Source organism: Balearica regulorum, chromosome 2 (genome assembly GCF_011004875.1).
Source record: "Balearica regulorum gibbericeps isolate bBalReg1 chromosome 2, bBalReg1.pri, whole genome shotgun sequence".
Lineage (NCBI taxonomy): Eukaryota > Metazoa > Chordata > Aves > Gruiformes > Gruidae > Balearica > Balearica regulorum.
In genome coordinates, this window is record NC_046185.1 from 87,518,314 (window position 1) to 87,590,402 (window position 72,089).

Sequence of the window (72,089 nt, forward strand, 5' to 3'; positions counted from 1 at the left end):
AATCTTATTGACATAGAAATGCAAGTCTAAGATGAAAATGTACATAATATAGACAGGCTATAGAATGCTAATCTAAAACATGCTGGTAGATTTCCCTATATACATTTTCTTCCCAAAAAATCCCATTATTTACTCTCACTATCTTACATGAATTTAAATTTAAATTTAAATTATTTTTTTTCCAAAGCTATATGTTACCTTGTGGTTTTACATTTTTCCAGTCTTTCTACTCATTTAATTTCCATACATAGGTTAAAGGGTTTTACAAAGCTAGTGGAACTTACACTGAAATGCATAAGAAAGTTGTAATTAATCATATTTTTACAACAGAATGTTTGTGCAAAGACAAAGCTTATGTTTATAATTATTTATGCTCATAAATTCATAAAGCATCACCATAGCTGTGATAGGTTTAATCTAACAAAAGACGTGTAAAATCAAGAGAAGCTGAGATTTTTTTTTTTTCAGCAAAAAGCTGAAGCAGGAATAGGAAAATGCCATCTCTTTCCCAAAGAACACACAGTTTGAAGGAAATATAATTTCTGTCTGAAATCAGGTTACAACAGCTGCTACACTGGGAAGACCATTTTTACTAATACAGATTAATATGTCCAATCTGAAAATACTAAAGAAAAGCGTTGAAACAACTTCCCCTATGATATACCTTTTCAACTTTCTCATTGAATCAAGTTCAAACGTTGAATATACCAGAAGCAGCTGGAAAAAACAGAAAGGAAAAAAACCAAAACCAACAAACCACAATGAAACAAACAAAGGGAATTAATAAGAGAGCATTAAAGTCAGTAAATAACCCAGAAGAACAAGAGTCTGGAAACTTTCACAGGCAGTTCAGAGGCACAATCAAAATTCAAATGAGCCAGTAATGTTTACAAGCAAAAACACTGAGCTATCTCCAATGCTGGAGAACTTATAGTTCAAATTGCACCATTTCTAAAGCTCTCACCAAGGTTTAAAATATTGCTAAGGTAATTTACCTCCCAATATGGCATTAAATTTAGCAGTTCTTAATGATCACATATAATCCATTTAATTCTGGTGAACTGCAGCAGTGTAAGTGAAAATTGATGGAAGACTGATATAATTATACCCTACCAATAACCAGATTATTTTAAGAGGCTGTCAAAAAGATTTAAAATGTAAAGATTTTCTAAAGCCATCCTGGAATAGTATTTAATAGGGATCTTTCTTTGTTGATTTTTTGTCTTTTCTTAGCTCAGAGGTAAAATAAAATAACCATAAAGAGAACTAAATTTTATTAAAAACCAAAATATTATCTATCAAAATAACATATATCACAGAATCACAGAATCATAGAATCATAGATTAATAGAATATTTTGGGTCAGAAGGGACCTTTAAAGATTACCTAGTCCAACCCCCCCTGCAATGAACAGGGACATCTCCAGCTAGATCAGGTTGCTCAGTCCAACCTGAGCCCTGTCCAGCCTGACCTTGAATGTTTCCAGGGATGGGGCATCTCCACCTTCTGGACAACCTATTCCAATGTCTCACCACCCTCATTGTAAAGAATTTCTTCCTTATATTTAGTCTAAATCTACCCTCTTTTAGTTTAAAACCATTACCCCTTGTCCTATCACAACAGGCCCTGTTTAAAGTCTGGCCCCATCTTTCCCATAAACCCCCTTTAGAGTGCTGAAAGGCCACCATAAGGTCTCCCCAGACCCTTCTCTTCTCCAGGCTCAACAACCTCATCTTTCTCAGCCTGTCCTCACAGGAGAGGTGTTCCAGCCCTTTGATCATTTTTGTGGCCCTCCTCTGGACTCACTCCAACAGGTCCATGTCTTTCTTGTGCTGGGGACTCCAGAGCTGGATGCAGTACGTGGGATCTCACCAGAGTGGAGAAGAGAGGCAGAATCACTTCCCTTGACCTGCTGGCCACACTTCTTGTTATGCAACCCAGGATACTTTCTGGGCTGCAAGCACACATTGTCAGCTCATGTCCAGCTTTTCATCCACCAATATCCCCCAAGTCCTTCTCCACAGAGCTTCATTCCCCAGCATGTATTGATACAGGGTTTGCCCCGACCTAGGTGCAGGACTTTCCACTTGGTCTTGTTGAACCTCATAAGGTTCACACGGGTCCACTTCTCGAGCCTGTCCAGGCCCCTCTGAATGGCATCCTGTCCCTCAGTCATGTCAACTGCACCACTCAGCTTGGTGTTGTCAGCAAACTTGTTGAGGGTGCACTTGATCCCACTATGTCATTGAAGAAGATATTAAACAGTGCTGGTCTCATTATGGACCACTGAGGGACACCACTCCTCACTGATCTCCATCTGAGCATGGAGCTGTTGACCACTACCTTCTGGATGCAACCATCCAGCCAATTTCTTATCCACCAAACAGTCCATCTATCAAATCCATATCTCTCCAATTGAGAGAGAAGGATGTTGTGGGTGACCATGTCAAAGGCCTTACAGAAATCCAGATAGACGACATCTGTAGCTCTTCCCTTCTCCACTGATGTAGTCACTCCATCACAGAAGGACACTAGGTTGGTCAAGCAAGACTTGCCTTTGGTGAAGCCGTGCTGCCTTTGTTGAATCACCTCCCTGTCCTCCATGATCCTTATCATAGCTTCTAGGAGGATCTGTTCCATGATCTTCCCAGGTGAGGCTGACAGGTTAGTACTTCCCAGGGTCCTTCTTTCTACCCTTTTTAAAAGTGGGTGCAATGTTTCCCTTTTTTCAGTCACCAGGGACTTCACCTGACTGCCATAACTTTTCAAATATCATGGAGAGTGGCTTGGCAACTGCATCAGCCAATTCCCTCAGGACTCTGGGATGCATCTCATCAGATACTAGAGACTTATGTATGCTCAGGTTCCTCAGGTGGTCTTGAACCTGATCTTCTCTTACAGTAGGAGGGACTTTGCTCCCCCAGTCCCTGTCTTGCAGTCCATGCACCCGAGAGTTGTGGGAAGAGAGGTTACCAGTGAAGACTGAGGCAAAAAGTTGTTGAGTACCTCATCTTCTCTTTGTCCATCGTTAACAGTTTGCCAGTCGTGTTCCTTGGGGGTACACTTTCTTTGACCTTCCTTTTCTGGCTGACATATCTATAGAAGCCCTTCTTATTATTCTTTGCATCTCTTGCCAAGCTCAGCTCCAGCTGTGCCTTGGCCTTCCTGACCCCATCCCTACACAACAGGGTAGCCTCCCTATAGTCTCCCCAGGATACCTGTCCCTGTTTCCAGTCTCAATGAATATGTTTTAATTCTATTTTGAACAATGTCATAAATGAGGAAAGAAGGAAAAACAAGAAAAGAAAAAGGAGAGGAATATGGAAAGAGGAAAAGAAAGAGGGGAGAAGGGAGAATTGAGTCCAGAGGCTTTCAGGATCTATACTCTTTAGCTATTCTATAGGACTATATTTTCCTTTGAAATTTGAAACTGCAGCTTGACATTCTTATAGTACAATTCTAAACTTACACATTGGTATATATTGATCTTTTTTGTAATGTCCCCACCGCAGGGCACAGCTGAGCCCCTCAGCCACGGGCGGGTGCCTCGGGGAAAGCCTGGGTAAGAAAGGGCAAAGCGCTGCCCGGCAGCCAGGGCTGAGGGAAACGGGGTGAGAAAGAGCCCTGCGAGCCCTGAGAGGAGAGCGGGAGGAGGGCAGGAGGGGCTCCAGGCGCCCCCGCTGAGGTGCCCCTGCAGCCCCGGGAGAGACCCTGGTGGGGAGGGTGTTTCCCTGCAGCCCGTGGGAAGGCCCCAGGCTGGAGCAGGGAGAAGTGTGAGGAGGAAGGAGCGTCAGAGAGGTGCTGTCATGGGCTGACCACAGCCCCCCATGCCCCATCACCCTGGGCCACTTAGGGGTGGGGGAGAGGAGGTAGAGAAGTCCGGAATGAAGGGGTGAAGGTGGCCTCGGAAAAAGGAGGAGGGTAGAAGGTGTTTCGGGTTTTTTTTGTGTTTGGTTCTTACTTTCCTAGTCTATTTTTAATTGATAATATGTTGTTACTTTTCCCTAAGTTGAGCCTGTTGTGCCCGGAATGGTAACTGGTAAGTGATTTCCCCGTCTTTATATTCATGCATGAGATTTTGTCTTCTCCCTCTGTCCTAGTTGGAAACAGGGAGTGAGAGCTGAGCTGTTGGGTGGGCATCTGGCAGCCAGCCAAGGCACCACACTTTTTAAAAATAATAGTCGATTTAATGTATTGTAAGTATATTCACTTCCCTGTTGGAGGGAAAAGATTGAATGGCCCAAAACTGCCTTTGTTTTTCATGGTATTTTGGATGGATGTAAGGGAGTTAGAAAAGACAATGCCTGTACATTTTTTCTTGCAAAAACTGATGAAATAGATAGAAAAATGCTTGGGATTTATTATTACAGATAATAAATGCTCATGAGATAGAAGACATAGTGGTTTTATAAACAGCATAGTGATCCATCGAGCTTGAGTTGACTCAGATGTCAAGGAGTATTATGTTCAAACAGGGATCTTATGTACCTAGGGTAGGAATTGTCATGGATTCCAATATATTGCAATAGATAATACTTATTTAAAATGTTGTAACAATTACAGCACAGTGCTAATTATATACACTTGAAATTAAACTTTTTAAGATGTCAGTGTGTACTTCAGCTGTATCAGTTATTGGTCATTCATTTCCTAAAATTAAATTCAGACTCATTCTCTTCAATGAAAGTACCTTGATTTTCAGTTATCATGCTTACTAACAAAATCCATTTCAGTTGCATTTTAGCAAACTTCTGGGAAAAAAATTGTAACTGTTACTGTAGCTTCTGAATTTTCAAGGGAAAGACATTCCCTCATTGTATTAATGACATAACAGTAGACTAAAACACTAGGCAATACTGAAAAAAAAATCAAAACCAGCCAAAGACAATCATATCCAAGCTCGTAGAAAAAAAAGTAATTTTTATTTAGGAACTATAACTTCAGATTTAAAGTGGGCAAGCATCCCTTATGCTCAGCCTGATCTTTATGCTTAAAGGCATCTTCTGGCACTGACAACACAAAACCCAATACAAACGCAGAAACAACAGGAGCTCTGATTCTGTTATCTGTGTTTCCAAAAGTAACTTCCTCATTCTACTCTCTAATTCCAGCCCGTTGCTATACTGCATACAGAGAAAAGGTAACTACTCTTGGAGAAAAAGAGAATGTGTGAAGTATATGAAGATTTAACCATCCTTGGTGTCCAGTAGATTCACGAGTTGGATTTCACATCAAATCTCTGCTCAAGGAAAATGTCAGCTTGTTTGACTTACTGTAGCTGACAGAGATGAATGTGTAAGTAAATATAGAAATTACTAGAACCTTGAATTTTATTCAAGATATACTCACTTGCTTAAAGAACTAAGAAATAAGAATTAATAGATAATAGTAATCTAAAATGCATGTTTCTTTTATAAAATCATAAACTAAATATTCGAATTCCTTAGTACCACATGGATGCTAACTGAATGGGTTATCAGAACATTTTTGAAACAACCATTTCACCATAAGTAGAAATATCTGTATAGGTTCATAATTAAGACACAGTTCCAAGAAATAAAACTGGACAAAGGAACTAAAAGTGAAAGAAATTTATTAATACATTAGAAATGTGCCTTATCCTTCGGTTACACAGGTATATTGACTTACAGCATTTAAATGAAATATCATAGAACACAATTACTTAGGTCAAAGATACCAATTACTCGAGAGCAAATATAACTGATGAGAAATAATGAAAGATCTAATTCTGTATATCTTTCTTTATAATTGCATTTTAAGTTACTGTGATATAACTTTAGCTCCTCAGATGACAGGGAAGGAGAGGAGCAAGCAAAGATAGTGGTGGTCTTTAAGGATTCAGATCCCATCATGGCTTAGACCCACATTACTCTCATAGCTAAAGACTGCCTCTTTACGGCAAAGTGGTTATAATAATGAGTAGTGTGTAAAAATTACATGTTCTGTTTTTTTACCACACATTATTTCAGGCGTTCTGCATTATGAAGTGTAGACTATTTCAAATTGTAAACATATATGAAGAGTTACAGTAAGCTGTATTCTGATTCATATAAGAATGGGTCACATTTCACCTATAACAAAAAAGGGAATGTGACATTTTCTTAAACTGCATGTAGGAAAACCTTTGTGGAGATGACAACTAGAGAATGCATTGATCATCACTAAATTAATTAACAGGCAGGTAATTGTCAAATCTCTACATCTGTCAGCTGAAGAAAACAAACATCAAATGACATCATTATTTCAAACAGGTTCTGCACAGCATGAACTAGTGCTATTTAGTATTTTTAATCGGTGATCAGGAAGTAAATATGAAAGTCATCACTGGGAAAATTTATATATGCCATAAAAGTTAGTAGAATGAAACGTAATGACAAGAACACAGTCAAACAATACTGTCTGGATTACTTGATAAGTGATGCACTTAAATAGCATTTATTCTGTACAGCCATATGTAGAATTATAAATCTAGAGATGAGGAATGCAAGCCATACCTACTCAATGAATGACTGTTTCTTATGCAGAGTATTTGTTTTCTTAGAAGGTTTTGGAAAACTGGTTGATGCAGTTTAGTGAGTTTATTGCCCTGTAGCCTATCTGCAGAGTAAAATGTTACATTAATATAATACTAAATCATGATCTATTAGAGGCTGGAATAGCAGGATTGACTAAAAAAAGCTCAGTGCATGCTAGAACATGTAAATCACATTTATATGATACTTCTTTATTATATTTGGAATCATCTTGGTGGGCATGCATTTCTTTCCTTACCTTACCTCATGTGACATTTGTCAGTTGTGACAAGGAGGCTTACATCTAATTTACACACTTCTACCCTGTAGAGAGTTTTAGTGTCTATGCAAATAGCCTGTTTCTAGGTTTTTTTCATTATTTTTTTTATGAGCTGCTTTAGAAACAAGACTTTGGCTATTAGCAAATTTCTGTAAGAAATCTTAGTATAAAGTATCCTAGGAATAAAAATACCGAGTAATATAACAATGCTTGGATGTGCAGTGACAGCGACTCTGAAAAGAATGTAGAGGTCATAATAGACAAACCTGAATATGACATAGTAAAGACTTTGTGTGATACTGTGATATAAAAAATAATGTAAAAGTTAGCTTTATGAATAGGGGAGTACTGACCTACCAATGACCCACACACATACATTGTTGGAATGGATTTTGGAACATTATACTTTTCTGATGTCCTTATTTTAAGATAGTGTTGAAAAAAGGAGATGCATAAAAGAGCCGTGAAAATGAGTGTCTAGGTGAAGAAACTTTTCCTTGAAGGATGGACAGAAAGCAGTCTATTTAGCTTTTAAAGAACAACTTAGTTGCAGTGTACAAACATTTATATGCAGAAAGTGTATTAGAGAGTACTGGGACTTTTCATTTATCAGAAAAAAAAGTATAACAGGAACCAGTGGCTTCAACCAGATACCAGGTAAACTGGTAATATCATATATCCTTTTAACCAAGAGGGTGATAAACCCTGGACAAAGGAAACCGTGAAGGGAAATGCACTCTCTGACTATTAAAATTTTAATTAAAATTGTATGCCTTTTTTGGATAATAAGCTTAGCTAAACAAAAGTTACTAGTCTCCATCAAAGGATTCCTGGGGAACTCCGAATGTCCACAGAAATGAAAATGCATAGGGACGTTTCTGTATTAGGAAGATGAAAGCAACATTACCTTTTCCAGAATGTATATAAACATATATATATATCAACACAAGTGTACATGCGTTGTAGGAATACATGTCTTTATCAACTTTTATTAATTTACAGTACTGATTTTCTCGAGCCAAATGAAAGCCATTGAAAATTATTTTGCTACTGCCTTGTATCATCAATGTTCAGAAATCGTGCTCACTTCAGGATTTTTCAGAAATCCTGGTACTTACACTTGTCTCCTCCTCTGAGAAGAAGAGAGGCCATACAATAGTGGGACTCTGTTTATCTCTGACTAGATCACCTGGTCTGTGCTCTACCTTTCTCATTAATCTCAGGGAAACACAAGAACTCATTCTTTATTTCCTGAGTGCATACAGGATCTCAAGGTTTAGGGTTGTGCAGTCTTTGGGCATCAACTCAGTGTTCACTGGTTTTAATCACCATTATAAATATTTTATCTATCACAATACTAATTGTATTACCTTCCTCTCTGTGGTAGTGCCTCTTCAGTTTCTGATAGAATTCCCTAGTGACAGATAAGAGGGCAGCAACTACTCCTTTGCTTTAAAGAAAGGCTGATAGGCTTTCCTAAAAAAATAAAAATATGAAGTTATTATTTTATTCTGTATATGGCATATATATGCCACATATATGTAGTGCAAAGTTAGTAATAATATTAGGAATAAATAGAACTATATTTTATCCAGAAAAGTGGATATTACACAACAGAAAGAGAAAAGCAAGTATGATAAACCCATTATATATTGCAAATATTTGCAACTACCATTTTTATGTTTGTTTGTGATCTCTGTAATTAGTCATTTTTTTTTTCATTTTTTGGAATGACTACCTCTCAGATTACAGAAATGTTATGGCCATTAATAAGATACTTTCATTATACATTTATATCTATTAGTGTGCATTAGTGAATGGAGTGAATGTCATTTCCCTATTACCCTAACATGAGCAGGTGTGTAAAAAGTCTCGTGATTTAAAACCAACATTTCAAAAGCTTGTTTTCAAAACTGTATATTTGCACTAGTACATTATTTTGCCCAAATAATAAATCTTGTTTCAAAGTCATGTCTTTCTATCCCCTCCTGTGTAGACATGACCTCAGAACTTTGTTTTAAAATGCTGTAGAATTTAAATGGTGCAAATGCTGTAAATGCTGTAAATTGCCTTTTTGAAATGCTCCCCACCCATGCTGTTTAAGGAAGGTATATTGTTTAGGGAAAGAATCGTGTTATGCATGCACTTTGATTTATTCTGAATCTGGGCTGTACTTCACAACAGGAACCTTGTAGTCACTTAATCAGCCTTTAAAAGCACTGCCTCTTCACCAAAACAAATGTACTATTTCTGGACATATTGTGCATACAAAAAAATTATCTGTCAAGTAGGCATTACTCCCAGTAATATCAAAGTGTTAGCACATCGCCACTTATTGTAGCAGTGGTATCTACAAGTCATTGGTCATTCATTTGGGGTGAATTCACATGGGCAAGCTTTTTTTTTTTTTAGCATCCATCTGTTCACATGGATTCCACAGATTGTGCTTGTGGTTCTGGCTGTCAGAGAACAAGAAGGCTTAGCAAATATATCTAATATACTTTAAAAGTAGTTTGGAAACGATTTAAGAACATGGAGAAATGTGTAGGCTCTAGGCAATCTAGTACCTTAGAGAATGTACCCATCCCAGAGCTGTAAACTCCAATAAATCATATTGTGAACATACTGTAAACATTTTCATTGTTCCAGCTGGCAAAATGTTTTTTCATGCACGCAACATAGGCCCTGTTTCCAAAACATTTTTTGTTCTTGATCCAAAGGACGGAGTTACTTTATTTAAACAATGTTTAGGTTTTGTGTTGCATTTTTTGCATTCACTTAAAATACAATGCTCGCTTTTTGACAGCGTCACATAGAAGCTGAAGAACAAAGAATGAGTAACCAGAATCAAAATATATAAATGAGCAGCTAAAATAACGTACACAACAAAAATAAAAACCTGTCTCACATAAAGTTAATCATATCTAGCTAGTAGTCATGTGAACATAAATAAAAAAAAAAAAAAACCCCACCAAAAACCCAAAAAAGATCTCTTTCCTCCAATGTTGCATTGAGTCTTGCCCATGGAAAAGATCCTAAGAGTACTCTCATTATAGACTATGCTACAGAGATTCATTCTTCATTAGTAACAGATAAGCAACATGGAACTGCATAACTACTGTTATTCCTTGGACTAAAATTTAACTGGTCAGTGATTTTTTATTTTGATTCATTTTTTGCAGATGCTGACACATATACAGTTTTATAAGCTTAGTCATGTATGTCAGAAACAAGACAAAAGATGAAGTGAATGATAGTGAAATCAAAGAGAAAATAAAGCGAAGATACAGAATAGTATTTCTTCTTGGTGCATACAGAAAGAAGATGTCAGGGTACTGAGGGCACTGTTAGCTCCTTCTGTCCCTGCCTGGCGAAGGACCACATTTCAGAACCCCTAGGGCCATCGGTCCCTGATATCATCACAGAAGGCAATCACATTGGTCAGTCACGGTAAAACCATGTTAGCTGTTCCCACTTATGTCATTGTCCTCCTTGTGCCCAGAAATGTGTTCCCAGAGGACTCATTCCATGATTTTCCCAGGGGCCAAAGTGAGGTTAAGCAGCATGTAGTTTCCTGGATTTTTGAAGATGTTACAACATTTGCCTTTCTTCAAACATTAGGGGCACTGCCCACATCTCCATGACCTTTCAAAGATGACAGAAAGCAGACTTGCTAAGACATCTGCCTGCTCTCTCGGTACCCTTGGATGTAGCCCATCTTCGCCCATGAACTTGTATAGAGTTCTTGCAAATAATCTCTCCCTTGATCCTAATCTTCCACTGGAAGTTCTCTTCTTTGAACCCTGTGTCTATCTAGAGAGGTCTATAATGGTGATACATAAGCTAAGTCTCCAATTCAGATTCCATAACACTCCCACACCATCAGTCCTCAATCACTCTGCTGCAGAGCTTCTCCCAGTCCAGTTCATTGTGGGTACTACTTCCCTTACTCCAGAGAATCATGCCCTCGCATCAGAACTCCCATCTTCCTACTTTTCCATTCCTGAGCTCCCTGTTTATGCTCTGGCTCCTCTGTGGAAGCCAGTTCTGTAAAAACTTCCTGATAATCCACTTTCATTACCTCCATCTTTCATGGCATCTCACCTTTTTCCTCCAGGGAAAATGTTTTAATCAACAGCAGAGCAGAGGCTATGCTAGGCAGGTGTGACTCCTGACAAATGCTGGGTAGGGCTGACATCTAGGAACCACCTAACTAAATTCATTCCCATGGATTTTGAGCTTCCAGATGTGGCTTATGGTCTGAAGGACATTGTGATGGAAGACACAGTCTAAGGAGATAAGAGGAGCCCAGCAGATAACTGCCTGGTATTCAGAAACCTTACTTGCTTTCTGTGTCACAGGGCACCAACCTGCTCAGGAGATTACAGTAGTTTGTCTTGGATTACTGGAAGCAAACATCAGCAAGGTGGGATGCAAATGACAGTGTGAGAAACAACATAAATTACTTCCCTCAGCCTCTGTCTTGTCACAAATAGTGCAACCCTAGGCAGAACTTCCTCTCCAGCTTAATTGCGCAGCCCCCAAGAACTGCTGTGGCTTCCCCCTGTCACTCTCACTTCTGCCTTGCTCTTCACGCCGTGCCCTTAGCCCCTGAGTCAGTTGTCAGCATCCTGTGCCACCTTCTCATGAGCTGTCATATCCAACTGAGCTCTTGTCCTCAGATGAACTTTACCTCTTAATTAGCCAACCCTGCAAAAGAGTGCTACCTTGTACATCTGACCAGATCTCACAAAGCTGGATACAGCTGGTTTTTGTGAAAAAAACTAACCCTGATGAAAATAGGCATAAAAGAATACATACCTGGGAAAAATTATGTGCATGAGTATCTGTAGAGGAGGTATAAACAGAATACTCTGGAGTTAGTGTATTGGTATTTATGCAACATTTTGCAGAAATGACTTGTGGTCCTCAGTAAGTATAATTTAATTAAGCAACATCAACCCTTGATCCAAATAGCGTGTGTCACCATCTTCACTCAGGGATTCAGTACTAAATCAGAGGAATAGTTTTCACAAATTAAATATATAACCCCCATCTTTCTGTGATTTTCTTGTCCTTTCTCTTCAGTGAATCATATCAGTTCCATCCTATGATATCCATAAGAATCTAAACACAAAAAGATTTGCTTCCCTGTGCACCTATTGCAAGACATGAGTTTGTCAATGTTTGTACTAAGTTTTAAAATATAACAGCCAACTAATATAAGGTATGAGGCCATTAGAAATAATCATATTTGAGAACCAGTTTAACATAAATGTTATCTCCTCATTTTCACTTTAATCTGAAGAATGTTAAATATGCAAATCATATATTTTTTTTGGAAAATGTCAGCCAAACATTTTGAAGCATGTGCATAAAGTGAGGCTCATACATATTTAATTGTACTGCACTATATGTTGTTCCTACTTACTGAAAAAGGTATTTTAAGTCTGCTTTTTCAAAGTGCTCAGCACTTATAACTCATTTCTCTTCAAATTCCACATGCTCAGCAGTTTGGTACATGAGGATGTATTTAGTGGTTTGTAGATGTAAATATCAATACAGAACCCTACTTTAGGCAGTCAGGTTTCAAACTTTCTTGGTATGGGGTATTAAATTTATTTAGAAATATTCATTGGCCATCTGTGAACCCACAAGTGTACCATGTCTCATATGGTAAGAAAATCTGTAGCTTTTTTTCCATGTAGCTAAGAATCATTACTTACACGTCACTTTAAATTTAAACATGGATTGCAGAGAAAGTATTTTGAAACTCTGTGATAACCTGCTGCCAAAATACTGTTTACACTGACAATTTAATAGAGTGGAAAAATGCTTGTTTTCTATTTAGTAAAAATTTAGGACCTGATCTAGATGCGAATTGCTTCCACGGTAGATCTCACAAAAACTGTCAGGCAATGGGTTATGTAGCACTGCCAGTGAAATGAAATTTTGAAAGGTAATACACCTTTGCCAACAGATAATTGGACACTGCATAGGTTACATCTCAAGGAGGAAGTTTTCATCCTATATAGCAAAAAACTACTGAACCTTGCTGATTTCATTAGTACACTGGACATTCTTAGTGTTTATCGAGCACAGGCACTTATATTATCTAAGCATCATTATGTCTGAGGATTGAGTTATTCTTTAAGTGTTTGAAAAGCAGAAGAGGTAAAATAAGCTTAAATGGAACAGAGTTAAAAACAGCCAATCTCTTTTTCTGGTGTGACACAGAGAAGCATATAATATGCATCGTGCCTTGTCCAAAAGCCCATCTTTTCAGTACTGATGAAAAGCCAGCCATGAAGGTGTGAGTCTCCCATTTTAAACTTATAAATGGAACTATCAGCCAATCATAACAGGGTATGTAAGTAATTTTTTTTAATTTTTTTTTTTTTTTTGTTTAAATAGTTTCCAGGTAATCAGCAGCAGCCCAAATTATTCAAAATGAAAAAACAAGCTAATTAGAGAGAAGGAACTTAGCCTTTGTCGTCCCCAGCACCAAAGCACCAATGGTCACATGAAGATTGTGCTCTGTCCTGCCTCTTGGCATATGGTTTGATGAGATTTTCCCACATCACACAAGGGGCTTTAATTTTTAAATAAAAAATTCCTGGTTCTTTACTCATGATGTCACAGAAGTGAATATTTTTAAACTTTGCCTCTCAATTTGTGTATGAATTGTTTGTGTTCAAATCACACAAGGGGCTGTCCTGAACAGCTCACTTCTCAAACAGTAGCAGAATATGAGGCATGGCAATATACAGGAGAATATTCTGAAGAGAATATTCTGAATCGCTAACTGAATTCTAGTTATCGATACTCATCTATTAAAAAAATTGAGTACAGAAGGACTGCTGCTAGTATCACCTGTACTGGGGCTGAGGTTGATGTAACAAACTGGCTAGGAACTAGATGATGTACCACGGCCATGGCAGTTTCCAAAACCAAGGTCTTGTGTGTGCAAAGCTACTTTTAACATGTTTGGAGCTTTTCTTCCATATCTCAATAATTTAATGTATACTTTAAATTAATAGTTCATATGTATCTATAAATGAAATTGTAGAATATAATTATAGAATCTATAGAATGTATAGTATATATACTGAATACAATATAAAATGTAATGGAAATTATTAACAATTTGCATGTGACAATTAATTAAGGAGAAAGGAAATAAATTCTAATACACAAAAACAGTATACTGCATTGTAATAAAGCCAGATTCACTCCTGCAATACTATTGAAGTCAGTAGCTTACAGTTACAATAATACATCTACACACAGGGGTATTATAGCACATAGAAAATACTTAATATTAAAGAGTGTTGAGCAGTCAAGCATATTATCAAGGATTCTGATGATACACTGATTTTCTCTGGAAATTTGGAAATCCAGATTGGAAATTTTTCTGCTGCATCTGAAATTATTTCAGAGGATTTATATTACTTGTGTTACATTGTAAATCAGTCCAGATATGACAATTTTATATGGTGTTCTAAAGAAATCTCTTCCAGGCTTTTCCAATGTTTATTAAATTATCAAATTAAAACCACAAAATGTTGTGGTAATCTTGATATTTCTTCAAATATTTAGTATTCTCAGACATTTTTGTTGTGTAATAGTTACAGAAAAGTATTACTTCATTTTTCCACAGGTAATTCGAATTCTTGATAAGGTGGTTAATCTTTCGCCACACATTATTTTCTTTTAGTTTCTGTACTTTAATCCTACTATTGTCTTGAATTTAAACTCTGTGTGTATTGCTGACTTTATTAGAGTAAGACCCACTCCTTGAAAACAAAAGATTTAATATGTTTTCTCACCTCTGGCATTTGAAAGTATGTCTTACAAATATTAGATTTTAATAGAACTATAATTTTAGAACTTTCCAAGTATAGCGCTCTTTTTTTTTTTTTTTTTAAATATTCTCATGAAGTCCAGTAATGCAGTTAAACATATGTCAGTAAGTAGGCAAACCCTTGCTACCTGCATGATTTGTAATCTAAAAAATAATATTCAATCAGATGAGTAAGACAGTGTCAGGACAGTGTAAATTTGATACAACTCCGTATAAGTCAGTGAGCTGCTTCAGATTTTCAGTGCCTCAAAGGAGATCACAGTATCATAGGATGTAATCTAGCATACATTTAAATCAGTGCAATTACATTTTGAAGAATAAAATTATGCAGATTTTTTACAAATTTTACACCTTGGAAGCTATCTGATCATCGTGAGCTGATAGCCAGAGACAGGTTCAACACTTTACTAGTCAATTAATTTTGGTCTTATTTTTGTACCTAATGGGGATGCTAACTTCTTTTGTCATTTTGTCATAAACTTGGATCTCTCAGCTGACAGCCACAAGAGAGACTACAAGCTGGCTAACTGCTGAAAATGCTTGAACAATACATTTAAAAAATTTTCAAGAAACAGCCACTATCTTCAGGGCATCATTTAATTATTTCCCATTAGTTGATAAAGGAGATGGCTCAACTGCATACAAGACATGATTACTTGGTGAAAAAAAAATCAGCTTTTCAGTAACTTTCAGATTGTATTTGTTTTGTTGATTCTTCATAAGTAGCTTAGCATAGTAATATTGCGAATTTTAATTGCACATGCAAAGTTGATGGAGATACATCTGAAGCCTACACAGTGCCTTAGTAGTTGACACTAAACATAAACTGATGACATTTGATATGTTTATTTCATTGTCATATATTTGGTACATAGTAAGTGATAAGAAAAAGATTAAAAATAAAGAAATTATCATTTTAAGGTCTTTTTTAGAAGTTTGTATGCCATTTTCAGGTACTGACTCAAATCATGTGGAAAGTTCACCTTTGTTTCTTATGTTATGATCAAATATATAAATGCCAGAAGAAGTAAGGGTATTTGGATTTGAACACAAACAATTCATCCACAAATTGAGAGGCAAAGTTTAAAAATATTCAGTCTTTGAATACCTTGTAGAGATGACAATGTGGGTTATTTATTTTTATTTTATCATAATGTGGATGTACATAATGTGACAACTTTCAGATATCTTTATCTTTTGGGGCTACAGTAGTGAATAAAAATATTTATATTTTCCTTCTGACAAACAGTACTATTTACTGGTACCTCACATTGATTTTCTGCTTAGGGAAAACAGCATCAATTGAAATCCTGATTTTTTTTAATTATAACTTACAAATTCCTGCAGTCGTAGAACAGAGTTGATCACACTGATATTCAGACAAGCTTGCCCAGCTTTAGGGAGCAGCTGGCCCTCATTTCACCCTGACACAAATTATACTATTCTTCTGCTGAATGAATTGAAATGCTTCTATTTTGTTGTGAATTTTACTCTAAATATTTTTTCTATAAATAGGAATATATATATTTTAGTTTCAGTCTCTGCTCATTTCATAGTAGGATTTCCTGAATAATCATGACAATGATATCTGCCTGGTAGTTAATGCTGATTTCAGCCAGCACTTCATAGAGCATAAGTAAAATCTGGCAAACCGTCACAGGCATTTAGGAAGCCCTCAACGCCGGGAGTCTGACACTTGTCTTGACTCCTATTTTAAAGTGAACCTGGAGTTGACTGCTGAGTTTCAGACTGGTAAGGAACTTGTCCTGTCTTATTTAGGCCTTCTATATGGATTTTGTGCCTCCAGTGGCAGTAAGAGTAGATTTTACTGTAATTCTCAATGCAAATAACAATGGAATTCCAAGTTACTTCAGCAGTTCTGTTCACTTTTTCATGAATCGTCTACAGCCTCACAACTTCAGATATTAGTTGCATTATGCGCATTCTTACAGATAATAAGTAGATCATGAAGAATATGAACTCAGGAATTCTCTTTAAGCAACAAAAAAACCCCAAAATAAAAGCCTGCACTGAGAAGAAGAAATTCCTGGGGTGTTGATTTTAAGCAGAATGAATAATGATATGTTAATAGGCAAGTTAAGTATGTTCTCCCCTGTATATCTTTGGCTAGTGCGTGCCAGCTGGTGTACAGAGCGCAGATTAGACTTGATGAACAACACTGTTCAGAAAGATTCCAGTCTCTTGTGTTTCTAGTATATGTAGAATTCACTGGGGAATCACTTAAAGAATAATTAAAATTTTAGAAAGAAAAAAAAAATGTTACAAGTTTATGCTTTTCTAAGTAGTCATGACAGTAGATTTAGTAAAAGAAGCATGCTGGTGCATTGACAACTGGGGAGAAAAGTAGCTTCAGTGTAGAAAGGGACTTGCAAATTCACAAAATTATGCAGATGGTAGAAGAAAAGACTTTATCATCAGAATCCATAGCTTTCATCAGGCAGTTGTGCAAGGAGTGTAAGACATGCTATAACACTGACCTTGGAGACGTAAATCCGTATATTTACTATGTTGTTGAACATCATTTGCCTGTCCATAGAGTTTGTTTCTTGCCAAAACAACTCCTCCACTCTTTGTTGCCAGAAGCAAACTACATCTGGCTCTGGATGTCAGTTCACTCCTTGAGAGTCATATACCAATGAGGAAAAAAACCAACCCTTGCAATATTCAGAAGCAGACTCTGTTCATTCAACTAAGAAACCTTAGAGACATAATTACAAAGCAAGTGATCGACTACTAGGCATGCTGATCTTTAATCAACACATACTCAAAGCTAGAAACCCATAGTACAAGAAAATGATTAGTTAATTTAATAGCTAAAAGAAAGTCAAATGGGAATATGTTAAGAGCAGTCTGACAGTACTGCTATGCTAGCATTTTGTGTCAGTAAAACACCCCTTTATTTGGAACCTATATGATAATTTTACCAAAACCAAAACAAATTTTTAAAAAGATCAAAATGTAAATCCCCAACTAGAAACATTTTAAATAAATTGCAGTCTAAATTTTCCCTTTATATTTATTAGCTATTTTTTCCTATCTTTTTGTGAAGATTAGTTTAGAAATATGAAATAATGACATTTTAGCCTTAAAGAGCCATGGGATTAGGTGACGTTATGTTAATGCACTCCATTAAATAGAATTTTCTCTAATGTACACCAGCTTGAAAAAGGATGAAGTCAGGTCTGTTTTGGATGAAAATAAACAATGAGAAGTCATAGAAAAATGCGTCAGTGTTCAACATTTCCTTGACTTTTTTTCCTTGTCCCAGTCAACCTGGTAAAACACCCAGGTCTGCTTTGATCACATAGTAACCATATGAACTGGGTTCCACATTAATCCATACGAACTATGGTTATGCAACTAAATACTTTCACTTCCCAGGCAAAGGTGGATTTCCCCTTTGTAAACATAGCTGGCTCCATGAGTAGTAATACTTGTTCCAATATGCAGGAATGAATGTTGAATGCCATTTGTTGTGTGTGAAATCTAACTTTTATGTAGATTCTTTTCAATGCCATTGATCATTGTTGAAACAAGATACAACAAAAGCAGTAAAGTTTTAACTGAACAATAGAAGTCAGCAAAGGAAATAATCAAACATATAAAATGAAGGTTAAAAGGAATTTCTGCTTTTAATCAGCTGCAGAATTTCACATATTTACATTACAGCTTCAGAAGTAAATTACATTTGTTTATCCCATTTGTTGTCTGTTCGGATGACTTTAGCTTTTCATTTCACGTTACCAGGTGACTGACTCAAAAGAAATAACAGCACTTCTAAGAGTACTCTACCTTTATGTGCTTGGAAATATTATAAATACTTTCTTTTTTTTAATAAAAGAACAACACCTGGGAAACAATATATTACATATATATGGTTCTATATGAAAAAGTTTGAGTATTATCAGAAGACCAGTTGAAATGCTTAATGCAACATTTTTTCTTAAAGGTATAACTTTTGGTTATACATGGTTATAATAGTTTCTATTGGCTTTAAGATAGTGCTGTGGTAACATTTCTAAAGAAACAGTAGGAAATTATAAGAGTGTAGTATGTTTACACTTACTAACATCTTTCACTTTAGTCAGCACTTAAGGTAGTGAGTGTTTTGTTACTGTTCTGGAAAGCCTTTTTTTCCCCTTTTCCCCTCAAGTCCCAAGAAGAACATGTCCAGGCCATGATTTAGGTGGTTACGCCTATGACTGTAGCCTGGTAACTCCTGATTTCCCGATTTCCTCTTGTCTTGCGTGGAAGGTCAATCACTCCGGGGAGCATTAAAACCTGCCTGGTGAGATTCTGATTTGATACTTGCTGGATCCTGCCCCAAGTGGGCAAAGAGCTCATGTAATAACCTTCCACTGGTACAAAACATTGCTCTAAACATCACACATGCTTCTTTTTATTTTATTTCTTCTGTCACCTCTGTCTTCCTCCATCCCACCCCACCCCCTCATCCCCATATACTTGTCTACGGATTTTTGAAGAGCAAAAGCAGAACCTCTCAGCAGATCTTTATGAAAAAGAGTCTACTGAGTTTTAAACACTGAGTTTATTGGAAAGAGAAGCAGTTAGAGGGGTGGAGGTGGCTGGTACAAGAAATGTAATAGAAAGTCTACATGAAACAAGACAGGAGAAAATTATATAGAGAAAAAGCAATATATTTCAATAACAGGGCTCTGTGCAGTACAAGCAGCTAAATGATAGATTACTGTGAGTAAATGTAAATATACACATTTCTGCATTCAGTTATTGAACTGGCTTCAGTAAATAGATACCTCTTGTAACCTCCACGCAGAATAAGCAGAAATTGGATTCTGCATGAGCAGTGAAACCACATTAGTGGGCAATACTTTAAACGTTAGTCTCAATAAAAAATATACCCATTTTACTCAAGGCATACATGTCTGATGGGGCAGCTTCCCAGAATTAATTCAACTGTATATAATTTTTTGCTATTTAACACAATCTTCTTTCAGTCCACCCCTTCTGAAGGCCAAGTTAACTTACAGAAATATTTTACTCTGTAATGTGATATTAAGGAACAATCTGATCTTCTATCATTTATGATGCATTTAATACTAGCTTTCACTGCTAACTGGGTTTATGAGTTCCTTAAGTGCACTTTTAAGGTCCCGATTCAACAAGGTACTTAAAACCAAGCCTACATTTGAGCATGAGTGCTAAAATCAATGGGATGAATTAGGCACTTCGACTCTCAGTTCAAGCACGTTCCTGACTTGGAACGTGCAAGAGAATTAGAAGCAGACGGCAGCACATCTCTCATTTGGTGGTTAGCAGGGAGGGAAGCATGTAAGCTGCATACCAGGTTTAAGATTTTGGAGAACCCGAATAGTGTGGACAGGCCAGAAAATGGGTTGTCTTGCAATTTTTGCTTCTGATTTAAGTCAAAGTATACCCCCTTACAGAATTTGTAGGTGGGCTGCTGCATTACAGACTTCCATCTATCTGAATCTGTCTGGTGTATGTTCTCACACAACTTAAAACTTCACTTTTGGAGGAGAATCATAAAGTAGCTTTTCTGCTCCTTCTCCCATATCTGGTGTTTCATGCTACATTTGCCTGGAGAGATGTGAATTCATATAAGGGATCCTTATGTTTCTTATCGGATATAGATTATATGTTTATATTTAAGAACAAAAAAATGACAAATTCCAGTATCTCAATAAATGCAGGGACTTCTAATTAAAGGCAAGATTAAAAATAATTGAAAAGTTACTTAAGCATGCATTAGGAGAAAGGGTGGCAGTGGTTTGTTGTTTTTTCTCCCCCTTTCCTTCTTTGGAGTGCTGCAAGATTAATACTCTCGATTTTGCTTTTCCTTGTATTAGAACACTGCTTCTTTTGACATAGTTAATATTGCTCTTTTCTATTTTTCCTCAATCTTCTCTGTGATGCTTTTCTTTCTCATCACTTATCTCAACATGCAGTAAAACTGAGAAAGCTTTATCTGAATGTGTTTATAAACGCTGCTTCCCTTCAAGTATTAATATGTTTTGTATACATTTTCAAAGTGGAAAAAAAAATATCTTTCACTGAAGTGGTTATAAATAAAGGAGCTTATAACCAGCAGGAAAAGGCAGTGGACTCTTTCATTCACAAGCCCCTTTTGCTGTTTTGCCTTATTTCTAGTCACCATACAATTCAGCCAGGAGAAGTTGGGTGAAATGTAAACAAAATATTATTTTGCATCACAGGATCAGATTTTACAACTAACTTTAGTTCTTTCCTTTCTTGACATGCCGTGCTCTTCACCACACAATTTTAGCAGAGCCATCCCTGCTTCTCAGAAAGAACAATTACTGGACAACTACTGCCAGAGTACTGTGGACGTAATTTTTTTTTTTTTTCCTTTGTTTGGATTTTTTGAGCTAGATTGAAAGGAGAAGGAGAGAGTACCTTAATATCAAAGAGTATTTTGTCTTTTTTGGTTTTAAATTATATAGAAGATATGAATATATATTCAGGTTTTGTTTCTGGAGTGCCTTTAAAAAAAACCAAACAAACAACAAAACAAACAATCAACATCATCATCATCATCAACAGCAGCAACAAAAGGCAGCCCCTAACAGAAAAGAAGAATCACAACAGGAAGAAACAGAGAATGTCTCACATACTTGTGGAGATGTATTTTAGGTTTGTTTTTATAGCTAAGCTTCTGAGGCTCAAATCAATTTTACATATGTTATACTGATTTAGTCTTCAATAAACATTAATATTGTCTGCAAGATGATTTACAGCTCAAAGGATCTGTGACTTATCAAGGGGGAAAATATAAAAGGCTATACCACATTTCAATTTATTTCCCTTTTTAAAAATTTAATTTCTTTAACAGACAAACTTTATTACAAGTCCAACCAGCAGTGTTTACATTTGAAACCCAAGTCTATTTACAGAAGGAAAAAAACTTATTCATTTAGTATCTCACAAACTTGAAAAGTGTTGAGCAAAGAGCATAGTACAGAGACCTGCCTGTGCTTATTTCAAGATTTAGTCAAAATGTACCTTTCCTTTCAGGGAGAAAATGTAAGCAATGGTTGCAAAATGTCTGCTTTATTCAGGTGATTCCACAGGTTGGGAGGGGAAAAAGGAAACAGGAAGAGGCTCACAAAATTTCCATAGAAATAAAGCATATGCTTTCTCTTTAAACAGACTGTAGCCCACAAAAGACCACAGGGAAAGAGGTTTTTTAGGAAATACTATGCTTTTCCTACCTAAGCCTGGAAGAAACTGTAGGCAAGTGAAAGAACTAGAATAAAGATGCTTTTCAACGGGGTAGTCCCAGATACCAGAGGCGGATATAGTCTACAATGTGTAAGAAAGAGGGTTGACTCTGCCTTTGGGGAAGGTTGTCCTAAAGAAGTGAGATCATATATGAGAAGTTTTGTCATATATACAGAGCCGTAAGGTACAGACAGATTTCTGGAGACAGCAGGAGTCTTTTGCAATGACATGAACTTTCTACCCTGGTGTTGAAGCCAAAAAGCGGGTCTGCTAGGGGACAGATGGCCAGCATCAACGGCTGAAGAAAAAACAGTCTGGGGGATGTGATTTGCCTTAGGGTTTCCAGGTCATATTCCCATTATTTGGGGTAGGACCTGAGTGCCGCCTTCATTTCTCTTAACTAGAAGCCTGGGAATGCATGTTGGTTAACCATCTATCAGACCACAGATAAGCGCGAGAGATAACGCAAACCTGTGGCTGCATCGCGTATCTGCTTATATGATAGAACACCTCCAGAGGGTGATACTTGGAGACTTCACCAACACGCAGACATGCACACACTCTCATGCATGCATGTCAGGGGATTGACAGAGGAGACAATTAACTATGTGTGATGAATAAATGTATAGTAAAAGACAATTTATATTATTTCTATATTCAATCCTCTTCAACCTGCTGGGAGAAGAGGTCTTCGGATTTGTATTTTGCAGTGGTATGTTAACAGGTAAAAGCATATGACTATGTTGCTGTATATTAAACTGTAGTGTGACCTTTCTGTGCATTAGCTTCTTCACAAATCCTGCATGTATCCATGTATGCATGCTTACATCCCACAGCATCTCAGAATGAATATGATCTGGCTCACCTCTTTGAGCTTTCTGTGATGGATAGGCTGCTTCTGTTTACTCTGGTACTTTGAGCCAGAGGTTGCAATATATTTCTATGATTAACAGAGAACATCTGATGCACTGTAAATTCAGTTTTGCTGAGATACCTTTGTCGTGTAATGCAGGAATTTGCAGGAATTGGATGAGAACCGATATTTTAAATATTAAGACCACTAAGGGATGGCAAAAGGAGCATGGTCTGCGAAGCAGATGAAGATATTAACATTTGCCTGATCAAGCCAGTACCAATTGGCTTAGTGGTATGTTGAGGCTGCAGGTACTGCTAGTTCACTCTTTTAAATAGGGAAGGGAAATAAAATTAAAACTGAAAGTGAAATCAAAGAAGACCACGTACTGTTGGAGGTGTCTTGGTGAAGTGGGATCTTATTTGTTCAGGTTCAGTTTAATTACAACCACAATATCCCCTAAAATAGAATTCTAAACAGCAATATCTATTGACATTAGCATCCAAATCCATAAAGAGTAGGGAAATCTCTACTCATATTTATAGATAGATAGATAGATAGATAGATAGATAGATAGATAGATAGATATTAAAATTCTCATTTGTCTTTTCCTTGGGGATCATAAACATGAATAGGACTGTAGGAATGGGTGAACAAATGTGCAGGCACTACATTATGCATTTTACCCATACTTTTATGGTGACACACTTCTGACTAAGCACAGTTGAAGGAATCTGTTACAATGACAGATGAAGACCTGAAGAGAATTTTACTATAAATAATATTTTAACCTGTAGGTAATGGATCCCCAGGAAGGTAGACGAAGCTTTAATGGGTTTATGTTTGGTTCTCATTGGTCAGGAAAATCTCTGTGTGACAAAAAGGATGTTGAATGGTTATAAACTGTCTGGGAATAATGTGAAAATTGTCTCAGGGACAGTGTGGGACTCTGTCTGTGAAGAGCAATATAGCATTTCTATCCCTATTGCAATTAAATAGAAAAATGACACAGATCTGCTTCTTGAGCTGCTTGCAAATCACTCTGCTAAAAAGGCCTGCGTCTCTCAGTTCCTCTCCAACATAACTACACTGCACAGTGGTGTTTGACCACTGTTGAAACTCAATTTATAGATCTGCATGTCTGTTAGGAAATTAGATATCACTGCAATGGGAGTGTTTAAAAACTAACAAATCAGGCCAGTCGGTTGGTCTCTTTGCAGTTATGACTCAGCTGTGTTACAAAATGCTATTGTTGGTATTAAAATGTTGTAAAATACTTGCACACTGTCACCAATTATTCAATTTTGTGCATTTCTGTCTGGGTTCAAGATAGCAGATATTAATTGTATCTTTCTTACTAGGTATCCATTTTGTGCATGCAACAGGCCTGCTTTGGTCACATCACATAACATGCCTGTAATCATTATAGGACAGAGGGACTGAAGGGAGCTATAAATAATTCTCCGAGACTAAGGTGCTCTGAAATGCTGCAGTAAAATGTAAGATGGGGAGCAAATAAGGTTTTTGGGGGGTTGACAACCCAAAAGGTGCATGAATTGGAGGGTAGAGGCAAAATCGGTTTGTGTTGAAATAACACAACTGTTATCTGAATTTTCCAAGGACTAATGGGTGTGATTTTTTCTTAGGAAGTGAATATATTTTTTGCCCAGGTTATTAGGAAAACTGCTAACAACAAAATTCATTAGACTGTTAGGTAAAAGACTAACAATGTGGAAGTGCCTTGTGATGACAGGCCTTGATATGAAAAGGTTACTTGACTGGTGGGCAGGTGGGTAAAGGTAACTCATGACAATCTCTTGGCCAGATAGAAACAAAAATGAACCATGACTTGCACTGTATGAGTTATTGCCAGATAGCTCACAGATGAATTAATACACTGAAGCCTAATTAAACCACAATCCTTTTATCTTGTCTTTCTCTCTGCATGTCTAAGACAAGTAGAAGTCTTCATAAATTTGAAATATTATAGATCAATTAATATGCACACAAACTGCATATTCTGTAATGCGAATAGAGTTAATCTAACATCAATTCTCTTTTGAATACTCAGAGTAACATTAAAATATTTGGCCCAACTCTGGTCCTACTTGTCCTGATTTCTCAGCAATGTAATATAGATTTCAGTAGTGTAAATTGAGCAAAGGTTTTTCTTGTTGTCCCAAACATTTAAAGTATATGCCTTCATTGCTCTTCTCCATTAGTTAATGGAAATTTAATGTGCAAAGCTGGGGCAAGTAGCATGAGTGATTCATTTTACACAGAATTCTTCTATAAAGCTTATTATAGACCACATAGGTTAAGATTGTATTGCTCCCAATTGTTTTGCCTCATTAGTTACTTGACCACTGTATTAGCCTGGACACTCAGTTTGGGAAAAAATATTTTACTTTTACATAATTCTGTAAATCCATACATGCAAAGCCAAAGACTATGAAAAATGCCTATAAGAACTGTATTTTGAATGCCTTTCCAAGTAATTCCATTATGCTTATTATGATACTGGCAGTTTTATTATAGAACATGTTAAAATCTTATCCCTCCAAATTGTAAGAATGAAGAAAGAGTGGTATAGGTCAGATCCACATTCTGCTAAACCAACTACCTGGTCTCTGACAGATGCTGTCTGCATCAGATGCTTAGTTAAGAGTAAGAAAACAGCAGCACAGAGTACAAATACACAGACGTTGCCCCCACTTCCATTAATTTACAGCTCATTGAATTTCTGATTTCCAAATGGTGTCTTTTATTTCTAGGCTAAGCAGTTTGCTTTTATTCTCATGAATTCGAATCATGGGACTAATCACTTTTAGAATCCTTACTAATTTTAAGTACCCACAATGTCCCCCAGAAATTGTGTACTGTGAAGAACAACCTACTTTTTGTTTATTTTGAAACTTCGACCAATTTCATCTGACGTTCCCTCTTTCGTGTACTAGATGTGTATCCCAGTAAATGTGATTTTTTCCCACCACTAACAGAAGCCCCCCAGCCCCACGGTGCCCTGGGGGAGCAGGGTCTGGGCTGTGGGGCTGCCCTTGTCCTGGTGCAGGTGGCACTGGCTGCCCTGGCTGCCTGGGGGTGAGTGGCTCCCACCTCCTCTGGGTCAACCGGGGCTGTGAGATACCGGTGGCGGTACGGGCCGTGCTGAGGAAAGGTATAAAAATAAACTTAAATGGGCCCAAAATTGAGGAGGAAAGGACCCCCTCCATGAGTATCAGAGTCCTCTAATTGAACCGTCCTCTTCTCCTGAGGGAGAGTGAAACTCTCTACCTGAACACCAGAGGGATGCCCAAGGGGTGAGCACTAACACAAGGAAGAGGGGCAACAGTAGGTAGGTCAGCAAGGACTTTTTTGCAATCACAATTTTAACTGTTTTATTAGCAAGGCTTGTCTGTATTAATTAACTGGTTTGGTCTATTAGACTTAAAATTTTATTTGGATTAACAAATAGGTGCAACTCTGTGTTCTGCTCCCTTTTGCCTGTAGCAAGATATAAGATATTGCACATGATTTGATCATGACTCTGACTTTGTACAAGTCACTTAGGACCAGTTTTCTGTTCTGTAAGTTTGGAAAACTTTAATAGCATGTTTCATAAGGAGCAGAGACTTGTGTAGAGTTTTAAAAATACATTAAGGAAAGTTCGTGTTTCTAATTCACTTGCAATATTGAAAATCCCATCTCTAAATCAAGGGACTTTTCAAGCACTTCAAAATCTTCATCTGACATTCAGTACTGTTTAATGGATTTTAATGGATTTTAAAATTTCTCCTGTTAAATGAACTCTGAAATAGTTTTTACGAATATGCAGAATAATGTCAAAGACCCAAGTGAGAATTTCCTGTGAAATCATTAAAAAAATAAAATAAAAAAACAAACACTCAAACAAAAAAAACCCCACCAACCCAACAACAAAACAAACCAAACCACCCAGGTTTATTATTTATGAAAATAAATGTTCTTCTGAAATATAATGCCATATTTTTTTTTTGTTTGCTAAGTAGTTCAGAACAAATACAGAAATAAGCTATATCCTGTTCCTACTACCTTAGATTATACACTTGTGAATTGTGTTGAATATATTTTATTTTTATCTAATGGGATTGTTGAAAATCTTTGTACCTTCAGATTAAGATTCTGAAAGAGTTACATTATTCATTTCACACTGCAAAAGAGAAATTATTTCCTTGACTTTCACTTTTGCCTTAGTTTTCTAAGTATAATTATTTTCTTAAGACTTTTGTGTATTTACATATGTGATTTCTACAGAGGACCACCACTACATGCAGTGATACCACCAATCCAGATGAGGACAGTATCCTGCATGGTAAAGGTCTGAATAATATTAAATATTCCTGCACTGTTTTTCAAAAATATAATGGAAAAGATGAGTAGGAGCAACTAGGTGGAGGTCATTTCATGTCATCATATCAGGAACTAAGACTGTGCTGTGTACATTTTGGGAGCTCTAGTAAGTCATTTGTCTGTCATTGTCTGTCTTTTCCTCTCATATCAACATATGAATAAAATTTTTAGTCTGCGAATGCACTTTCCCCTATCAGTCACTAAAGCAGTAAAATGGAGACATCACAGGAATGGCAAAACTGTATGTGTCCAGGAGTCTTTTTGTTTTCTGTTGTTGCAGACTTACTATTGGGCATGTTACTGAAATACATTGAAATACAATTACTTAAAGCAGTCTCTCCAAATTGCATAATAGACTGCTGTTTGTTTGTTTGTTTGTTTGTTTTTAATGTTCAGATTTGCTTCAGCTTTCAGTGGAGAAAATGTGTCCTATTTTATTATGAATAAAGTATGGAATAATTTTTTATCAATTTTACATTGAAATGGAAAAGGAATGACCAGAATAATGATCTGTATAAATCAAAGAACCATACCAACATATTTTTAGCTCTGTTACAGATCAAGTTGATTTGGTTCAGCCAGCTCCAGTTTAACAAATTTCAAAAAGACCCCATTTTATAATGGGAAGGGTCATCTGACAGTACGGGGCAGCTGGTGAAAGGATTTAATCTCTCATTTTTGTGTCCATCTAAGATCTTACACATCATCTGCATTTCTAGCGTGTCATTTCAATTGCTGTCTAAATACCCTAGCACTGTCATATACAGATAAGAAGATGGAAAGAGGCTGCGGTGCTGTGCTTCTCTGGCAATAAGAATGTCCTCGGTGCAGCTGAAGTTATGGGACTAACGAGAAGTATTGTGCGTTCCCCTTCTACTAATTCTGCACATAAGAGAGAGAGGTATAGCAGCACCTATACATATACGCAGGTATTTATACCCACGGTGTAACCGTAGGATAGGGGCTGTGAAACAGAAACTATAGAATCAGGTTGAGATAATTAGTTTGTAACCAAGGTAATAGGTAATGAAGCTAACTGACCGTGGCAAGGTACAATGCTGCTATGTTCCATGTACAGTCCCTACCAAACTGAACAATAGGTTTGGAGATATTAATCTTATGAAGTCGTTATGGACAGGTCAATCCACAGCAAGGATACCGCGCATGCCTGCATGAAGGGGGTCATCAAGCGGACACGGGTGCAAGACCACTGATGACCACCAGAGACCCTTGAGGACCACCGAGTCAAATCACTGAGCATGCGTGACGGGGAGGAGAATATGGAAATGGATTCTAAGAAATTATTATCCTAGGACTGCCTTTTCTGAGAAAGATGATGAATATGTATGTTTTGATCCTACATAACCTGTGTGTTGGCGATCACCTGGCATGCACGTTAGGTGGAGCTATCCCCCGTGCATCCAGTGCTGCAATAAAGAATGCCTGCCTTTTAACACTACATTGGTGTTACGAGGTTTATTCCCGGATTTCGGTGACAACGGGAAGAAGATCACCACTGCAGCAACAGATAGTTTACTGTGGAGATAAAAACCTGAAATATATGGGCAGCCGCCTCCTTTTTGGATCTGCTGAGCAGTGTGGCTGTTTAGCTGGTGCTGGTATCAGACAGGTACAGAATTTGTCATTCCAAACAGGTCCATGCTCCAATCAGCAGAGCGGTGTGCAACAGTCATGATGCTAAAGCATGAGCGTGCACTGTATGTACCAATTCATGTTGCAAAGTAAAGATAGCTGGAGAAGACGGGGAAGGGTCTGCTATTTGTTGCTGTCCTGAAGTCCTTAGCAGCTGCAAATGATCCATGTGCTGAACAGATCCCTAATAAAACAAATAACATTTTAGTTAAACCTGTATTCTGAATGAGTAATGAGAAAATAATCTAATCTTTTGCTTGCTGCCAAGTTTCAATATATACTTCAAAATGATTGTTCCAGTTAAGTTCCAATTTGAGGAAAAATTGTTTTGGTTCAGTTTAGAAGCAATAATTGTTCCCATTTTTTGTTTAGTAAAATCTTTTATTGCAATGAAATTTAAAGAGAAGGATTCAGAAATTTGAATTTCTATTTTAAATAAATTGTATTGTAATTCAATCACTGCAACTCAGAGATTCTACTGACCTATTTTCTCTATGTGAATTACTTTAATCTGAATTTGTTGTCAAGCTTAGTCTTTATTCCACCTTCAAAGAAGCATTATCAAGACAGATAAAAGGACTATTCCAAGCCAGAGGGCATTTCACCCTTTCTTGCCGCTCGGTTTTATACTGGCTTTTTGCTTAATAACTTCCTTTTGGAATTTAACTTTACTTCTGCTGGGATTTCCTTTATTTGAAAAATTACTGTGACAAGTTTACAGGGTACAGACCATTCACAAGCAATATTGGGATCGTGGTGGCTAAACTAGCTTTCCATGACAGAAAAAGCAGTTGAATCTAATTTTGTTTTGAAGAAATTCAGATTCCGTCCACTGTTGTAGGAGCAGCTTTGCCATCCCTAACAAAAAGTATCCTGGGGTGTAAAGTAGATTTTAGCTGCCCATCATCCCTAGCTCCCATTCCCAGACAGCGATACTGGGAAAGCTGCTTTTCCCTGGGTTTGGCTGGGGCTAAGCAATCCTGAGTGGCACAGCCTCGTAGCTCCTGCTTATCTCAGAGTTCAGAGGGAGCTCAGGTGGGTAACGCAGCCGTTCACAGAGACAAGCGCGGCTGGGAAGAAAAAGAAGACTGCATAGTTAAGGTAGTTCATTACTGCTCCAAAGATCTGGAGTTCTGTCTACACCACTGTCAAAGAGTCTGTGTGACATTCAATAAGTCATTTAACACAAAGGCAATTATTAGTTGTGTATTTCTCATTTGCTGGCTGCTCAGTTTGGAGGAATTGATAACTGTGACAGAAATTAATGCATTTTAAATACATGAAGCTACAAAATGCAAAGCATCTGGAAAGTTAGATTCTGCATCTCTTATATTGGCTACGTGAATATAGCAAATTCTTTGATATTATAGTCTCTGTCCCTTGTCTGTATAATGATTCTGATATGCCACTCACAATTAACAATGGTGTTACAAATTTAAATTTATTAAATGCACTTCTATTGCATTGATGATCCTTGCAGAAAAGTTCATAAAAAAGCTAATAATTCTGTGTTCAGAGACAGGGTTGAATACTGCGCAGTAACTGCTCCTGCACATAAAAATGGAGCTGAATATGACTAGCTGTTCATTAACCAAGCACAGCCCTTCCTCTGCAGAAATGATGTCTGATGATCTGGAATAAAAAGTACTGTGTAATTATATATCTAAAGAATTATCATAATGATACACACAGTGGGATTAAATTATTGCTTTGCAGACAATCTGTATTCTAGCATTCCCTAACTTGTAAATGTTTTTGACTTCATGATGACTTGATATTGTGTAATAAAATCTTGGTGGGAGGGAGGACTAGATAATATGGTAAACCACTTATATTAAACTACCTCCTTTATATATTTATTTCTTCTGTAGAAAGGTCAGTGTATATTTACATTATCAAGACTTTATCAGAAGTTCCCAATTGGCAGCATGACATTTTTTCTTCAGAGAGAAGGAGGAGAGGAGGGAAAGTCATGAAAATTAAAGTTAGGGAAACAAGCACAAGGTTAAAGTAGCCATTTTACCTGCTGCTGATCTCACTGTTCTCCTTTTTAGTCTGTCAGTGTTAAGCTTCTTTAGAGTTTTTTTAGTCTTAAACTAATACTGTTTTTCAAAAAGTAAAGTTTTATTGGAAGATATTTTAGGAAAAATAGTTTAACTTGAAAATACAGGAGAAATGTTTTGCATGCCACATCTTTCAAACAGTATGTATTCTGAAAGAAGATAACCTTGGTAGTTCTTTCAGTTACTTAGATGTACTTTATTTCTGAAAGCAATATTGCCTTGTGTTTAATAGGAGAATGAGGAGAAAGTTGAAGTTAAAAGCTGAAGAGAAAAGTCCCCTTTGGCATGGCAACCTTTCCCCCTGCAAGTCTGTGGTGCAGCATGTGGTCACTGGACAATAAAGGTAATACCTGTGTTCTTCTGGATGCTGATGTTTTAGAATCATAGAATCATAGAATCACAGAATGGTTTGGGTTGGAAGGGACCTCAAAGATCATCTAGTTCCAACCCCCCTGCCATGGGCAGGAACACCCTCCACTAGACCACATTGCCCAAAGCCTCATCCAGCCTGGTCTTAAACACTTCCAGGGATGGGGCATCCACAACCTCTCTGGGCAACCTGTTCCACTGCCTCACCACTCTCACAGGAAAGAATTTCTTTCTAACATCTAATCTAAATCGACCTTCCTTCAGCTTAAACCCATTACCCCTTGTCCTGTCACTACACTCCCTCATAAACAGTCCCTCTCCAGCTTTCCTGTAGGCCCCTTCAGGTACTGGTAAGCCGCAATTAGATCTCCCTGGAGCTGCCTTTTCTCCAGGCTGAACAACCCCAACTCTCTCAGCCTGTCCTCATAGGAGAGGTGCTCCATCCCTCTGATCATCTCTGTGGCCCTCCTCTGGACTCGCTCCAACAGCTCCGTGTCTCTCCTGTACTGGGGCCCCCAGAGCTGGACGCAGTACTCCAGGTGGGGTCTCACAAGAGCAGAGTAGAGGGGCAGGATCACCTCCCTCGACCTGCTGGTCACACCTCTTTTGATGCAGCCCAGGACACAGTTGGGTTTCTGGGCTGCAAGCGCACACTGCTGGCTCATGTTGAGCTTCTCATCAATCAATACCCCCAAGTCCTTCTCCTCGGGGCTGCTGTCAATCCATTCCTCGCCCAGCCTCTAGTTGTGCTTGGGATTGTGCCGACCCACGTACAGGACCTTGCACTTGGCCGTGTTGAACTTCATGCGGTTTGCACGGGCCCACCTCTCCAGCCTGTCAAGCTCCCTCTGGACGGCATCCCTTCCCTCCAGCGTGTCGACCACACCACACAGCTTGGTGTCACTGGCAAACTTGCTGAGGGTGCACTCAATCCCACTGTCCATGTCGCCAACAAAGATGTTGAACAGTGCCAGTCCCAGTACCGACCCCTGAGGAACGCCACTCATCACTGGTCTCCACTTGGACATTGAGCCGTTGATCACAACTCTTTGAGTGCGACCATCCAGCCAATTCCTTATCCACTGGGTGGTCCATCCATCAAATCCATGTCCCTCCATTAATAATTTAAAATGCATTTGAATGATCCTGCTGCTATGGTAAGAAAGTAAATCTGTCTGGCAGGGGAAGTATGAGAGCTATCTTTCCTCAGGCTATTTGGAGGGATAAATGTTTTCTAATTCTGCCAGGGCTACTTCTGGATTCATCTGAGGAAGAAGGGTTGTGTCTGTGCTTTGGTTTCAGGAGAGGAGGGGTCCTGGTGCCTTGTGCGGCACTTTGAGGTCAGATGCTTACACAATTGTGACAGGACCACACCTATGCCATGGTTACAAGCGTGTAGTAATACTCTTGCTCCACAGCAGGCATCTATTTCTCTCACTAACCTTTCTGCAGAAATCTAAAGCTGATCTTTGCTCTGCTGCTGAGAGCTGCTCCTTCCCTCTTTTTTTCTGAACAGCAAAGAAAGGTGAGAGGCTTAATTATTAATCTTATTTCTGCATAAAGTGGAAAGTATATGTAGGGGACAACCAAAATAACAAGTAGATTTGCACACATTTTCGGAGAGGCAGGGAAACAACTTCTGTAGTTTGGAAACAGCCCGGTAGCTGTGGGTCGGATTGTCTTGTTTGTTCTCCTTTTCTCATGGCAAAGGTGAGATGATGGGGAAAAGAGCAATATGTTCAGCCTGTTCCTCCATGCACATTGTTCTTGTAAACCAATCAACCAAACCAAAAATCCCCCAGCTCTATCCTCAAGGACTCGCTTCAACAGAAAAAGGTGGCAGTGGCAAAACTGGTAAATAAAGTTCTCTAATTCCTTCTCTGTTGCCTAAAAGAATTTGCCTGAAAGTGCACACAACAGAAGGAGGAGGGAATTGACGTTCACAGAAAAATTAGCTACTGAGACACTTACAAGGTTTGACAGTAAGAAAGCTTTGTTCTGGAGAAACAAACAGAACCAGTCAGGATGGATATGAGCTTCGCTGGAGGGATGAACCATGTGTAAATCTGGCTAGCACTCTGGGTCATCCCAGCTGTGCAAGCTGAGGAACAAGTTAGTAGCGGTTCCTGCCACTGGGCTGTTTCAGATCTTGATTTGGTAAGCCGCCTCTTAGCATGAGGGAGAAATGTTTCATTTTAGTTGCATTTTATGAGTCTTTTAACATCCTGGTTAGATTCATCATATAGGAAAATATAGTCTTATAAAACTGTAGAGTGAGCAACAGTAGTTGTCTCTTCATCGTATTCCCCAAGTTTTCCTCCATGTAGTTGTGTTTCTCATTTGGGTATTTTATCAAAATCGAGATTGGAAGGAAAGACATGTCAGGAGAGATGAGAATATAAGAAGCCACAACCCAAAAGAAAGTAAATGATGTAGGAATGGAGGGAAAAGGCATCAGATATTTTCATTTGAGAGAAAAAAAGAGCAAAGAAGTTTATACTCTATGACCCAGTGGGAATCGAGAAAAGGTGATAAAAAGACTGTTTTGATTTCATCCAAAGTTCTCTTTATATTATTTTTTATTTAAGTGACAGGTCTTTGTATTATTTGGGGGAAATTTTGGTCTTCATAGCAATATGGCCATCTCTGTTTGCCTCACTGTTTATTTTAATCTGATTTGTACAAAGCAAAATGTATGAATCATTGATGATTTTTTTTTTTTCTATTTCTACAGTGACATTGTGTCACTTCAAAAGTATTACTCAAAGGTTCCTATTTATCTCCTCTGACTTTGGAATAAAATCTTCGCTCTAAATCACACATTTTATGTGGGAGGTATATTAGTTGCACATTGAAAAATATATTTCTACTGGCTACACTGGTGAGGAATTACAGACTTGATCACTAAATAGGTGAGGGGATGGACCTGATTCCCTTCATGTGTTTGAGCCTTATTGTTCCTAGACTATGAGACACAACAACCCATGATTCTCTAATATGCTTGGGGGAAGAAAAAATAAGAAAATCAGTCTTTCTGCTCTGTAGTAAATACTATCTGGAACTAAAAATAAACCATGAACACCTTTAACACTATGAGTGTTCTGAAAATGCTTGCTTATTTTTCATAAGCATACAACTCAAATCACCCTCAGCTCTAAAACCTATTGAAAGAGTGGATCTATCCTACAGAGAAAATGGACAGATGCGTGAAGAAACAGAAGTGGGGTGATAATGTCTAAGAAGTGGAGAGTGGAAAAATTATTTTCCCTATACTGTCAAAGAATTAAGACTGATCCTGTCTATATGTAGGTGCATGTGTGCATTTGTATAGAGAGTTTTTATGTAAAATTATGAAATGTCAATCCATGAAAATTTCTCACAAATACTTCTTAAGTCAGTCTGGAATGCAGTATTTCTTCTCTTGATATACAACAGTGATTTTACAATAGAAGTAAAAAATGGTAAACAATCAGGCAAGTCTTATTCCTTTCTTTCATGCATCTCTTGATTTAGCACCGTATAATACAGTCATACATTCCTAGTTGAAGTCTTTTGGTAAGTGTAACAGCCACGCAATTGGTGTCCACCAGAAAAACTACACCCAAGAACAGACACTGAACAAAAAATTGGTTGTCCTTACTTTGGTTTCTCAGGGGACCTAGGTGATAATCTACCAGCACAGACTGAAGATGGCCATTTTCGGATGGAGCCTAGGAATTACAAGGGAGTGGCCGGCTTTTATTCATGCTGATATATCAGCTTTTGATTCGTAACTACCCACACCAGCTCATAAAGATTGAAAGGAATGAATTAACAGAAGAAAGAAAGGGAGCTTTGAACACTCACATGCTATTTTTGCCTGCTTTGGAGACAGTCTTATGCAAGTTTAGAGTTGATTCTATTTTCAATGTCTTTTAAAAGTGCTTTGATTCCAACTGAGCATTTTTCATAATGTCATTCTAAACAAAGTTAGTATTCAGATGACTGTCTCATGCACGAACAAAGTAGTTGAAGTGGCTTGTAAATATATTAGCAGGGCAAATATGTATTAACTTGCTGCCTTAGGTTATAAGCCTTCTTTTAAAGGAAGATAATATTTGTGTAGAGTGAATAGCTTTATTGAATTATAACTTATAATGCAGCACTACAGGATGTCAATAAATGACATCATGTTTCTGTAACAATTGTATTTGAGGAGAGTCACAGAAAAGCAGCTACTTAGTGTAGAAGATCTGGAAACTTTATCAATTCCCCCCCCCCCCCCCCCCCCCCCCCCCCCCCCCCCCCCCCCCCCAGAGTAAAGACTGGAAACAGAAGTCTTTTTTACAAATACCATTTTGTTCTAGTAACTTGACTTACTGTAAAGCTAGATGCAAAATCTCGGAAATATATTACACTTTCAGATACTAATCACTTATCACTTTCTATTCTTTTGTGCACTAAAAAGATGAACACAAACAAAGGCTCTTTGTTCATCATTTGTCACCAAAGAACAAGGAGAAGTTAGCATTTCCTTTTTGTCTAGACTTTTCAGACTAACAATCTTAATTGCTAGTTTACAACATTAACTTCATAAATTTCAGCTTTTGCACCCAGTTGCTTACAAGATAGAAATAAAAAGACTGAAAGTTGCCCAAATTATTTCAGCCAAACCTTATGACGCTTTAAAGGTATAAACTTACAGTTATTTTTCTTAAGAGAGTTCAGAAAACGCAGGTCTACAGTGGTGAGACAGAATGAACTAGTCTTCCTGTGATACAGTAATAAAGTTGATGAGCTCATTCTAACTATGCCATATCACCTACACTATTTAAAAGGCAAAAAGAAAAACAAACATTCCCAATGTATTTTGAGATTGGCTGAGAGATGTTACCATTTGATTTCACAGGTTCTACAGAATATAGAAGATAAACAGGCCAACAATCTGACTTTTCCACATATGGCACTTTTGACAGTACTGCAATGCTGTAGGGTTGGCAGATGGAGCAATTATATATTTTCTAGCTAGGAAGTAACCTTTAAAGTAAGACTCTAATGTAACATAGAATATGCTACGAATTTAAGAAATTTCTACTTGAGTTCTCACTAGGTAATAACTTTCAGTATTATATCTGTTGGACTATTGAGATTAGTTTCCTCTAATTAATACATCTATACAGCAGTCCTCTGACATTCAACTCCTACATATGGGAATATATCTGGCTTGAGTTGTTTGATGAACAACAAATTAAGTTGTTAAATTTTTTTAATTAGTACATTATATGGCTTCATTTTGCTGTTGAAGAATCAGAAAAAATATTAAAGAAATGTCAGCAAAACCATTTTAGAAAAGCCAATTTTTTAAAGATATTTCATAAAAATTAACCTAAAAGTGTTTTTGTGTTCTTTTTGTATCATTTTTGGTTTTTTAAGTACATTCTCATGAACAGTAAAAACATACATAATTTAAACAACATATTCAGAACATATTCAAGCTATGTTGAAATAGCCACTCTGTAGATGGACCTAGTTTTTCATATTCTAGCCTGTGACTTCCAGATTTCTTTCATCAAGGGTTTTGTTTATTGAGATGATGTTCACAATACACTGGAGCTTTGCCCTTCATTGAATGTACCTCAGCCTTCAACTTAATAGCTTGTGCTTCTCTCTTTAATGACAAAGAACAAAGTCCAACCTGAAAAAAACAAAGGAAAGAATGCTACTGTGAATATATTAATGTAAATTGATTTTTATGTAGTATTTTACATTTTCATTTAAATTGGAGTTAACAAGAGATTACAAATAAAGTATTCAGCAAATTTACACTCAAGATATGCCTCATGGCTTATTCAATCATGACATACAGGTATCTGTAGCTAACCTTGAATATTTTCAAAATTTACTTTGTGGATAAATAAAGTGTCCTTGGACAACACACTTGACTCAAAAAATATGAAGATAGAAGTTATTTACTGACTAAGGCATTAATATTATTTTCCTTACCATGTGTAAGGTAGAGCTTTGGTAGCACGAGACCATGAAACTCATGGTTAGCTTAACATACGTATTGACAGTCAGCACGGCTATTCGTCTGCATGAAAACAGATTAAGTTTTTAATAAGATCTTAGTATTATATACCATACATAATAAATCTTTTTAATTTCAAATTTAGTGATAAAATCACTGATAAAATAAGGAGGGACAAAGGGAAAAAGTAAGGGATAAAGGATTATCTTCATGTCTCATTAATCAAACGAGCTTCACGATCTACAAAAGCTCTGTCCTACCATTTAAGTAGAATTTAGAAATTATAGAATCATAGAATCATAGAATCATAGAATGGTTTGGGTTGGAAGGGACCTCAAAGATCATCTAGTTCCAACCCCCCTGCCATGGGCAGGAACACCCTCCACTAGACCACATTGCCCAAAGCCCCATCCAACCTGGCCTTGAACAGATGTTCAATTGCCCCACATCTGTGGGCATCCACAACCTCTCTGGGCAACCTGTTCCACTGCCTCACCACTCTCACAGGAAAGAATTTCTTTCTAACATCTAATCTAAATCGACCTTCCTTCAGCTTAAACCCATTACCCCTTGTCCTGTCACTACACTCCCTCATAAACAGTCCCTCTCCAGCTTTCCTGTAGGCCCCTTCAGGTACTGGTAAGCCGCAATTAGATCTCCCTGGAGCTGCCTTTTCTCCAGGCTGAACAACCCCAACTTTCTCAGCCTGTCCTCATAGGAGAGGTGCTCCATCCCTCTGATCATCTCTGTGGCCCTCCTCTGGACTCGCTCCAACAGCTCCGTGTCTCTCCTGTACTGGGGCCCCCAGAGCTGGACGCAGTACTCCAGGTGGGGTCTCACAAGAGCAGAGTAGAGGGGCAGGATCACCTCCCTCGACCTGCTGGTCACACCTCTTTTGATGCAGCCCAGGACACAGTTGGGTTTCTGGGCTGCAAGCGCACACTGCTGGCTCATGTTGAGCTTCTCATCAATCAATACCCCCAAGTCCTTCTCCTCGGGGCTGCTGTCAATCCATTCCTCGCCCAGCCTCTAGTTGTGCTTGGGATTGTGCCGACCCACGTACAGGACCTTGCACTTGGCCGTGTTGAACTTCATGCGGTTTGCACGGGCCCACCTCTCCAGCCTGTCAAGCTCCCTCTGGACGGCATCCCTTCCCTCCAGCGTGTCGACCACACCACACAGCTTGGTGTCACTGGCAAACTTGCTGAGGGTGCACTCAATCCCACTGTCCATGTCGCCAACAAAGATGTTGAACAGTGCCAGTCCCAGTACCGACCCCTGAGGAACGCCACTCATCACTGGTCTCCACTTGGACATTGAGCCGTTGATCACAACTCTTTGAGTGCGACCATCCAGCCAATTCCTTATCCACTGGGTGGTCCATCCATCAAATCCATGTCCCTCCATTAATAATTTAAAATGCATTTGAATGATCCTGCTGCTATGGTAAGAAAGTAAATCTGTCTGGCAGGGGAAGTATGAGAGCTATCTTTCCTCAGGCTATTTGGAGGGATAAATGTTTTCTAATTCTGCCAGGGCTACTTCTGGATTCATCTGAGGAAGAAGGGTTGTGTCTGTGCTTTGGTTTCAGGAGAGGAGGGGTCCTGGTGCCTTGTGCGGCACTTTGAGGTCAGATGCTTACACAATTGTGACAGGACCACACCTATGCCATGGTTACAAGCGTGTAGTAATACTCTTGCTCCACAGCAGGCATCCCCCCCAGTCCTTCTCCTCACGGCTGCAATGTGCTGGTAAAAATTCCTTCCACAGCGTATGAGGAAGAAACCAGTCAGACTCTCACCTTTAATGATGACCCATAGCTTCTGATCACCTTTATCCCATGTTGGTAGTTGTATATTTTCACTCTCAGATCTAGTCTGAAGATAGTCAGTGATACATCACAGAAATTATTATTCTTTAATATGCTTTTTAAATTCTTACTCTTAAACTATGTGAATTAGAGGTGCTGACAAATGCTGAAAGAGAATGCAGATAACGTCAGTGATGATATCTGCTTCCACTATCCCTCTTATTCTTTCTCCCTATGTGTTTTTCTTGGCTACAGGAATTGGCATAGAGAGGGAAGGTGGCGTTTTCTTCCCTGAGGGTGGCTGTCAGCTTTATATCCTGCCCTTAGTTTTGAAGACGGGGTGGTGCCATCTGGGTTTCTTCATGCAGAGAACAAGTCACCGTTAGAAATAAGAATTAGGTTTATCTCTCTGCAGGGGCTAGAAGCATAAGGGTCACTAATAGTCTATTCTGGGACCTGAGGAGTAAGTGTTGAAAAGTTTGTTGTCTGTTTTCAAAACACTCTGTTCCTACTCTGCTTTTTCTTATTGCTCTCACATCTCTTGTTTAAGCATCAGACAGCAGAATTCAATGCCTCTTTGCTAGGACTTTCTTCATGGTTTCGTCTTGTCTCCTTCTCTCCTCTCCTATATTTTTTCTAGTTCCCCCCCAATTTATTTTTTCCCCTCCTTTTTTATCTTTTCTCTCTCCATTTCCTCCTTTTCCTCCTTTTCTACCACAATATGACTAGAATATCAGAGACTAGGAAATTCCTGCTATGGGATGTATAAACATAGTAGTCATGATTATTTTTATTATTGACTTTGCCTAAACTATTTCATAGAATCACAGAATTGTTTAGGTTGACAAGGACCTCTTGAGATCATATAGTCCAACATTTTCCTACTCGAGCAGGGCCAACTGCAGCAGGTTGTCAAGGACTGTGTTCAGCTGGGTTTTGGATATCTTCAAGGATGGAGAGGAGTTACAGGATGGGCAACCTGTGCCAGTGTTTGACCACATTCACAGTAAAAAAGTGGGTTTTAGTGTTCAGATGGAATTTCATGTTCTTTAATTCATGCCCGTTGCCTCTTGTCATGTCACTGGGTACTACTGAAAAAAGTCTGGCTCTCTTGTCTTCATCCCTTCCCATCAAGTATTTATTGACATCATTAGGATCCTCATAAGCCCTTTCTTTTCCAGCCTGAACAGTCCCAGGTGTCTGTGTCCCTTACTGTGCAAAGATACGAGAAGATGCAAAAGCTGGACTCCTCTAAACTGGATACATTCAAATGGAGTTTAAGCACAGACTTATAACAGTGACAATAATTAACTAATTGGAACAATTTACAGTGTTGAATAGTGTGTTTAAAATCAATTAATATTGTTCCGGAAAAAAACTTGGGTACTCATAAGATACATGGGACAATGAATATCTTAATTTTAGCATGTTCAACTTTTAATGCCTTGCTGGAGTCAAATTTTCTATAGCTGCTGAAACCTGGCCTTCCAAAAATTGGCCATTTGCACTTTCCAAGTGTGAGTATGAAAAAATACATAGCAGAAATTATAGCAAAAAAATTGAAATCTGAGCCCAAGCAACATTTGTTTCACACTCATTTAATTTGTCCTCTTCCAATTCTCTGCTGCACTCTCCTTTCCTTCTTCTCCCATGTGTTCTTCTTATACTACTTTACCCACGCCTCAGAGATTCATTTTATTTGATATTTATAAGACTCTCATGAGAAATCTATTTCTTGATGCTTAAAAAAATATATTTAATAAGACATTTAACAGTAATGAACTTTGACATCACCTTGATGTCACTATGACATCAGAGGCTGCACATCCACTTCCACATTGTGTGTCCAGAAATGTGTCTGGCCAGTACATCACGAAGTCTTCTTTGCCTAACGGAACTGTACTTGAAGAAGATCCCATAGACTGCAAGGTGCTGCAAGGATGGCCAGGGAGTGGGAAAGAACACTCCCTGTCCAGCCACGGCAGATACTATGAATACTTGGTAAATTAAGTAGTAAAATGATCCTATGGAGCAGGCATACCAACAGATGCTTTCCTGCTCTTTTCAGAATAACTGATTAGTAAAGTGAAAACTAAATAATTTTTTTAGGAAGATTGGTTGATGGCGTGTTAAGTACTTTACAGCTGGAAACTGTACACATTTGTTAGGGTCTGCAGTTCCCCATAAGCACTACAACTGGTTCCTCATGATTTTTTTACTTTTATATTACATTCCTCATTGTCAAGAAATATACTTTTTTGGATTACTGTTTATTTCAAAGAGAGATGGAAGAAAGTATACATATTTAAATCCAGAACCTTTGCTTTTCTTTGAGTCATTGCTCACTGAATATATGTTCTCTGCAATGCTTTAATAACTTTTTAGTTATTCTACTATATATTTCCATGGGAATGACAGAATTGCTTCAGATTAGCGCACACGGCTCCTGTGTTATGAGAAGTTTCTGCAAGATACTTAACTTTTTAACTGCATCACTTCAGAAAATGGCAGAGGATCATATAAACAGCATCTCTCAGGAAAACATAATTACAGAGTTGTTGGATTAAATTCAGCCATGTTAAGTATCACATACATTTTCTTATGCTCACAGACTTTTTAAAAAATAAAGAATGGAGGAAGAACGCAACAGTAAGAGCGAGCTTATTTTCCACTCTCAGTTTTTTTGTTGGTTCCCTATTACAAGCAAGCTTAAAGAAGCAGAAAATGTTCTTTTAAAGGTATCATATAAATAGAGAGCTCATCTGTTAAGTCAGAAAAACCCTTATTGATGTGGCAGCTCCATAGCCTGAGTCCATACATATGTCATATCATATGACAGGGCATTGTTTGCTGTACAGCCTTCTGGGTCCAGACATATGTCATTTCATATAACCAAACACACAGGGCTAGTTCAAACAATGCCTTCTGACAATAGGTATGTATTCAGGGAGACAGCTATTAACATAGTCCACAAATATTGTTATATTTGTGTCTGCTGTCTACAAGGAGAGAACTTTTTGCCTGTAATATTTGCATAGCTCTTTTGAAATATGTCAGATTTTTACCTCTGGTTGTTGAGATGTGTTGTTAGGACGTGTTGGGATATGTTATGCCTTTAGAGAAGTAGTAACTTCCCACTTGGAGCACTGGGTGGTGGGGAGTGGGTGGTAGAGCAGAAGAGGTACTAGAAATGATTTTATTATTTCCCATTTTAATTCAATGAGAACAAAAACCCAAACATTTTTCCCTTGACCCTCAGGCAGTACTGAGGTTTAATTCTTGCTTAGTCTCTATTGGCTACATGTATCCATCATATTCTTGTCTTCAATTATGTTGATATTACAGCCAGGATAAGGTATTTCAATGTTTTTTGGTTTTAACTTTGTTTTTTTCCTGAAGCTTCACGGTCACACAGGGTGGCACATTGTTAACTTTGTTAATGACTGTTCTTTACTGTCTGTTTTTTTTTTGTTTTGTTTTGTTTTGCACATGCTACTACTGTTTTATGAAATGGAGAAAGGGAATTTTTGGTTTTCTCTCATTGTGTTGAACAAGAAAAGATCTATTATTTGGTTTGGGGCTCTTTTGCATAAGATATCTGTGAATCTTGTGCAGCTGTTTGTTTCTTATTTCACCCACAGAGATCCTCCTTACTTTCTGTCTTTTTGTAGGGATTTTGTTTCTTATCTATTTCAAATTTTTGGAGCGCAAACTTTGGCTCCTTATTTCTTTACCTGGAGAGCAAACAAACAAACATGTTTATTTTCCTGGTTTTACGGAAAGCCATTGTGAACTGCCATACAGGTATTTGTAAATTATTTCTTCTGCCCAAAAACTTTGGTAGAGTACAGTTACAATAAATAACACATATTTAAAGGGATACTTAGACTGAAGAGATAACATATGCTTTAATATAATTTCTATTCTTTCAAGCAGTATTTAAGATTACTATTAGTAAAAGGGATCTAAGTATATATTTAATTGCTCTTACTTTATTCCCCTTTTGCAGTCAGTATGATTTTATCTACAGACACAGGCACCATTTTCTTTAGGAACTTATTTAATCAGTTTCTCTTATTTTTTTGAAACAGTGACAGAAAAGAAACATTCTAAACATCATCAGAATATGAAAAAAGGGGAGGAATCTGTGGTACATAGATATTGTGACTCCTAACCTGAGAGAGTGACAGTGCTATTTGAGCTAGTGTACCTAAAACTGAAACTAAGAAGCAACATAAACAGTTTGGTGAATAAGACAGTAATATACGGGAAACTACATTACAAGTCTGTAGGAAATAAAAAAATAAAATTTAAATAAATACTATTCTATATTCCAACCTAAGTTAGACATGGAACATTAATTTCTGTGTCATTAGCCTAGAAATGTCAAACTCAAATTCACTTTTTTTTTTTTTTTAATACTAATGTTCATTTGCTGTTTATGAACCTTTACTGGTATTTAAACAACTAACAAGAAAGTTGCTGTACAGGAAGACAAAGGGTTAAATGTGTTCTCACTTGAATTTATTTATACAGGCAAAGAACGTTAAAAATAAAGGATTTTTTTGAGTCCAAATGGGTTTCAATTTTTTTACTTGACTTGTATCCTAATGAAGCAACTATTCAGGTGTACAGATATTGATATTTAAATAATAAAATCTTATTGAATTAATATGTAGGCATAATGTAATCTGAAAAACAAACAAAACTTTCCATGTATATTGACAAACTAGTAATGACTACTTAGAAATTAATTGTTTCCAAAATTCTTTTTTGTGATGAAATGACATTATTAAACCCAATAAAATATTAAACATGATATTTTTAGATTTGTCTTAAGATTATGTGCTCACAGAGGGTTACAATTAGAGGAGCTTTCCCGTTTATGGGAGTTTATGAGGCTCAGTACACACAATTTTTTCTACAAGTGCAATGCTCAGATTTTAATTAGTTACTTTAGCTATTTAATCCAAGTATGTTTTTAATCTTTCTCAGTAAGAAAATTAAGTATACATGTACTAAAAAAGAACTGTCATTCTTTATATAAGTCAGAATTGTAATTTTCCTGTTGACATCACTTCATTGGAATTCCTTTATCCTCATGGAGTTGAATGTCTTCATTCACCATTACAACTTGACAAGATAGAAAAGAAAAAAAAATCTTCCATTTATCAATTACAAATGTATCTAAATTGCCCTCAATTGTTTGTTTTTTTTGTCTGTTTGTTTTGGTAACTTGGTTATTTGTCTTTTCCTCTTGGAATATGTTATTTATTAAACATGACTTCTCTTTTCATGCAGGGAATCGCTTCTTCAGGCCATTTAAAAATACAGCCTCAAAACACAAATATTAAAAGGATTTTATCTTACAAATGCACTGTCAAAAGGATGAATATGGTAACTCTGATTGTTTTGCATGGTTTTGATATCTGGTACTGGTTTTGGGGAAATGAAGGGGAAAGGGGAATATATTCTGAATAACAATAGACAAACTGTTTATTGTAACTAACTGGTATAAAAGTTTGGGTTTATTCTGTTGTATAGAGGTTCAAATCATATAACAGATGATCTCTGTATCTCACTTTACAAGATAATATTTAGAAGAAGACAGTATAAGATATATTTTAATAAGAAAGATGGGGAAGGACAATAGAATAGAGAGATGATTACATGTGTAGATAGACTTCCAATATTTTGACATACAAATTTGCATGGGAAAAAAAAATCTTTGAAATTTTAAACTTTATTAATACATTATTTTCCCCCACAGTTAATTACGGTGATTTTTCCTTACCACCAATGAAAGACAAGTATATTTCATCTCATTTTAGAATTTGTTTTTTTTTTTTTTTTTCACTGTATGTAGCTCAAATTCCATTATTGTTGGAAGAGGAGATTAAATTCTTCACCTGGTTAGGAAGTTATCCTTCCTCTTTCTGTTACCAAATCTTCAGAAATTTGAAAAATCTTTATGAGTAGATGAGAAAGTTCTCTTCAGGTGTATATTTGTGTGTTTATTTTTGTCAAGAACATTGTAAGTAATTTGTTTTAATCATTAAAAGAAAATTGTCTTCAGGAGAGTCTACCTGCTGCAATCAGGAAAAGCTATGTAAAATAAACTGTTGAGAACTTGTAAAGGACAATTAAATTATCCAAGAGTGGAATTTCTGAAACTGAAGCAGTATTTTTAAAGAATATCACATGGATGTATGATAATAAGTGAAGGATGTAACTCTGCAAATATTTCCTGTTGAGTCTATAACATCTTACAATTATTTTCACAACTTTTAAATGAAAAAACAATACACCACTTTTGTTTTAATATCGTGGCATGCTGGCTTTAAATAAAATATTTATTTAAGGAAACATTGGCCTTTCCGTACAGAGGAAAATCAAGAATCCATTTGCCAACTATCAAATGTAGATGCTGGACTTGCCATTATGTCTAGCTTAAATTGTGCTGACTGGTTTAAAATTTTCTGAAAACTTGTGGTTTTAAATACCTACTCTATCACTGGGAAAAAAAAGCAAACTTTGAAAATGACAGTTTAGAAACATGCATGGGGGCAGATGTACAACATAATTACTCATGATTAACCTGAGCTACTGCTAAATTTAACCTTCACTTCACAGAAATGCAAGTAAACAGCTTTTCTCTACAGATGAGCTAGAATTAAAGTACTTCCTACCTTCTGCTCTGTTGCCTGCAGGTGTTTCCAAAAGGATCTGGTACGTAAATACCGGTGTTGTCATGTCTGTGCCAATGAAAATAAGGATGATGTACAATGGTGAAGCACTATCATCTACATCTTACTTATGTGTGGTTGATCTCTAAAATTTACCTCATATTATAACAGACAGGACATGAACTGCAGTTGTTGATTGTCGGTGAAAATCTGATTTGGATTTGCTCTGTTGCAGAGTGTTTTGGAATGCCAATTTATATTCTTAAACTTAACAAATGCCCTTGTAGACTAAATAAAGTGAAAAGATTGTAATGGCAAAAGGAACAGACAGAAGAAGGGTGTCATAAAAGTCGGTGGGAGGTGAGAGAAAAGGTCATGAAGTGTGGGAATAACCCACTGATGGTGCTCAGAACATCCTTCTTTCTCTTAGTTGGCTACTATGTCATCTTTCGAATGCATATCTGTCAATATCTGAGTTTAACATTGTTACCATAACTGTGATTTTGGCTTGAATTGTAAAAGTTAATTAAGTTTGTAAGAAGGGTAGGAAGATTATTGTGCACTCTGAATACTCTCACAACATGGAGCGCATAGATGTTGGAGAAGAGCAAAAAGACAATATTGCCACCAGAACAAATAAGTGTAAACTGGTCACAAATAAGTGAGAAATAGATTTAAAATAATATACTTTAGAAAAGATCAGAAGTATATTAAAATTTATTAGAGGAGTTGCATGAAATGGATGCCCTTGAGATCAGGGGACTGAAAATATTAGTTTGAGAAGTCTCTTTTAGTCCTTCTGAAAGCCTGAGATAGGGAATTTTTGGTTTAGTGATAAAATATTTTCAGGAAGGATATTTAACACATGTCTAATTGTCACATACTCCTTTTTGCATAAGATATACAACTGCTGCATTAATACATTATTTGTTTCCACAGTTTTATAATTTGGTCATAAAACTTATGGTCATATTTAGATGAGCTTTAACTGCAACAGCTTTTTTTTTTTTTTCAATTGGTAAAGTGTAAGGGCATCTTTCCAAGGTGAAATGCAATTATGTACAGATACATTTGAGCTCTCCTCTGAATGAGCTTGTTGTGAAAATGGAATGAGTATTATCATGGTATTTGCTTGGGAAAGCTAAGACAAATGTAGCAGCATCCTATTTAAAACCATCTTTTCTTGGGATCAATATTTCTGACATCACTGTCCTGTACTGTATAAGGAGATAAGTTCCAGTATCCCCATGCTGGATTGAAATCCCTGACTGTATTAAGCAATGGAAGGACAGCACACAGAAACTAACAGGAAAAGGCATAACTCAAAAGCTTAGTCTGGTAAAAAAATGTACTAGAAATCTATTATTTCAAGCAGAAAAATTATGCAATTTTCAGAAACAGCTAAATGCAGGAATATAGCTTTACTGTGAAAAAAAAGGTCATTGTCAATGAAATCTTGTCTTATCTGAACTGCTGGGTATCCAAATGCATACTTCCAAAACTTGTAGGTTAGGAAAGCTAAGGCACTGAAAAACTCTATGAACATAAATGCTCTGCAATACCATGTGTAGATCATTTCATTTCAGACCATCTTCTCTGACTTCCAAATTTAGATAATCTAAAATTTAGGTACTTGTTTTTAGTGTTGATGATACATTATTTTTTCCATTTTTTGGAGGCAGGCTGATGTGGCTGGGGTACTTAGAGAATTGGACTTCACGTTTTAAATCTAATGGTTTGTAGCTGTAGTGAAAATCATGCTAAGCATGAAAATAGTAAACACCACCTGAAGCCTTCATAGCCTTAGTTCAACTTTGCAAGGCTTTGCAGCTGCCAGGACAGTGAGGGCTCATGTCCATCTGATGATCATGCATTCTCCTTTCCTCCAGGTTGTTGTCAAAGTCATTAAACAATATCTGGCCCAGTGGCAATAGGAATGCACGCAAGGTAACACCTGTTCAGATTTTGAGCTGTTGATCACGACTATTTGAACCTGATGGTCCAACCACTTTTCACTAACCTTGTAGTCCATTGTTCAGGCCGTACTTCGACAAATTTGCTCCAAGTTAGTTCCATTGCAACACTGAAAAAAAGGAATAGCGATAACAGAATTCAGGTACCATGCTTTTAAGATATTAATATTCTTTCAACTTCTTTTTTTAGACAGCCCTGGAAAGAAATCACCGTGCCACTGTGTGAGATTAATGTCAGGTTTTTTATCAAATATATAATTAATGTTTAAAAACTTGTTCAAATTATGCTTATAATGGGCATTTTCACACCATATGAATAAATATTTACCCATCTTTCTCTTGTCATATCATTGTCATATCATTTTGTCTCTTTAGTGAACAGCAGAAAAATAGAATGCTTGAGGGAAAAAAGAATTAACTTTGAGGAAAAAAATGAATCTGTTTTGTTAGTGTCTCGGAATTTTTCACACATTTGATATAACTGCTATTAATCACTCATGTTTTTGGATAAACCTTGTATCCAGCTGGTAAAGGCTTTTATACTTTGATTTTCATCAAAGCCCTGTTAGAGAATGATAAAACATCAGGTAGACCTTTTGTTGTTGCTCTGCTAAGTCCACTTGACTTGCATGTGTAGGGGAGGGGAAAGGGAGAGAAAGGAAGGTATTTGTGGCCTTATTTTTATAATATTCTAACTTCTCTTTAATAACTTTTTTAAAAAGATTTCTTACAACAGTTCACATTGTGAGTAGAATTATAGAATGGTTTGGGTTGGAAGGGACCTCAAAGATCATCTAGTTCCAACCCCCCTGCTGCGGGCAGGGACACCCTCCATTAGACCAGGTTACCCAACGCCCCATCCAACCTGGCCTTGAACACTGCCAGGGATGGGGCAGCCACAACCTCTCTGGGCAACCTGTTCCACTGCCTCACCCCTCTCACAGTAAAGAATTTCTTTCTAACATCTAATCTATATCGACCCTCCTTCAGCTTGAACCCATTACCCCTTGTCCTGTCACTACACTCCCTGATAAACAGTCCCTCACCAGCTTTCCTGTAGGCCCCTTCAGGTACTGGTAAGCCACAACTAGATTTCCCTGGAGTCGCCTTTTCTCCAGGCTGAACAATCCCAACTCTCTCAGCCTGTTGGGCACCTCTCTCTCAGAGGAGAGGTGCTCCAGCCTATGGATGCCATAGAACTTTTTAAATTTTGATTAAAAAAAGACTGGTTTTCCTGACTTAACAATTTGGAATATATATTGAGGTTTTGTTGAATTTTAAGTTTACTCTGCAGCCATGTTTGTCCTACAGAACCGTTCTTTTGTACAGATTAGACTAGTAAAAAAAAAATATTTCATAAACAAGATGTGGGAAACCAATGGAAACTCTCAGAGGAATCAATCAAACCATATCAGAAAAGGCTATGGGATGGAAATGATTAAATTGAAGTTACAGTTTTCCTCAAATTGTGTAACCCAGCCTTCTACAAATTATCCTATAAGCTTATTAAGATGCAACATTATGAGGTAAACATGCAATCTTTCAGGTAATACAGCTAAATTTAATGTGCCAAGGTGATTTGTCTAGTCAATGATGTGGTACATGTAAGTTCACTGATTTGCAACTTTGCAGCTTCACAGCGGAAAACTGTAAACAGCAGTACTATTGTACAGATGTCACAGACAGGAAATTTCGGGAAGAATCACTAGGTATGGCAGACTGTGTGTGGTACATACTATTGTTGTATTTTTTGTTACAGAATCACATGTGCTATGGGTTTTTCTAAAGGGAGGTAAGGATTCCATAACTCTTTACAAATTCACCACTGGTTTTAGATGCTGTTGAAAATCTAGTGTAGCATTGCTCATTTACGTATAACTTAAAAACAAGTTTAAGGCATATTGTAGTGGGATAAAGGTATGTGTTTGGTTACAGATAGCTATTTTCTTCTTATTTGATGGGATACCCTGATAATATTTCATCTGAACCCTTCTTGCTTGAAAGGAGCTGGCATCTGAATACAAATTAATATTCCCCACTTTTGTACTGGGTCTGCCTGGGATGGAGTTAACTTCTTTCATGGTAGCCCATTGCGTGCTGTGCTTTGCATTTGTGTTTGAAACAGCACTGATAACACACCAGTGGTTTTGCTGTTACTAAACAGTTCTTGCACAGCATCAAGGCTTTCTCTTCTTCCCTCTTTGCTCCCACAGCAAATAGGCTGGGGATGGGCAAAAAGTTGGGAGAAGACATAGCTGGGACAGCTGACTCAAGTTGACCAAAAGGATATTCCATAACATATGATGTCTTGCTCAGTAATAAAAGCTCAGGGAAAGGGGAAGGAAGGAAGGAAGGAAGGAAGGAAGGAAGGAAGGAAGGAAGGAAGGAAGGAAGGAAGGAAGGAAGGAAGGAAGGAAGGAAGGAAGGAAGGAAGGAAGGAAGGAAGGAAGGAAGGAAGGAAGGAAGGAAGGAAGGAAGGAAGGAAGGAAGGACATTCAAAATAATGTTGTTTGTCTTCCCAGGCAACTGCTTCCCAGGGAGTGGCTGGACAACTGCCTGCCAATGGGAAGTAGTGAATGAATTCTTCTTTTTCTTTGCTTACACACGCAGCTTTTGCTTTCCCTATTAAATTGCCTTTATGTCAATTCAGAAGTCTTCTCTTCCTTCTGTTTTCTCTGAATCCTGTAGGACAGGGCAGTGAGTGAGAGGCAGTGTGGGTGTTTAGCTGCTGGTTGGTGTCAACCCACTGTAACTTTCAGATAAATAAATGAGTACCTTACAGAAAATAATCAATTTCTAAATATGGTTTTCAAGATTTCAGAGTGATGTTTTGAAAATCCTTAAAAAACAGTTGCTTACGAAAGAAAAGTATTTCTTGAACATGTTACTGTCCCTGTGTATTCATCTGTATGTGTGTACTTCTCATTTGCAGGAGTTTAAGACTGTGCATGCAAGAGCCAAGAAGTAGTATAGCCAGGACCTCTTACACATAATAGAAATGTGTATTATTAGTTGAGGATTTCAAAACTTGATGGGAATTCAGAACTGATGGTAGTTCCCTGAAGAATCACAGCTACTATTTGGTAGCCATTTGGTAGCCATTTCAACTATTCACCATCATTGTCACAGATACAATTCTTGATAACTGTAAGGCAGGATCCCTTCAAGATTGTGAGATACATGTATTTAATCAGTTAGATACAGGAATTCTGCATTTCCAGATACAGAAAATATGTCTAGCCCATAATGTCCTTAATATATAGGAAACTTTTCAACAAAATGTTTGAGGTGTTGTTAATGTGTAAATTGTTTCACAGAATCACCTATCATTTTGTGGACTTTATGTATAGAAAAATTTTCATGCAGGCTGGAATCTTTTATAGAGCTAAAACTGAGCAGCTGTATGGTATTTCTGTGATAGCTTGTTGCCAGATAAGCGGAATATAGGCCCCAAGGAATGAAGAAAACAAAAAGGACTCACCAGGAGAAAACAACAAATAAATAGAGAAAAAGAAACACCAACTTCTAAATCTTTAAAGTCAACGATATAGGTGAAATGGGAATTACCAAAGTTATAATGAATTAAAATTTGCAAAACATATTTACAGTTGTCAAGAAGTCACTAACTACAAAAATACTATTGAAGAAAGCAACTAAAGAGAAGATAACAGAAGGAGGGGTTATTCTGGCAGAAATGGAGATAAGAAGAATCTAGTTTTGTGTCCACAGCAAGACAAATGTTTTATGTGAGTCTTTGTTAAAGACTCTGAAACTTTCTGTGTGAGCAAAGGCAAAGTGGAGGATGGAAATGAAAGCATGAACATGGAAATTTCCATGTTTGAAGTGGATGAAACATTCTGGGAGCTTCATCTTCAGACGCAGTTTCAGCCCCTGTAAAACTATGCCCCACAGCTGGCGCACTGCTGCCTAACCAGGGTGAAGTGCATTAACTCTGTTTTGATCATGTAACCTAACAAGGGAAGCATGTGAAGGATAGGGATGTGGTGGGGAAGCGCTCGTGGACTTTCATTCACCCTGATGATATGCCTGCCTTTGCCTTAATGCACTCAAATTGGGATGATTATATCATCTCTGTGCCGGAAGGAACTGGCACGTGAAATTGCAGGTCTCTTGAGAATATTCATAAGTCTATCAAGTCAAATATCAGGCCATAGGAATGATTAATAACAAATATAGCACCTGCATTTAAAAAAGACTAGGCAGAACTGATCTGTTCAACAATAGACATTTGTTTCACCTCAATTATGAGTTTTTAGAGGAAAGCATAATATAGAGGTGATGGAAGTGAATACAAAATAGGATAAAATTCATCACTAAAGGCAAGTTAATGTTAGAAAACTTAACAGGATAATCTACTTTCTAAGAAAACAAAAACAAGGTAGTTCTTGATATGGTGCTACACAATAAGTATTATTTTAACAGAGGAAAGGATGATTAACAGTGAATTGTAAGCTAAGTAAGGAGATGGCAATGAGTATTACTGACAGTACAAAAATCCTGGAGAAAGGTTACAAAGGTACTCCATTACAAGAGTAATAGAAAGGGGAAACAGTGTAAAAAAAAACAACCCCAAACCACAAGATCATGTGTTTGAGGACTAAACCAAAATATTTTGGCTATATGCTTGGAAAAGAGCTTGAATGGATGAACTGATCATTGGAAAACTACAAAATAACAATTTGATTCAGCTGTGAAAAAGCCAATGCATTAATATGACTATTTACAATTGAAACAGGTAGTATCAGTGACTGTACAAAAGCCTAATGAAATCCAGTCTGGAGTATTTAATGTAATTCTGGCTAATCATTTCTAGAAAGATGTTTTGAAACTGAAGCAGAGACAGAGTTATTAAGAATGCAACAATATAGAAACGAACATATAGACCCCAAATGGAGAAAAGCCAAAGGATAATATTTAAAAAAAATAATCTATTAATAAATTTAGGATAGGAATCGCTAAACTAATCAGTTCTATAATAATCACCAATGAGAGAAATCCTCCAAAAGAATCACCTCTAAGACATGTTTTGTTAGAATTATGATGGGCATCATAATCTGTGGTCTTCTATAGCCCGATTCAGAAAATCTGTATATTTGTAGCTACTTCTTAGGAGGTGTGGGTGATATACCAGACAGTAGTTAGGTAGTCTGACTCCTCTTCAGTCTCAAGGTTTATGTGTTTGTGTTATGAATTGACTAGATGCTGTCATTCAGATTTGTACTGTTCAGTGCTTTGCATTTGGTAAAAATATTACACATTAAAAATGAGATCTGAAACTTAGTGTGAAACACTATTAAGCCAAAATTCAGGCAGAAAATATATTGTTCATTTGACATTCAATTATTCTGTTCAAAAAGTATGCTGAGTAAAATGGGAAGAAAATTTGATAGGTCTATTCCAACTTTATTAACATTGAAAATATTAAAAATGAAAAGACCAGAAAGATTCCATGTCTAAAGCCTGCAGTTGTTATTACCCATACTGTGTTGCTGTTGCTATCCATACCTGTGAGTAAATGCTATTAACAATTATATGAAACAAAAATCAGGATAGCTTTATAACAATAAATAATCAGAAATGGAAACCATTTTCCCTGTAAACATTACTAATGCTAAATATTTTTGAGGTATGTAACCAGTTAGGCAGCAGTTTACACTTATCTTTAAGACAGAAAGAAACCCGAGAAATGAAGTATTATGCCAGTAACATAATGTGCAACATACTGTGAACTTTTTTTAATACAATGCTTTTCAACTGAAAATACTGCTGTCTTTCATCTTCCCTGTTATTATTTATCCCTAGTATACATAATTACTTTTACCATTTTTATACAAACACTGATGATTCTAAATGAAATATTGAAACTTAAAATCTATTAATAAAAAGAAGGAAGTTTTAATAAGCATTCCAGGTTAGGTAATAGAGACAGGTAGCATCACAATTCCCTTAACAAAATGTCTTTTCACTATTAAAAAACCCACAAACTAATTTTAGTATGAGAGGTAAAGTTATGTTTAGTAATAAAGCAGGAAGTTACCTTTCAGACAGCGTGACGTAGGTTGTTCTCCGGTGAAGCTTAGGACAATGGGATCTCACAAAGCACAGAATTATTAGCAGAATTTCTGAACTGATACAATTTAAGGACAGGAAAATGGTTGTGGTCTGAAGGGATGAACTATTTCAATTCTTTTCTGATCAGAGCTAAAACATAATGCTGCTGTTTTCCAGATACCACCATCTATTCCGCTTCGGACATGAAAACTCCTTCCTTCACATCTGCCTTTGCAGTATTTGGAACTGCAATGTCTATACTTTACGCACCTGCAGGAGTGAGACCAAGCAGTAGCTATAAGTAAAATGGGATGAAAATTTGCCACTGAAAACAATTTTGACAGGAAATTGTGTTTGTAACAAAACAAAGCATTTTCATTCAGCCTCTCCGCAGAGATGAAAATAATGCTATTTGCCAGTATTTCAGTTTTTCCACATAGGATATCTCTGGCCTTTCAAAATTTGCCCTCAGAGTCTTGCAACTTTTAAGTTTATAATGTCTTGATTTTTTTTTTGTTAAAACTGGTACTTCATTTCCTACAGTTTCATACTAAATCTCATGGTGAGTAGTTGGATGGACGTAAAACCAGATTTTTGCCTTGTGGCTTGCAGAATGCCCAATCTTTAACCCATATCTTTATGTTATCAACAAGTAATCTTTTCCAACTGGCAATACGCAGGTTTACTCTTTTGTTTTTTCAAACCTCTTTGTCACTGTGTAAAGTAAAAGAACACTAATTTTATCACTGTCCCCCTTTGCTCAGCATTGTTACAATTCCAGAGATTCAAGAAAAGGCTTCATTATTTTTTCAGGTTCTTTTATGTTAAATCCCAGAAAGGAACACAATGCTGACCAAATAGAAAATAATAGATTCAAAATTAAACTAAGCATTTTTACAAAGAAATGCTATAACATGTAACTTGAAATAGAATGAAAGATGAATAAAAATTATGCAGCCCCAGTGACATCCAGAGGATCATCCAAGATGCTTTAATTTACATCTTTTTCTTGTCCTTCCAAAAATATTCTACTTAGAAAAGAACACTTAGAAAGTTATATCCAAAGACTACATGAAAAGGGGCTTTAAAGTCTAATTTATTGATGACCAAGCAGCCTGTTTTCAAAGTTCGATATGGCACTATCAAGAATCACAAATATCATGTTTTGCAAAAAGATTTGTCTGTAAAGCTCACACTGAATGTCTTGATTGCTGGGCTTTCTGGTACGGTTTTGTGTAACTGAAAGGTGTTTAACAGGAATTTCACTGTTAATTTGACAATAGTATATCTCAGTGGAGACCTCCTCTTAATTTTTGGTTCCCTACTGAAGAAAGAAGGTTTATAAGGAGTTGGAGATAAAAGCATCAGCGTCAAGTGAAAGGCCTGTTAACTCCTCCCAGGCTTCCTCTATTCTCAGCCAGCAGCTGGCTGTACCACGCTCCCCTAAACATCTATATCCAATTTTCTGTGTAATATCTCCTGTTCTTCAGAAGTTGTGTACCCTATTCCTGAGAAGTCACTTCACATTCAATTTGCCACTCTGGCACTTCCATATAAGCAAATATCAGTATAACTATAGTAAGCAGGCATTTAACTAACTACTACTGCTTAGAGGGTAAACCGAAATGTATGCACAAAATAAGTGATGCGTAATATGAACCGAAGCTCAGCAAACATGAAAAGCCTCCAGAGCAATTGTCTGAGGGAAATCCATAAGTGCACCTGTGGGAGAATGACTGTCTTTCCAGAGATTGCCTCTATACCAGTTCTGATCCACGGCATCATTTTTTTCCGTCAGCGTTACTGTATTTAAGACTTCCAGAACAGAAGAATCCGCTAGAAAAGTAATCTGAGCACATAGCTGGTATTATAAGAAATGTCTGATATCAGATACAGATACTGCTCAGCACAGATATTAGCGTACAATGCCTACAACTGTTCAAGAATGTCCTTCTAATGAAGAAAATCCAGAGAAGAGCAGTGAGAAACTTCAGAAGTCTAGAAAGCATAACTTTCAAGGAAAACTTAAAGGATTTTGTGCTCAGACTAAAAATAAAGTGAAAAAAGACAGGATACTTCTTTTCAGGTGAGTGACAGACGAAATCTCTCCCCATGGTTGCTGTGTACCGGACAAGAATAGGTTTAAAATTCTGAAAGAAGAGAGTTGTGAAGAAAACAATTAAAGCAGTAAGAATATTGTAGCATTTAAAAAATTGGTCTAGAAGGGCTGAAGAATTGCCATCATCTGGAGGACTTTAATAACGATGTAGAGAGGAGTCAGATAGGAATGTTGAATGGATTGTTTCTACTTTTGTTTGCAGGATGGGTGGGGTAGGTGGTTACTGTAGATCATTTGCTGTTCTCCTTTCTGAGATTTCAATAGCCATTCTAATCTAGAAGACTCCATTTTTTTTTTTTTTTCCAGGAGTGCCATTCTTTTGTTACTCAGCAACACTGCTCTCTAGTGATCAAAAAAGGACTTTGGGAAATAGCTGATACAGTACAAGGAAGACGTCGTAATCTGCAAATTAATCTCACCTTCAAAATACTTCTGAGGATGAGACTACCCTCTTAATTGAGGGTAAGAAGGCAGTTCCACTTTGAATCATTTTTAACAGGGGACACAGAAAGAGAAGGAAGCCTTCTTTCATTTAGAAGCTGTTTTGTAAAAGACAGAATATACATCAGCATGCAAAGCTGTATTCAAGCAATGGAAAATGTCAGAAATGTGAGATCTTAATATACTAAATAGCTGTCATCTACACACATCATGAAATATTTGAAATCTCTACATCTAAGCACTTATACAGGCTAGTCCAGCTGAAAGAATTATTTTGAGAATATAGATTCTGAATGTTGGGAAGATATAATTATTTAAAAATAAACCAAACCAAAACAAATGTCTTAAAAAATTTATACCCTACATACAATCCTTGTAATTCTTATGCCAGTAGTCATCAATGTCCAAGAGATTAATTATGGTAGGGTACAGTCTTTACTGCATTTATTTACATTTACTTATTAGTATGGAGTGCTGCTTAATGTAGTGGTATTTTGTTTCCCATTAATAATTCTGATAGCACAATCAGGAGTATTGTCTATCTGTGCCAAGCATTCCACACAAAACACAACTCAGGAGAGACAGAATACGAGGGGAGGGATTACACCATGGTGTTAGAGTTGTACCTTAATTGCAGATGACTCTTGCAGCTGAAATGCTACAAGAACAGACAGAAATCCATACCTCTGGCAATATGAGAAAAAATACTGACACTCCTCATTTGGCATTAAAACATTACAAAATTCTGCTTTTAGCTTCAACAACCAGTTGAATTGGATTCAGAAATCACTAGGATGCAATGAGGAAGCCAGTTTTGCTTTTCAGGAATTTTGATGAAGAAGTGAGTGTATTTCCTGTGAAAACTTAACCATAGGGGCAATAAATAGAACTAGAAAGAATATTATTATTCCTTCATTAAGTTTCATGTTTTGTCATTGTCCTATCAACTGCATGTTTTTAAAGAGGTAGCTATTGCAGGGAGCTTTCTAAGTAAAGGGAGAGAAATGGAATAAAAAGAGATATTTGCTGCATAAGAATTCTTTATTAATAAGATAATCTGATATTTTCACGTTCCTCTGAAAAAAGGGGGACCTGTGTATTTTGTTCTTGACAGGGGTTTTTTTTGGGGAAAAAAAAAGCACTTTTAACAAACATAAGTTCTGACAGTTAATATTTATTTTCTGTTTTTAATGACCAAGCACACAGAAGAGACTGTGTGACAATTTACAGTTGTATACTTCTCAGCAATCACATTGTGCCACCTTAAAAAACAAAACAAAACACCCCCCAGAAAACAAAAACAAAACCAACCCCAAACCCAACAAATAAAACATTGGAATCCTTTTATCTAGATTAGAAAAATATTTAGATAACTTCAACATCAACAACAGGATGTGTGAATAGCTATTTAAAGAGCTGACAAAAGGACAGATTATTAGGATAGACAGAAGCTAAACACACAGTAATAGAAACACTGACTAGTCTAATGTTAAGAACATCCTGAAGGACTGAGCATAAAATTGTCTGAAGTCACATTGCTAAAATAGTTTTAATTCATGAGGGAGGTTATTGTAAAATTTAGGGAAATGTAGTAATCACAATTATTTGTTTGAAGTGTCTTGTGAAAACAGATCAACACAGACTTTTTAATTTTTTTTTTTTAATGCCTAAAAAGGCTACAACTGAAAAGTCAGAGGAAGTGCTGTATGTGGTGTTAATGATGCATTTTCTCTTGTAATCACTTAATCATTCCAGCTGTTACAGATTTTCCACTTGTGAGTACTAAGTAGCCCCTAATGTCAATGTCAGAAAATGCAGTACATGACAGATGTTTGATCATGATTTTTTCAAAGAATTTTCATAATTACTTGTATATGCTTAAGTACTTTCTATCAAACTGACAGATGAAAAAATTACTACTTTTGGGGGGAAGAAAAAAACAACCCCACAACCAAACCCCACAAACTTCTGCATAGTTGTGAAATATTCTTAAATATTCTCTTTGTTACTAAAAAAAAATAATTATGGAACACATTAACATCACCCTACCTTGTGCATGATGGCTGTTCTTTACAGTTTTGTATCCTGAAAATTTGATAACTACCTGAAAAAAAAGGGTGATACAGCCAACATAATTAATGAATTATTCTTGATAGCAATTATACTAAAGTGCAAGCTGTACAGTTAAGTTTTAAGCAGAAAAGATATAAAAGCACAATTCCAGTTTATACAGAGGTGTGTGGAAATCTTTGTTGCACTGGGAAAATAAAATCAAACTTCTAGCATGACAGAAATTCCTATCTTTGGTTGCTTTTGTCAATTTGTAAGTTTACTATTCCTATCCACCAAAATACAAATATTCTCCACAATATACTAATGAAGAAGTACCACTCAACCTCTTCACACAATGTCTCCATAATCTTATTAGATGCAAGCCTTAAAATCCATGTTTTATGACACCTTTTTCATTGTTACACCACAGAAGTTTTGTGCTTACTGTGATTCTGTTTTTTCCTGAAGTAATATTGACAGAGAGGGTGTGGTGGGTTGACCCTGGCTGGGGGCCAGGTGCCCACCAGAGCCCCTCTGTCACTGCCCTTTTTCACTAGACAGGGGAGAAAAAGTATAATGAAAAGCTTATGGGTCGAGATAAGGACAGGGAGAGATCACTCACTAATTATCGTCACGAGCAAAACAGACTGAACTTAGAGAGGGAATTCATCTAATTTATTACTAAGCAAAACAGAGTAGAGCAATGAGAAATAAAATCAACTCTTAAAACACCTCCCCCCACCCCTCCCATCTTCCCGGGCTCAACTTCACTCCCGGCTTCAACCTCCGCCCCCCTCAGCGGCACAGGGGGACGGGGAATGGGGGTTACGGTCAGTTCATCACGCGGTGTTTCTGCCGCTTCTTCATCCTCAGGGGGAGGACTCCTCTCAGTGTTCCCCCGCTCCAGCGTGGGGTCCCTCTCACGGGAGACAGTCCTTCACGAACTTCTCCAACGTGAGTCTCTCCCATGGGCTACAGTCCTTCACAAACTGCTCCAGCGTGGGTCCCTTCCATGGGGTGCAGACCTTCAGGAGCAGACTGCTTCAGCGTGGGGTCCCCCACGGGGTCACAAGTCCTGCCAGCAAACCTGCTCTGCCGTGGGCTCCTCTCTCCACGGGTCCACAGGTCCTGCCAGGAGCTTGCTCCAGCATGGGCTTCCCATGGGGTCACAGCCTCCTTCAGGTGCCTCCACCTGCTCCGGCATGGGGTCCTCCACGGGCTGCAGGGGGACAGCCTACACCCCCTCATCCTTCCTCGATGGGCTGCAGGGGGACAGCCTGCCTCACCATGGTCTTCTCCAGGGGCTGCAGGGGAGTCTTGCTCCGGCGCCTGGAGCACCTCCTCCCCCTCCTTCTGCACTGACCTTGGTGTCTGCAGAGTTTCTCACATCTTCTCACTCCCCTCTCCAGCTTGCAAAAGCTCCCCCTAACTAGTTTTTTCCCTTCTTAAATATGTTGTCACAGAGGTGCTGATTGGCTTGGCCTTGGCCAGCAGTGGGTCCATCTTGGAGCTGGCTGGCATTGGCTCTATCAGACACAGGGGAAGCTTCTGGCAGCTTCTCACAGAAGCCACCTCTGTAGCCCCACCCGCTACCAAAACCTTGCCATGCAAACCCAACACAGAGGGTCATTCACAAATGTAGTTACTGAAAACAGCAGCTACTAGAGAGATATATAGATTACAGCCCTCAAAAAAATATGTATTCCCTCTTACAATATAGAACTCATCACTTACAAGTTTATATGTTTTATGACTTTTCTACTTTTTTCCACTACGTTATGTGGTTTCCACAAACCGGAGTAGTAAAACCTTGTATCATTCAATCTCCTGAGTTATTAAAAATATGATAGGAGTTTCTGTAGGTCTTTTGTGTATCTGCAATTTGTGAGTTTACATGCATGGAAGTATGCAAACTCCCTTATCCCGACCTCATGAGTTTTACTTTATCTTCCTGTAACATGGTTGCAATTTCAATGATATAAAGCCAAATTCTTACTGATATCGTAATAGGAAATCTGTGTGTATGAGCATAAAGCAAACATGGATCATTAATACTTATGGAGCTGGCATAATACGTTATTCAAGATTGCCTTTTTCCCTTGTAAAACAGATGACTGGGCACTGGAACAGAAGATAAGTGTTTCCTCAGAGTGAGGCTTAACTGGATAGAATAGACTTTGATAAGTATATAGAAAATTTGCAGAGCAATAGAAAGCAAGGACAAACTGTTCAGATTTTCATAATCATGTTGCATCTTTGTCCCTAGCAGCCTGGTCCTGCTGTATTACATTACGCATACAATTAAGTTTACATTTTTGAATGCAATAGTGATTAAAGCATATTGACAGGCAAGTTGCTGCTACTTAGCTTATTTCTTACCTTTTTTGTTAGGAATACTTTCCAATTGTTTCACCTGAAGTTTTGGACAGGATTTGCCTTCTGTATTTTTGAAGTAATTCATAAAATCAAAATAATAAGCACATGTTGGTAAAACATGCAGAGAAATGATCAGCTTTTTATTACTCTTTATGAAGGAAAATTCACTTCACTACAGGAATCTTTTTTGCCAGGTCTCTCCCAGATTCAAAGGTAGGCTGTGGGGGGAGGGATGAGGCAGGATGACTGTTCCAGAGATAAGTGCAGATCGATTATACTCAGATGAACACTTACTATTTTGATAGCAACAAGCGACAAAGTAATCATCCACATTTTACAAACAGGAAGGTTGAGTGACTTGCCAGGACCATTCTTTTTCTTGATATCAATGGCTTAAGTAAACACCTGCAGCTGCTGCATCACAGATTGCCTTTACCTCCAAGCATTCAGCTCTACCTACGTTCCTGTTCCTCACCCCAATTAAGTGACTCACACCCCCCCGGGGCTTCTCATCTTAAACTGAGAAATTATTTTTTTCCTTAATGCTGTTGCTCCTTTAGAATGTCTTTTTTTCCCTTCATTTATCATTGCTGGTGTGTTTTCTTGGCTGTGCAGTCCCATTTTCCTCAATCACTAGCTCAAGGTTCCCTCAGTGAGACATGGGCTAAGCTAATTTGAATTACATTGTGTTTTCTATGACTAATGGGCAGTTGCCATGGATCACTTTAGGTACAAATCTCGATCTCAAATGTCTGTTTTAGCTATTGAGCTTCTGATATTGAAAAAGCTTGCAGAAGAATTACATCAGAGAAGTCATATAGACATTGCTTTTTCCCCCTGAATAGGAAATAAGATATTTAATAACGAGGGAGGGGGAGTTTGTATTCCTTTTTTTTTCTGATTAAATATCTACACCTTAGGCCTAAATTTATATTGTTAACAAAATTCAAAATTAAGGTGGAGGATCAACAATCAGTTAAAAGTGTATGTATGTCCATTATGCAGTAAGGATTATAAATAAACACAATGTGGCATCTTTGGATTTGTTTGAATTGTATAAAGGAGGATACTCAGACATTAATTTAGGGATTAGCTGATCAATAGAATAATTATTTGTTTAATTAGGTATTGTATTGCCCAGATATCACTTATCATCTGTTTATTTGACTTGACAGACAACCAGTAGTCAGGTCATTCTTGAGGGTGGAATGGTTACTCCTACCTTCCTAACTAAGAGTAACACATGTGATGCTCCATTTTTTTTTAATTCTATGGCTATATGTACATGTGCTTCAACCTGAAATTAATATTAACTTATCTTACGGATTCTATTTTCATTTATTATGTATGTATAATGGCAGAAAATTATTGTCTATGTTATACTTCAAATTAGTAGTGCAGAAAAACCCAAAATATTCAGCTATGCAGCCAAATCTTCAAAACAATCTTTTGCTCCCACTGCTGCACCCTTGTTTTTACCTCTATTTCAGTTTTACTACCACTACATGGTATTCATTTTATTATTAATAAATTTAGTGGTTCTCTAACTGCTTCTGTAAAATACCTCCAGGTGTATGAATTAATCAACATGCCAGTAAGACAGACAAATAGTCTTTCTATTTTATAGATGAGAATTCTGAATAGCAGAGGAACAGATTTCATTACAAAAATACTCATGAAGCCAGGAAAAAAGTGAAATTAATGCCTACATTGCTGATCTTCCAGTCCAACAATGTAGCAGACAGGTACGCTGTAATCTCCTTCCATTTTTACTTTACCTTACTTTACCTGAACCTCTTAACTCATCCCTTCATTCATGAAATCACAGAATGGTTGAGGCTGAAAGGGACCTCTCAAGGTCATCTTGTTCAACTCCCCTGCTCAGGTAAGGCCACCTAGAGCCAGTTTCTCAAGACCATGTCCAGATGGCTTTTCAATATCTCCATAATCTCTCTGGGCAACCTGCAGCAGTGCTCAGGCACCCTCACAGCAAAAAAGTTTTCCCTTATGTTTGGACAGCATCTTCTGTATCTCAGTTTGTGGTCATTGCCTCTGGTCCTGCCACTGGGCAGGACTTTCTTCTTGTGTTTACAAACTATAGAGTAAATATCGCAAATATAGATTAATTTCAGCTGCAGTGAAAGGGCACATAAATCCCAATGAGGCTGTATTTTCTTATAGCTGGTCTAAATTTAATCCAATATATCCAGGAGAATCCTTTTCCATCCTTACAATCTACGCTAGAGAAGCTAGTCACTCTATTAAGAGATTCAGGTATCAAAGGAAAGGAACACTTAAAATTACTTTGTTTCATAAATCTCCCTTAAATGAATTCCATGGACCATAACAAAAAAGATTCTTTTTGTTGTCTGTAGTTCACTTACAAATGTAAAGTAATAAGTAAATTTAATACACATACATATTACAGTACCTAAAATAAATGTCAATGCATTTGAAAAAGACTCAGGAAAAAAATCCATCTTCATTGATGTTACAGCAGATGGGCTTCTGCAAAAGATAAGAAGAGCTCAGTTGGAAGCAGACCAGAGGCTATTTTTGACATCCTTGTTAGAGGGACAGATGATGCCACAGTAACTTTTTAACTAAAATTCACTTAGCCTTGAGTGATGTTTAGTAAAAATCAATTTAGAGTTCAAATGAGTTCAATGAATGTATTTTATGTATGCTTTCAAGGTTAGAATTCTAGCTCTTCCTTTTATATTGTGAATTTTCTATTAATGTGTATATAATTCAGTAGTGAAGGATTTAATACTTGTGGTGGTGGATGTTGACCCTTGAACAAATATTTACCAGAAAAAAATGAAGTGCACTGGCTTCATATTAACATTGTTAACCTTCATGAAAAATTATTCAGAAATAAGTCTAAACTTATCCCTTATCTCCATTTCTCTCCCAGTCTTCCTAGCTTTGCTACGATCATGTGTCATTTTTAATAAAAATATTTCCTAATAGAAATGTTTATTTATAACAGAAAACAGGGAGCAGAAAGCAAGTATGGAAGCTTCTTGAATCTGTTATGGCTGTCTCATCAGTTTTATTGAGGGTATTATATCTCAATTATGTAAGTTTACACGTTATCTGCACTCTGAATCTGCAAAGGGCTTTCATAACTGATTTTTCTTCTGAGCTATGGAAGAGTATATTTTCTCATAGATAGTAGATTTATTATATAAAAGTTTCACATATTTGAAATATTGACATTATACTGTTATTCAATGTTATTCATTGATTAAAGACTATGGCAGTATGAGTTCTTATTCAGCTTTTTAACTTCAGAACAGTACGTGGAAGAAAAAGATGAGCAGAGGCTACTAGGTTTCATTCATGACAATAAAGATATGACAAAAGCTGTAAATGGAAATGTTGATAGTCTAGAGATTTTGATGTAATGCTACAAGTACTGAGGAAAGGGGGAAAGTAATCTTTCCCTGAAGTTATTTCAAGCCAGTGAAGCTTTGCATATGAGCCTACAGACAATTGTTTAAGTTTTTAAGTGCATTTATTTTGACTGCTCTCTTCCATTCTTTTTGTATTCATTTTGTAGATGAGTAAGCTTACAAGCAGAACTATTCCCCTAAACAGTACATCTAAAGCTGTCATTCCACAGAAAAAAGGTGCAATGAGTGTTCACAGAAGAATTCTGCAAAATTAGCAGTTACTCATCTTAAGAGAAAGAGATGGACTATCTGACCAGGGGCATCAGAACAAAACACTAACTATAGTGATTATCCATCTGACTTATTTTCTCCACTACTTATGTCTATTCACTGATTATGGACTCCCCAGTTCAAGACAGACAGGGAACTACTGGAGACAGTCCAGTGGTGGGCTACAAGGATGCTTAGGGGACTGGAGCATCTCTTGTATGATGAAAGGCTTAGAGAGCTGGGTCTGTTTAGCCTGGAGAAGACTGAAGGTGGATCTAAACAATACTTATAAATAACTAAAGGGTGATTGTCTAGAGGAGGGGGCCAGACTCTTCTCAATGGTGCCCAGTGACAGGACAAGGGGCAATGGGCACAAACTGGAACACAGGAAGTTCCATCTCAACATGAGGAAAAACTTCTTCACTGTGAGGGTGACCGAGCACTGGAACAGGCTGCCCAGAGAGGCTGTGGAGTCTCCTTCTCTGGAGATACTCAAAACCCTCCTGGACACCATCCTGTGCAACCTGCTCTAGGTGATCCTGCTTTAGCAGGGGGGTTGGACTAGATGATCTCCAGAGGTCCCTTCCAACCCCTACTGTTCCGTGGTTCTGTGATTATGCTACAAATGTAATGTGACACGCTTTCTTTTTAATTAACTCCTTGCATGTTAAACATAATTCCAGTGCTTTAGCCTCTTATTATATGTTTGTATGAATCTCTTACAGGTTGTAGAATCAGAACAGTGAGACAGTGAACTGAAGCCTCATAAATCATTATAAATTTAGTGAGCCTTGAAGTTTTTCTCAGTTTACACATATGATCACCTGCTTGCAAGCTGGGTGCATGCATATATCTCTGGTTAGAGCTGAACAGTGGTTTAGTTTCTTTTTACTTTGTAAGTATAATGATGTACCTATACCAATGACCTCTTAGGAACCTGCCTTTCTCTCTCTTTTTTTTTTTTCTCTATTTTTTTTCAAATGACAAGAGTAAAAGATCAGATAAGAATAATGTTCATAATCATGAGGCTGATATATCTATTACTAGGTATCTGATTATTGTTTCTCTACATCTGATTTCTACCCAAAGTTATGATGATTTTTGATAATCTGATGATAGATGTTTGTCACCTGAATTTTCAGTATTTTCCTGAGAAAGTTCAACTATTAGCAGCTCATAGGCATGTTGTTCTCCACTTCTAGTAAAAAGTCAACATCTTGCAATTGATCATGTGCTGTTCTTATCTTGTCTCCAAACATTCAGTAAAAGAAAGCCAGTGAGAAAATAGTGTGATCAACATTTTCATGAATCTGATTATATCTTGATTTTTATATTTAAACTCCAGGAAGTTCTTGACACAAAAGTTAATTATTGTGGTTATGTGTACTGGTAGATGTACTCACACATATGTTAGCATCCACTCAGCAGCAAGATACTAGATAGGTAACTATAATGCTTTTTAAGGCCTCCTTTATGTCTAGTCTCAAAGTTCATGAATGCGCTAAACATACACGTCTTAAATATTCAGACTTTAAAACAAGCAGAGTCTGGCCTCCAGAAGAAATGGGGCATTGCTGTTTGCAGTGTGGTATGCCATCAGGCATGTACAAGTGGACGACTGATAATGATCTGTTGGGAGCCACCAGATAAATGTGGGACTCAAAATGGGGACAAAATGCAGAGGCTTCCATGCCTTGAGGCCATTTTTGCACCCATCTGACCACAACAACAAATTGTAGATGTACTCATAGAATCTAAAGCACAAAGCGTCAAGGGCTAGATCTGATTCTTCTATAAGCAAATGTTTTTCACTGACGTAAGTACAATGTTGTTAACCCAGATTAGCAATATATAATAGCAGAATAGCAATCAGAATTTTGAGCTCATTACAAAGTGTACATACATATATTTTAGGGGAAACTAATTAGGCTTTTTTTTTTTTTTTTTTCTTAGTTACCTTCTATTTAAGCATCAAGTTACTATACTTGTTCTGTAGGAGGGACATTAACATACTGTCTGTGGTACCAGAGTTCAAAATAAACACTTTGCTTAACTGTCTCAAAGGTGGAACTTTTGGAAGCTACTGCCAAAATAATTCTAGTGAGAAGTCAGGCACTTGTGGTGCTAACTCCCTAGGCACTAGGAAACATATCTATTTCAGAAAGGTAACTTTACATTAGCTGTGTTAAAAATATTTTGAAAAATTCGTACTTTGTTTTAACTGCCAGGTACCATCTATCCCTTAAGGTCGCAGCCTGGTTCACTGTCAAAGGACAAATTTCCTGACTACAGTAATAATTAATTGCCATTTCTGGAACCTCATGACTGTGGTAAACACTTCTAATTCCTGAATTCCTGAATGAGGAATATTGTTCTTGATGATATATCAATATGTAATTGTAAGTATACAACTTGTAAATTGCTAGAATTGCTGATCCTTGTCACCTCAAGTAGCCTATCTACTAGATAATAGTAATGAGTATCAGAGGTTGAAGGCCCAGAATTTTGCACCTCACTTGGAATCAGTCATGATAGCATGTGTACATTCAGAGCTGAATTGCATCATATATTCATGCTTTCCAGGGAGAATTTGGATCTGGATCTCTGGGCCATTCCATAGTGGGACATAGAAAATCAGGTCAATCTTCATAGTTTTGGATTATGAATTACTAACACTGCATTTAGCCAGAAAGTTCTATGTAAAATAAATTACAGCAGAAAAGCTGTAAGTTTACACCATGCTGCTATACCATTCAAGGTGGGCATAAGATGTAATGAATTTTCATGGCCAAATTTTGCAGTAAGAGTATTCTTCAAGTCTTATATTGCACAAGCAATACCACAACTTCCTTTGGTTCTTTTAAAAGTTGGAGGGTTGTTTCATTAAATTTTATACAAAAAGAAATTGTAAGTTTTAAGCTTTATTCAGTAGTAGCTTTGAAGTGGTTTTTCACAGCTCATATGTACTTTTTTTTCTGCTAGGATAGCTGGAAAGTGAAATATGACAGTAGGTGCCATCTCTGTTAGCTATAGTTGACTTTCTTTCATAAAATGTTGCATAAGAAATTACAAGAACTTGCTGCTGTAAGCTACAGATCAGCTGCTCTGGGAGAAACTCTTTCGTAACTTCTAATAACCAATAAAAAAGTAATGTGAAATCTCTTTATAAAAATGCATCAAATGTAATTTGAGTAAGAGTTGCTTGGAATGAGTATAGTATAAATCAAATCAGAGAATTACAAACTAGGCTCATAATGACAGAAATTTACAAGGTAAATATTGTAGAACAAGCAGAGCTGATTTACTTTCACAGTTAAAATTAAAAAAAAAAAAAAAGGTGAAAGTATTAGCATCACTTCCAGGACTCCTAGTTTCAAATGCTGCATTACTGATAATATCTTCTACCTGGCAAAAGCAATTTCTGAAAAAAAGTAAATGGGCTCAGAGATACTCTTTTTTTTTTTCTTTTTTTTGTAAAATTTTTTTGGTTATCCATCCCTTTCCCAAAATTTTATTCATTCTGAATTACAAATCTTCAGTATTCATCCTGTCTTTCCTTGAAAATATTATGGAAAAAGCATGTGAAGAAGAAAATAAACTTACATACAATAACAAAATGTGAGACTTACTCCTGGGTTTTTTATGTGATTTATCAGTGATTAACACTATAAAAAAATACATATTATTTATTACATGAAGATTAACATAAATAAACACCATGTAAAATTCCTTAAGTGATTTTTTGACTTATGCATGTACAGTAAAGTGGTCTAAAGGAAGAGAGCCCTGAAGCCATATTCATTCAGGTGGCCAGCAAGCAAAATCAACATATCTTTGTGAAAACATACACAATGTGGTTTTCTGTATTTAACAAGTAACATCCAAAAACCTACCACTCACAATGAGGTTCACTGCAGTAAATAACTGAATAAAGGAGCAAAACTATTAAAGGACTCTGGGGATATATAGTAGTAACCTGATCAATTGTATAAATTAACCCTACTAAATGAAGTTGAGGTTTTGAGATAGATAAACTAAAGGTTAAGAAAACTGTAAACAGCAGAGAAAGGGTTTTAAACAAACATATCTCGAGCAAGGACCAGAGACGTATGTTTCTTATGTAAGAACCCATTATTTCAGAGGCAGTGGTATAAAAGCAGTAAGGAAATAAGTGAAAAGGAAGAGGAACAAGCTAATTAATTCAACTAATAACTGAACGAGGTAACAGTGTTTAAGAACAGTATTTGCTACACATGCAATTCACACCTTTATCGACAGCAAACATGAAGTCTGTGCAGCACTTAAATTGCCTATAATCCTTCAAAGAAAAGGTTTAGCTTGGAGACCAGTGGCACATAACAGAGCTGGGTCAGTTTAATTCTAACACATAATATTTGGACAACTAATAGTATTCACAAAATACTTATGCATCTGGAATACTAAAAATGTGTACTGCAGATACTTCCCTACCTGTTAGTTAGTATGCACTTTTCCTGATTATTCATCCATTATTCTTTTCCAAAATGCTCAGGAAATTTGGAGAACCAACAGAATGTCCGGTAACAAAATACACACATATTGTATTAAAAAGGGATGCAGCATAACTGCAGTTTTCATCAAGGCTAGTTGTTGAATACTGAGCATTTTTTCACAAATCAGGACAAATTTGCAAATAAAGCTTCAAATACTGTTTATAAACCTATCCTAGTTTTTTTAAAATTTTATATCAGTTCACTTTTCTCTGTTTATTTTGTTGTGGCTTTTCCATGCAACTAATGATTTAAAATTTCAAATCTTTTCTCTTCTATGGAGAAGAAAATAAATAATCCTATATTCTAAAAATCAAAGGTCCCTAAACTGGAAATTCACATCATCTATTAGAAGTTCCACTGACATCTGCATGCTGTTGTCTTCTGAGAAATTCGACTTGAAACATTATTTGAACCACTTTCTGACATTCTGTTTATGGAGTTCACTTTTGAACACTTGATTAATTCAGTTCATAACTATGTGTCCTGCTTACACTACAACTACTTACATGTCTCATTTAATTAAAGTAATAAGGACTTCAAATAAAGCTTTTCTTCTACAATGTCTACATATTCAATTTCATAACCTAATGTCAAGACCAGCTAGTCCGAATGAAATCTGGCAATTTAGAACATGAGATAGTGTCTTAACAGTTATCAGCATTTTTAGAACTCATTTTAAGTTGGTTGGGTTTTGGTTTTGGATTTTTTTGTTGGTTTGTTTGTTTGTTTATTTTCTGCTTAGGCATACAGAATTGTAGAACAACTCATTTAATGGAATATCTGGAGATCACCTTGCCCTGCCTCCTGCTAAAAGCTTCCCTAAGTAATGAAGATAGTTGAAACAATATTAGAAAATAGTATGTTCAGGTTCATTTCCTTCAGTATTCTGTCCAGTAGTGAATGTTTAAGTAGGGACCATAAGAAAAATAGATTTACAATATTTCTACATTTAATTTGGAAGAAGATTCCTTTTTGTAGAATACATCTTCAGTCAATAAATACTCCCCATACTTCTGAATTTTTGACAATAAGAGCGAAACAGTAGATATTTTCTGACCATAGCCAATCAGGATGTATTTTTGCAATTGCCCATACTGTTTACACTTCTGTTTGAAAGTCCATAGGAACAGTTCCTTACAGATACTAACCTAACTCTACAAAGCAGGTGCAGGTGTATCAGCATTTCAACAGTATATGCTCTTAAAATTTGTCTTTTTATGAGTGTCACAATCCCAATGCTACATACTTGAAAACAAGACCATTTTCACTTTGAATTCTACTAAGAGAGACAAGATGCACGTATAATGTTGCTGAAGTGTGTGTGCACCCAGAAGAAAATAATAGGCCAAAATCTATTTTTAATACAGAGGCAGACACCAGTTCATGGGCCATTAGGATTCAAGCAGAGACAGGTCAAGTAAATGGAAGAGAAATCTGTAGAAGTAATGACATATATGGGACTGTGTTCTGCTCAGAAAGTCCCCTAAGCTGAAAATAGCTGGAGTTTGGAGTACTGAGGTGGTAGGGGAACTCTGCTTTTATGACTGCCCTTTTTTTTATACCTCCTCAGGCAATGTTTTTTCCTTCACTGGAGGGATAGTACTCCACAGGATACTGAGCAACACGAGCCTTTATTCTGTCCCTCTATGGCTGTTCTTATGCTGTTATTACAAAGTCGGAGAATATTATGTGAAAATTATGTGAATTAGACATGGCTGGGTTAGTTTTTCATGGCAGAGCACTAGTTCTTTTATGACTGCAATAATTTTGTTTAAAGATGAGAAATGTTCCAGGCGCTTCAAAATCCACACGGAGTTAAAGTTGTCTTGAAATGCATTCTGCCTTGAAGTTGTTTGAGAAGAGTGATAGGCAAGGCCGAAGGCAGCTCAGCATCATTCAGGAGAATGAGTGTTTAGAGTGGTAGCTGATCACCAAGCCCCTAGTAACCCCTGTGCTTCTGCTTGTTAAACTCAGCAGTCACTTCCTACTCCTCTTTTCTGTCTCTCCCCCTTTCTGCTGCTGACCACTGAGCTCTGCATGAGAACAAAGATTTCAAGGACCAATCATGAAAGGAGAAGGGTGGGCACAGAGAAAAGGTTTGCTCACCAAACTCAGCAGCTGGAAACACAGATTAAGGGTCCCTTTTGGGATGATTCATTCCTCTGCCCATACTGCCTCCTAGCCATATTTGCCCTTGTGTTGAAGTCATCTAGAATTTATTGCTCCAGTGCTCTCACTGCACTTAAACTTGCTGAAACATAGAACTGCCCACTTCTGCGGAGTGGAAAGAAATTTGCTCAGGCTCCCTGTCTCTCTCCTCATGTGGTCTATCCTCAGAATTGATTGATATTTGAAGATTAGATAAAAGCTTTCTTAAATACAGTTAACATGCAAGCTTCATATTGCAAATCCAAGCTATTTACTGTCAAAAACCCAGACAAACTGAAAGAGGATGTGGCAGAAGATAAATGGATGTTCTAAGGCTCATATGATATAACAACGAAATAGGAAAGCTATTAAATAAGTTACTATAAGCCAATGTTAGTCATGTTCTTCTATAACAAGTAACAAGAAGTTATGTCTCAACTTAATCTTCTGTTAAGAAGGAAAAAAAATAACATGAGTCTTTGCTCCGAAAAATCAATGCTTGTAACTGTTAATAATACGTATGTGGCTTCACATACTTCTGCAATGTTGAACTTTGTGAATCGGAAACTATAAAAGAAATTCTAATGCAAAATTTTGAGCCAGGGAAGCTGTAACAAATAGAAAACAGACTTGCAAGATGCTACTCCTTTTTGCTCTTTGCTAGTGGATTTTAATTAAGCAGTAGTGCTTACATAAATTAACTTCATGTCTGGGTGCTCTGAGTCTCCTTTGTATCTTTTGCCAGTGCTAAGCCTTTATGTCACGCCCTGCAAAAGTGGAATACCAGAGGTTTTACAATTGATCAAAAATTTCTTTTAAAATGTTAGAGCTTCAATAGTCCCTTTCTTACTTTTCCTCTTCCTAACAGATTAATTCACATACACACCCACAGACAATCATTAACTTGGAAAGCTGTAGATACTTTATGTCCTGGTTTTGGC